The 72,089-nt window shown below is 42.9% G+C and overlaps 1 protein-coding gene across 3 annotated transcripts; it reads left to right on the top strand.

Annotated features, from left to right (window-relative positions):
- The first annotated feature begins 30,709 nt into the window (after positions 1–30,709).
- SMC3 (structural maintenance of chromosomes 3) lies at positions 30,710–71,432 on the top strand. 3 transcript variants are annotated; one of them, XR_014789492.1, is made up of 30 exons: positions 30,710–30,789; positions 36,915–36,990; positions 40,250–40,288; positions 42,524–42,591; positions 43,236–43,307; positions 43,449–43,528; positions 44,431–44,509; positions 45,329–45,446; positions 48,258–48,433; positions 48,609–48,689; positions 49,012–49,176; positions 49,755–49,876; positions 50,790–51,003; positions 51,671–51,774; positions 52,708–52,807; positions 53,360–53,520; positions 53,757–53,898; positions 55,715–55,865; positions 57,442–57,594; positions 59,700–59,851; positions 60,311–60,469; positions 61,667–61,774; positions 63,616–63,724; positions 64,298–64,545; positions 64,623–64,835; positions 65,720–65,911; positions 66,022–66,199; positions 67,830–67,933; positions 68,051–68,157; positions 69,050–69,493. XR_014789492.1 is itself a non-coding variant. In XM_084846284.1 (30 exons), exons 7-30 carry the CDS (start codon positions 43,521–43,523, stop codon positions 69,119–69,121), a joined length of 3,312 nt encoding a protein of 1,103 aa, XP_084702410.1. In that variant the 5' UTR covers positions 30,710–30,789; positions 31,456–31,503; positions 36,915–36,990; positions 40,250–40,288; positions 42,524–42,591; positions 43,236–43,307; positions 43,449–43,520; the 3' UTR covers positions 69,122–71,432. The 3 variants fall into 3 exon arrangements, 2 of the variants coding, with proteins under 2 accessions (XP_084702410.1, XP_084702409.1); XM_084846284.1 differs by lacking the exon at positions 67,830–67,933 and adding an exon at positions 31,456–31,503 and having other exon boundaries at positions 69,050–71,432; XM_084846283.1 differs by lacking the exon at positions 67,830–67,933 and having other exon boundaries at positions 69,050–71,432.
- Positions 71,433–72,089: the final 657 nt, after the last annotated feature.

Raw genomic sequence — 72,089 nt, 5'->3', positions numbered from 1 at the left:
GGCTTTTTAAGCATGAGTGGCTGTTCATCCAACCACCTACAAGGTATTTCACACATTTAAGAATTCTGAGGCCAAGAACTTATTCTGAGTACCAGATCTGAACAGAACTCAAAGTCCTTCCACGCAAAAGTTCACTTCTGGCTAACCCATGCTTTATTCATTTCACCAGTATAGTTCAGGGGGGGGGGGGTCATTTTGTTGCTGCTATTGTTAAACAACTGAGAGTCAGAAATCCTTGCCAATCTATTGCAAATCACCCAGGCTGGATCTATATAGGGGATTTACTCTGGTGCTACTGTGCCTCACACATGGTCATGGCACATGACCTTCCCCCCTCTCCTCAGCAACCATGGGTTTTTGTGCCATAAAACCTGCATTTTTGCTAAGTAGTTTTGTGACAGATTTTCCCATCGCACTGGCTTCAGTGCGGTTTGGGTGTCTGTGTGACCTCAACTAGCAATACTGACTTCAGCAGCAGCTGCAGGACAGCAGCACTGAGAGGCGGAAGGGAAACTTGCGTCATCAAAGGGTGGACACTAGGAGAGGAGTTGGCTAAACATGTCTACTCAGAAGTAATTCACATTGTCTCCAATTGCACTTACTCAGCACTGGAGAGAGGGAAGGGGAATTGGGAACTGCTTTGGGGATGACTTTTTTTACTCTCTGCTCACCCACTGAACTGCATCTATGCAGAAATAGTTGATGATTCCATTCTGCTTGCAGGACTCTGCCCATACAACCCCAAATTAATGTGGTTTCAGGTGCCACTTGCCCCACAAAAGTGGAAGGTTTTTTTTTATGTATACACCGCGTCACTGGCTACATGTGCCACGGAAGAAGCACATTCAAATTCATGAAAATGCAGGTTTTAAATGGAATCGCCTCAGAAAGCCTCTCCATGTAGATGGGGCCCCAGAGATCTACTAGTAGATCCAGATATACCTACTGCCCATCCCTGATGTAAACAATGCCCTTTTCACCCTCCCAGTAAATGTACATCTTCCATAGCATCTGAATCTGCGCAGCGGTTTGTGCACATTCTCTTTTCAACTCACCCTGCCTACAACATATATATGGTATAAACCTGCACTCTGTTTAAAGCAATACACTTGCAAGTTGTTGGATGACTTTTCCTATCCTGTATAAAACGTCATGTACTTCAAATCAAAAAGCACCTGGCAACACTTCCTATAATGGCTTAATAGACTATGCCAGGCACGTCGGCAGCCACTCTGCAGTTAAGTAAACAACGCCAGACCCCAGGTGGGCGGTAAAAAGTGTCTGTGCTACTGAGCACTAAAGAGTTGACATGGTTCAGCTTACTTAATCCAGCTGTGAAGACCAGCTGGTTTTCTGGCCTTCAGCAGGGTGCATGCAGAGGGCTATGGTTCAACGAATTGATCAGGGGGCCACTCCTAGGGAAGCGGAAAGACAGAAGATGTGTTGTTCTGCCTGCTATGGCTGTCATAAAGTGGGCCTCTGACCGTTCTGATTACTCCAGACAGCTGGGAAGAACACTTGTTATGCTTTTCCTTCCTTGGGCATTCGCCTGAGATGACTTGGAAAAATGGCTCAAAAAAGTAGGGAGGAGGGACGAGAGGGAGGGAGGGAGAGACTGACTGTCAGGAAGTGTCAAACAAACAGGAAACTATGAGTTAGATGCTCATTGGATTCTGTGAAAAGGTCACCAGGACAAATGGGTGTGTGTATGTGTGTATGTGGTCCTGAGTCTCAGGGTGCCTGTGCCAAATCTTCCACTTCAAACAACTTTGCCCCATTCTTCTTTGTCTTCTTTCCTACTTCTTTCTCCTCTTCCTGTGACACCCCCCACCCCCTGCCTCCCACCTTCCTGGTTTCCCCAAGAGAAAAGAAGAATCCACTTTATAGCAATTCCTGCCTCAGGCTGGGAAAATCAAGGGAGGCAGAGAGGAAGTGGTGGAGGAGGAGAGGGTTGAGATGAAGGCAACAACAAATGCATGAACCAAGCAGATGAAGCAAGAGAGTACAAGGCACTTACTCAGGCATATTTTTTTCCTTAAGAGTCTCTTTTTATATGAAGTCATCACCACTATGTATGTCGCTATTCATGTCTTCTGTCCTCCCCTTCCCTTCCCCATCATATGTTTGCACTGGCCACATTCTATTTTAAAGTGCTATGGAAAGGGTTCCTAATGTGGATGCAATGGTCTCAAACATCCTGGAAGTCAAGGACTCCAGCAGTAGGGATGTACGGACTGTGTAAAATCCGTCCATCTGCATTTCGTGGATTGTCAGGCACCCTTCGTTTCGTCATCTGCCCACAGACAGATGAGAATATCGTTTTTTCATCATGTGGAAAAATACGGAAATAATTACATAAATAATTCCGTAAGTATTTACATAAGTATTTACATATTTTACCTCAGTACGTAACATTTAGTGTATTGTCCCCCATTCCATTCAACGTTTCCTCAGCAGACACTTATGTATTTTTCTACAGATTTATATGCATAAATTTCGGAAAAGTAAAAAAATCATCCAGAAGTCCACGGACTCTGCACTGCCTGAGGGGGTCGCTCCACAGCGGATTCCGCCGGTCAGATTCTTAGAAATCCGAGCTCATTTTAGTCCATCTCAAATTTCTCCAGCATCCCTAGCCAGCAGCATATGGACTGATAGAAAAGAGGTGCATGGGCTATATACAAGGCTTGTGTGGATTTTCTGCAGGGCTACGCAAAAGGGTGCTTGCGGTTTGCAAAAAGAACCAGATTTTTGGAGACGTCTCTGGATGTGGATTTGGATACACACCGTATAGCTACAAATCCCATGCAATTATAGGATTCCATGAAGATAAGGATGCTACGAAGGTCATTAGCATAAGTGGTCACAGATATTCGTGGACAACTGGTCAATCCATGGCTATTAGTCATGACAGATGGGAATGAAATTTCCATCTTCAGCGGCAACATATCTCTAATTACCAGTGCTGGAGACAAAGGACAGGCAAGGATTTGTGAATTTCCCAAGAATATATCGCTGGTCACTGTTGGAACTGCATGGTGGAGAAAATAATTTCTTATAAGAGGAAACCTCTAACTTCCCAAAAGACCAATTTGCACAACATATTTGGTTGAGTTGACTAGGGATGTACGAAACCACGTACCTGTTTCGTAAGTGGCATCTGCGGTCAGGGGGGAGGCACTCCGTCCCTTCCCCCGAAATCCTCCCTGGCTGGCTCCGCTCCACGGCGACTCCACGGAGCCGCCGGCCGGGTGCATCCGCAGCCGGGCATCCGGCTGCGGCAGGTCTGCGGCCACAAATGGCGGCCGGCATAGCGGCCGCCATTTGTGTCCCTTCGCTGAGCCGTGATAGGCTATGCAAATATTTACGTAGCCTATCATGGCAAAAGTGGGGATGCAAATGGCAGCCGCTACGCCATTTGTGTCCCTGCGGAGTCCGTGATAGGCTACGTAAATGTATATGTAGCCTATCACGGCAAAAGAAAAGGCAGGGACGCAAATGGCGTAGCAGCTGCCATTTGCGTTTCTGCCTTTTGCCATGATAGGCTACGTAAGTATTTACGTTGCCTATCACGGCCTCTGCAGGGACGCAAATGGCGTCCCTGCGTTAACTGTGATAGGCTACATAAATACTTATGTAGCCTATCATGGCCATTCGAAGGAAGGCGAATGGCAGCTGCAGATGTGGCCGCCATTTGCGGAGCACCGGACGGCCAACACCAGGTAGGCTCCGTTCCGGGCCCATTTCGCGGGGTGGCAGGGGGGGTTGCTTTATTCCACCATGGATTCCGGGGGGCCGAATTCACTGGAATTCAGACTCCCTGGAATCTGTGGTGGAATTTTCCAACATCCCTAGAATTGACCCATTTAGACTCCAGTACATAGTTGTTCTGGTCAGATCTACTCTTCATTCTCAAGATGCCTGCTTACTTATGTGAAATGGCTTTGAAAAACAGCTTGAGTGTTCAATAGGTATTTAATCTTCACTATGTCAAGAGCTGGATTATCTTCCTACCACAAGGAAAAGCAGCAAAATAATTCAAATAAGTCTGACATTTGTTTGTTTGTTTGTCTTGCACAAATCCCTGTATTTTTGTTCTTGCTGTTGTTGTTAACTGTCCGATTTTATCTAAAAGTCTTTGCTTACAACAGCCTTCCCCAGCCTGGATCCCTCCAGATTTTTGGACTACAACTCTCATCATCCCTGACTATTGGCCATGCTGGCTGGGGCTGATGTGAGTTGTAGTCCAAAAATCTGGAGGGCGCCAGGTTGGAGGAGGCTGGCTTACAATAGTGCATCCAGACCTATTAGCTGTGCTTGATAATATCACTCTTGGGACCCAAACATTGCATGTTTGGAAATGCCTCAGAAGAACAAGGAATGGCTGAGGACTGCATCCTCAATGGGGACTATTTCTGAACTCAATAGGATTTATTTCTGAGTAGACATGAATAGGATTGTGCTGTTAACTAGGAATCCAAATTTTAGGTAGATGAGGCAGGGAGACATACATGCAGTGTTTTTACTCAGGCTCTGTTTATTATCTGCACTCTTGACAAGACTAGTGTCTTGGCCAGGAGGATAGTGGAAGAATGCTCATTCACCCATTCTGGTACAGAAGCTAAAGAATAGTGTAAATAAGATTTTGCACGAATCGAGCTTCATATAAGCCCTATTCAGTTGTTCTATCCTTCATGAGATTACAATTGCTTGAGGGAGAGAGATGCACTTGGTAACCCTGGTCCCTCTGTCATCTCCATCATGTCACCCAGCCCCACCACATTCCACACATGGGAAGGCCTGCAGCAGAGAGCCTGCTGTATGCATGGAGGCTACCAGTGAGATCTAGAGCTCTGTGCAATCAGGACTCTAAATCACACAGGAGACTAAAGGGCTTCATCTCACCAGGCTTTTATCCTGCGCTTTTACTGGGGCTTCTGCTTCCAGATTCTTTCTGGGATTAAGTTGGCTCCTTTACATGTGGTTGGGGGGGGGGGGTCTTTTTCTGCAAGTTCTGTATATTTTCATTATACTGCTACTAGATGGCGCTGTGGTATAGCTGCAGTATAGCTGCGGTATAGCAGAATTGTGGAAATTCATCAGCCATTGGAACGCTTCAAAGTGCTTTTAAAATTAAATGCTGCTTTTTCCCCATTAAGAAAAAAACTGCAGTAATGGTCAGAAAGCACAGGAGAGGCTCTGGAGGTTGACAACGTCATGCAAAGGACCTGCAAACTACCGTGACTGACCAATCATGAGTGCACAGTAAAAGCCTCATGTAGAGAAGCCCTACATCTGTAGAACAGGTTCCTCACTTCACACTTTCACTGACCAACACATGGAAGGCCACGCAGTAGTGTAGTGGCAAATTCAGAAGTGCAAGGTCCCTTCGTGACAGTCACAGCCACGCCCCCTCACAGCCACGTCCCTTCTAAGATTATAAAGCCTTGTAAGATATACAGCCTTCAACTGGGATCCAAAAACAGTGCAGCTGAGAGAAAGGCAGTGGTATTTCAGTTGGACATCGGAGAAAAAATGCAGGGGTGTTAAAATCTTTTTCACCCGCTCACTCACTCAAACACAAACATTTTAGATTTTCAAAATATGATACTCTAATCTCTATGGAAGCTTCAGCCTCTCAGCTCAGCCCTCATGGACAGATCCCTTCTCATTTAAACAACCCCCTTGAAAACTCCCTCAGGGCCCAACTTTCCTAAGCTCCTTCATTATATCTCTCCCATCCCGCAACAGAAATGTCCACACACCCAGCTGGATTGAACCACAAACACACACACACACACACCCCTACCTTCTTTCTCCTCTCCCCACAACTGATTTTTTTCTGTTTCCCTTCCCTCCACCAGGGTTTGTTTGCCCAGATACATGCCAACCTTGAGCCAAAAAGTGTAGCTGACAGAGAAGGTTTCATTTGGCAATTCTGCTTACTGTAGAAATTAATGTTCAAGAATTAACAGTGCAATCCAGTGGGTCTTTATTTCAAATTAAATTTACAGAGATCTTGGGAAGGTAGCTAAGGCTGCAGTCCTATGCGCACTTACCTGGGAGAAAGCCCAATTGGTAACTGAACATAGTGTGTCTGACTTCTGAGTAAACATGCATAGGATTGTGTGACAAAGCCTAAAAACTGGCACAAACCAGCCTCCTGCCCTGCCCCATAAGTAAATAATGGTGGCAGCACACACACACACACACACACACACACCGCTGCTGCTGTGGCCAGCAGCAGCAGGCTTGAACGAGTGGCCAGTGTTGCAGGAGACGAGGGCAGCCTGGGCGCGCAGGGATGGGCAGAGAAGCCAATTGCTGACGAGGTGAAGGGGGGGCGAGAGGAGGCTGCAGAGCTCCCTCAGGCTCCCTCTCTTGCTTGCTCCCTTTGTCTGACAGAGGCAGCCAAGAGGCAGCCCCCCGCACTCCCTCTGCTCCCTCCTCCTTCCCTGGCAGACTGTGACCCGGCTGGGGGCTGGCTTCAAACAAAGTGCCAGAGCGATGCCCCGGCACAACCCGCCACCACTACACCACTGAGGCCACAGGACTGGCTGACAGGGATGCTATAGAGAGGACCGGCCCAGTGAGCTTGGCCCCATTCTCCCTCCTCATCTGAAGATGGTGAATGCCCCAATAGGGCTAGAGTTACTTACAACTGCATGTAGAGAGGAAAGCCTTGTGTACAGGTATATCTAATGATCATGTGAATATTTTACCCTTAAAGGCGGCCTAAAAATAATTTAAAATAATAAATAAAGACATCTTATATGGCATGATTTAGATGAGTAGGGATGTTGTGGATCAGTTTAGAGAGAGCTTTCAATCTCAAATGATGATATTACTATGATTAGGGTGGTGCCTCCTTAGTTCCATGGTAGTTGAGAGGAGCTTTAATGGCTTCCTCCCAGGAGAGGCCCATGTTCAGGCAGAGAATGCTTCTGGGCTTTGAGGAGTATGAGTCATAACAGCAGTGTGATGATGTGCTCACACATTTCCCCCCTCCTTAGGGGAAGGACAGGCTGCAAGAGGTTCTTTGTGTTATTTACTCCTGAGTAGGACTAATACCACCTTCCATGATTTAATGCCTTGGTGACTGAACACAGAGACAATTCAACCTTGCAGCATGGGAATCCTTTAAACAGTTCCTTAAAAGCTTCAGGCTGGGTGAAATGACTAAGGTGACATGGGTAAGCCCAAAGCCAGTGGCTAGGCAAAAAGACTTAATTGACTCCAGTTAGGTCAAATTTTACAGGTTTATTTAATTTCCACGTAATAGAGTGAAAGAAATCCAAAGTGGCATCAAAGAAGAGGCAACAATCAGAAATGTTTTAACTAGTCCCAGCACTTGATATATTCTAAAACCAGTCTCAGTAACTCACATATTAAAGTCATAGAATCATAGAATAGTAGGGTTCGAAGGGGCCTACAAGACCAATGAGTCCAGCCCTCTGCTCAATGCAGGAGTCAAAGCATCCCTGACAGATGGCTGTCCAGCCTTGTCTTGAATGCCTCCAGTGTGGGAGAGCCCACCACCTCCCTAGGTAATTGGTTCCATTGTCGTATTGCTCTAACGGTCAGGAAGTTTTTCCTGATGTTCATCTGGAATCTGGCTTCCTGTAACTTGAGCCCATTATTCCGTGTCCTGCACTCTGGGATGGTCAAGAAGAGATCCTGGCCTTCCTCTCTGTGACCACCTTTCAAGTACTTGAAGAGCGCTATCATCTCTCCCCTCAGTCTTCTCTTCTCAAGGCTAAACATGCCCAGTTCTTTCAGTCTCTCCTCATAGGACTTTGTTTCCAAGCCCCCTTATCATCTTCGTTGCCCTCCTCTGAGCCCTCTCCAGTTTCTCTGCATCCATTCTTTGCTCCATTTATTTTAAGCCAGATGCTCTCGATGGGGCTACGAAGCTCATCCTCCTGTATTTCTGTGCAGAGATATGTATTTTTCACATATAGTGCAACCCCACCTCCCTTTCTGTTCCTCCTGTTCTTTTTGAACAAGTTATATCCTTCAATTGCTATATTCCAGTCATGAGAGTCATTCCACCAAGTCTCAGTTACACCTATCAAGTCATAATTTCCCTCCTGTATTAAGAGTTCAAGTTCGTTTCCCATACTCTGGGCATTAATATATAGACATCAAAGACCATTTGCTTCATGGTCTGGCTTTCTTCCTTCATGTGTCTGAAGACTATTATTGGGCACTATTAGAGCTGTTCTCTCCATTGCAGTGCATGAGCCTTCATCCATTGTTACCTCCAACTTTACGTTTCCCTTCCCCGTAGCATTCAGTTTAAAGCCCTCCTAATGAAGTTCCTCATGGTGTGGCCAAACACATTCATCCCAACCCTTGTGAGGTGCAAACCGTCCCTTGCCAGCAGTCCATCTTCCAGGAAGTATAGCCCGTGGTCCCAGAATCCAAATCTCTCTCATTGGCACCACCTTCATAGCCAGTCATTCACCCAGAGTATTTTTCTTTCCCTTTCTATCCTTCTGACTACTGGAAGGATGGATGAGAAAACTATCTGGGCCCCAAAGTTCTTGAGTTTCCTTCCCAAAGCTTCAAAGTCTGATGTGATTTCTTCATAGCTTTGCTTGGCGGTATCATTTGTTCCCACATGGATGAGAAAAAAGGGATACCTGTCAGTGGGCTTTATGAGTGCAGGCAATCCTTCAGTCACGTCTCTTAGCCGTCCCCCCAGGAGACACCATACCTGGTGAGTCCACGGGTCATTGCAACATACTTAGGTTTTGATCCCACGCAGCAAGGAGTCTCCCACTACTACTACTCTTCTCTTCATGTTGATGTGTAGGCCTGGGTTTCATCGCCTCTGCTTGACTGACCTTCAGCCTCTTGCTCGCTCTCATGCAGGTTCCCTTGTAACTCTTTCTCTGCAGGCTGTCCCCCAGTCTCATCCTCAAGTACCGAACTCCCCTGCCGAACTCCCCTGGCCAACTCCTGTTTGCTCCCCGTTTGCTCCCCCTGTTTGCTTGCTCTCTGGGAGCTTGCTTGCTACTGTAGTCCCTAGACCAGCTGGAACAGCTTCCTCTGGTCTTTGCAGCTGGGAGGCGGGAAACAGGCTGAAGCTACCTGCCCACACAGCTGCTGGAAGTACTCAGGCCACCACCACCCCCAATTCAGTTGGAGCTCTCAGGAGCACCTGGTGAGCTCACACACAGCCACTCAGAAGGACAAAGGACAGCCCTCTGGGCTTCCTCCAGCTTCCTCCAGCCCACTTACCTCGCTCTCTTTGCCTTTTTCTCCTTTGTCTCCTTTGTCTCTTCTGCCACTGCAAATCCCCTGGCCAACTCCTGTTTGCTCCCCCTGTTTGCTCGCTCTGATCACCTAGACCTGGTTCAGCTTGTAATCATAACAATATATCAATCTGCAAATAATTTTGAGAATATTTTCTATATTTTACGATACTTTATATTTTAGGTAAGTAAGTAGGACTGACATAGGCATGCTCTGTCAAGAGGGAAGGCTGTTCAGGAAGGAACAGAAATTCAGGAAGGAAAAACTACAGGCAGAACAGTTCTAGATAACTGGAAACCCCAAATTGGATCATACAATCTGGTAATTCCACATTACCGCACAGAACAGGCTTAGTACTCAAACATACAAAAATGTGTTTTGATGTTACCATCCCAAAGGACACATATATCATGAGTCGGGTCTCTTCCAAAACTAGCTTAACATACCCAGAGATAATGCAACAAAGGTAATCAATCTGTTTATTCGATTTCTGATTTTTAAAAGGTCTTTATTTTGAATTTTGCTTATCCAAATCTTTTGAAAAGAGAGCTGAGTTGTAAATCTCAAATGTATTCCTATGTATTCAGGAGTCAGGCTGTGGATTTGCTGAGCTTTAGCATTCCTGGCTGGGTGGGGTAGGAGGAGACAGAGTGGAGGATTAAAAGAGAGAAAGAAGCAAAGAAAAGGGGAGAGACATGAGAGACTGAGGAGGTAACAGAGATGGAAGAAAAGGAAGGAAACCCTTGCCAAGATGGAGGAAGCAATGTGGGCACATTAGGAGGAAATACTGGGGAAGGTGAAAAGTTGGGAAAATGCCATAGTGCTGCCTGCCTGAACTACCAAACAGGCATATTCCATGTTAGGCATTATTAGGAAATGAATTAAAAATACAAATGCCAAGATCATACTCCCCTTACACAGTTCTATGGTGCAACCACCATACTATGTACAGTTCTGGTCACCACACCTTAAAAAGGACATTAGAGAGCCGGAAAAAGTGGGGGGAAAGGCAACTAAAATGATCAAGGGGCTGGAGCAATTCCCCTATGAGAAAAGGTTACAACAGCTGGGATTGTTTAGCTTAGAAAAAAGGCAAGTAAGGAGAGACATGTCAAGGTGCTAGGGATGTACGAAAGTCACTTACCTGTAACGAAATTTGATTCATGGTGGGGGGGAGGCGCTCCGTCCCTCCCCCCGAAATTCTGGCCAGGGGGGAGGCGCTCCATCCCTCCCCCCCGAAATTCTGGCCGGGGTGGGAGGCGCTCCATCCCTCCACCCCCGAATCCTGGCCGGCCGGGACGCAAATGGCGGCGGCCGTAGCCGCCGCCGTTTGAGTCCCTGCAGTCAGCCATGATAGGCTACGTAAATGTTTACGAAGCCTATCACGGCTGAGTAAAAAAAACAACCCCCCCCCGCATGTATGCAAATGGCGGCGCCCATGGGTGCCGCCATTTGCGTTCCTTATTTTGGCACATCTAGTCTACGTAAACATTTACGTGGACTACGGCGAAAATAAGGGGAACGCAAATAGCATAGACGCTACGCTATTTGCGTTCCTTTTATTTTTGCCGTAATCTACGTAAATGTTTACGTAGACTAGATGTGCCAAAATAAGGAACGCAAATGGCGGCGCCCATGGGCACCGCCATTTGTGTACACGCGGTTGTTGTTGTTGTTGTTTTACTCAGCCGTGATAAGCTACGTAAACATTTATATAGCCTATCACGGTATTTTTTTAAAATCTAGCTGTGATAGGCTACGTAAATCTTTACGTAGCCTATCATGTTTTTTTGTTGTTGTTGTTTTACTGGAAATGGTGGCGGTGGCAGCCAGTCGGAAGACTGGCCGCTGCCGCCGAACCGCCGCTGGAGCCGCCGCCGCCAGGAGGATTCGCCCAAGGTAAGTCCCATCCTGGGGGGGGGCGGGGGGGCAGACCGTTTTGCCACCAATTTCGGGGGGCCAAATGTGCTGGCATTCGGCCTCCCTGAGATTCGTGGCGAAATTCTCTGACATCCCTACAAGGCGCACAAAATTATGCATGGTGTGGGGAAAGTAGATAGGGAGACATTTTTCTCCCTCTCTCATAATACTAGAGCCCGGGTTATCCCATGAAGCTGATTGGTGGAAGATTCAGGACAGATAAAAGGAAGTACTTCTTCACACAGCGCATAGTTAAACTATGGAATTCGCCACCACAGGATGTAGTGATGGCCACTGCATCGGATGGCTGTAACAGGGGATTGGACAAATTCATGGAGGATAAGGCTATCAGTGTCTACTAGTCCTGATGGCTATGTGCTACTGCTAATACCAGAGGCAGTATGCCTATGTACACCAGTTGCTGGGGAACATGGACTAGAGGATACTGTTGCACTCATGTCCTGCTTGTGGGTTTCCTGTGGGCAGCTGGTTGGTCATGTGTGAACAGAATGCTAAACTAGATGGACCCCTGGTCTGATCCAGCATGGCTCTTCTTATGTTCTTGTGTTCTTAAGGACATGGCGAGTAGGAAAGAGGATGAGCCAGCCCCGCCTAAACGGGAATGGTTGGTTGAATGTTCTTGACCCAAATCAATGTATCATCCACAGCAGGCCTCTTTATACCCACCTTTGAGCATCACACCCCAGGCCAAGGGTCGGCTAGAAGGGAGAGAAGTTTATCCCCCCTTTCTAACTAAGAAGCCTATCCCTTCAAGGGCTTTATTTTCTGAATTTGGAGAAGGGGCTTATATTTACCTGCAACCTAGTGAATATTACACAACCTTCCTTACCTTGATTAGTTACCAGACTGAAGCTTATTCTCTATCTGTGATGAATGAAGATTGTATAATTTGAATATCATTATGGCTGAATAAAAGCCAACTTCTGTTGTTCCAAATGACTGTTTGTTATTGCATTTAATACTGCAGAAATGGAGAATGGGCACTTCGATGTACCTTTGCACCTCCATCCCCATGTTACAGTCCCTTTGTGCCAGAGCAATTTTCATACAACCAGTCTCTATTTCTACCAGCTAGTGCTCTGCAGCTTCTTCTGTCCATGAAATATAGGCAATATTTGCATTAGATGCAAGAGAACCACTAAGATGGAATACAGTGGGTGGTGGACTGGAAACCCATAAAGGTATAGCATGGATCACTAGATGGAGACTCAGATTACGGGGGTCATACTAAGGAGCAGTGCTCAAATTATGCATGGAAAGGTCTCTTAATGAAATCTACAGGCCACCCCCTGGCTCCCCCCAATTTTAGCCAAACTATGCTCCCCCTGTAGACTTCTGAAACAGAAGCTAAGGAGGCCAGTGCCACCACACATACTTTTGACTTACATGTTGCCAAAAAAGAGGAAATACATCACCAAAAAAGAGGGAAAGTGATGGCACCAATTTGCATAACATTTGCATATGCTAATTAATGTGCAGAGATGCAAATTTAGAAATAATCACTGTAATTTAAGTTGAAATGCAATACATGTCACTGTAGTGGGGAAGACTGACCAGGTGAGCGGTATGCCTGTTCAGTCTGCTGTCCAGGGGCTGAGTGTTGATGGGCACCTGCAAGGCCTCTGCTCTCTCTCCTTAAGGTTCTTTGACTTTAAACCAGATGTGGATTGGACTGCCCATCAAACAGAGGACACCTTTAAATAGAGGACTGTTCTTTGACAGCTCTTCAAATACAGCATTGTCCTCTGTAAAGTAGGACAACAAGCCACCCTACTTGGCTCCCCACCGACAATCCTGTATTTCAAGTAAAGTCAGGAGACATAACAAGGCAAAAGGGCTAAGAAGTTTGGTAACTGTCTAAGCCAGAAGGTAAAACACACATGAAAATAAATGAGAATGAGAATGCAAGGTAGTAGACTAGAGATTTTGAACAGGAGCTGAGACAACAGGGAGCGATACCACAGGAGCAATTGGAGCCAGAGGGTTGTTCTGGATGCCCGCGGCAAGACAGGAATGGGGCAAAAAGTACGTAGCTGAGGGTTTAACAGCAACATGCAGAAGCCAAGAACTGAGTCAAGGATGTATCCAACAAGTGGGTGAACAATCAGGAAGCCAAAGCAATTTGTTGGAGGTTAGACAAACTTTTTTAATGAGGACATCCACTCAGGTCTCAAATAATTGGGGCCAGTTGTATGCAGCCTGATGGACTACTGAATTTCATCAATACAGGCAGACATTCCCGTGGAGTTAAATCTATGATGAAATGCAGTTAATGCATTACTGTTTCCTATTACTGTTGACACCTGCAGTCCAGGCCCAATCCTATGGCCCTCTGGACTGGCACAGAATTGGGCAAAGGAAGTACTGCATCAGCCCAATGACATCATGGTAGTATTGCTAGCCATCCCAGATTTTTGCACGGATGCAACAGAACATGCCAATGGTATTGTGCTTCGACATGTCCAAAGGCTTTATGTTGGCAAATTATATACATAGAGGAGCATAAATTAGTGGAAGGATAATACTTATGTATGTTCCTAATAGCATTTTGGCTACATTGGAGACAGAAACTTCCTATGTGTACAGCTGCTTCTGAAAGGCAGACACTCTGTTGTATAAATCAATGATGATGAGTTGGCATGTGGGAGAAATATAAAATAAATAAAGCCCAGCCACTGGTGTGTTTAAAGTATTGGGTCTGGGGTTTGTGCTCACACATATATAAACTCTCACTTCCTTCTTCCTCCTCCTCTTCCATCTCCTTCAGATTTCCTCACCACAAAGCCTTGTCAAACACTTATCAGTGGCATCACACTGGTGATGATTCACTCCTGAGATGTGAGAGGAGTTATTGCAGTCCACTGCTGCTACTGTACATCTCTGGGAAGACAGGAACAGGGTGGGGAGTGAGGTTTGGGAGCTATTAATTTTAAAAAATCCTTTGGATTTCAACTGCCCACTGGCTGGTGAATTTGCAGCTCACATCAGCAAAGGAGAAAAGACGCCTACAGTACCTGGAAATGTGCCTCAGCTTCCTAGGGAGTGTTGGCTTCTCACCAATCCCACCCCCACCTACAGCCCTACATGATGTCTGATGATAATTCTTTTCCCAGACACAGTTTCAACATAAACAGCTGTCATGTTGCCTGTGATGTCTACTATGCATGAGGTGGTGGTGTGGTTTTAGAGTTCTACCAGACTTCCTAAAGGATTCCATTTCTTTTCATTCCTCCCCACCACCCCAAGATCTAGTTCATCTAGTATGTCATTATCTATCATGTATAATCTATGACAGAGTCTACCTTCATCTACTCCTGGGCCCTTTGATGAGGCAGAGAGGAAAAGCTAGGTTCAGCCAGCTAGTTAAATCCACCACACTGATGTTTAGATGGCTGTTAGCTCTCTCCTCTATAACTGGCATATTTTTAAAAAACTGGTTGTCTAACATACCCAGTAGAGTACAAGCATACCCTCTGTAGCTCTATCGTTTTCCTCTTGAAGATAAGGGATATTCCATTACTTGAACGTAATTACCAGGTGCTGTTTTCAGAGGGGACCCTGTTGCATTCTCTCCCATGTTTCATGTGTATGTGCTAAAGGAGCGGAAAAAAGAAGCAAACGTGATGTAGTTAATTCTGTTGAGCCTAAGCCGTCCATCTCTAACACCCCACTTCCTGCATTCCTTTTTGACTTGAAGTGGTTTTTCAATTGTGGTTATGACGATGCAATCTTACCAGTGTAGTTTAACATATGAAGCTTGATCCATCTAGCCCAGTACTGCCTACTGTGGCTGGTGCTGGTTCTCCAAGACTTTAGGTAGAGGTTTCCCCTTCTTAGTCCTGCTGTCTGAGATCCTTTTGAACAGAAGATGCTAGGGAATGAATCTGGGACCTTTAGCATGCAAGGCATGTGCTGTATAAACAAGGTCACCCACTCGGTGATGCTGAACTTGGACTAAGGAATTCTAGGTTCAAAACTCCATCTGGCCATGAAGTTCACTGGGCGACCTTAGGCAAAATAAGCTCTCTCTCTCTCTCTCTCTCTCTCTCTCTCTCTCTCTCTCTCTCTCTCTCTCCCAATCCCCTTCCAATACACCTGACAAGCTTGCTGTGGAATGAAATGAGAATAAACCCATGTATGCCACCCTGTGCTCCTGCTATCAAATGTAATAAATGAAATACACATAAACCTTCATTCACCAGGGACCTGTCTATTTATACTTGTTTATTTACATGTATAGTCCACCTCTCAGTGTGCTCTCTAGGCAGCTTACAAAACAGAAGATCAGAACAGCAATGCTGGCCACTCTTCCGGTTCTCTTCCTGTAGGGATATTGGAGAAATCCACAAGAGAATCAAATGAGTTCAGATTTTATGAATCTGACCCACAAATTCTGCAGTGGACCAGCCTTTCCTGAGTCAAATGCATTCTGTGGACTGTTTTTTGTTGTTGTTTTTTACTTTCCAGAATTTTACACAAATTTAGGGCGCAATCCTATGGGGATAGGTGGCTGCCTCCTAACTTGGAGGTGACCACCTATCCAATGCAGGGCAGGAGAAGCACGGAGGGGATCATTCCCTCCGTGCTTCTTCTGCCCTGAATTTGCAGCTAGACAGCCAGTTTTGGCTGTCCAGCTGCAGGAAGGCAGAGCAGGGGAGGAGGCTGCTAGTCGACACACAGGATGTGTCGTACTGGCATTTCTGCCTTCCCCACCCTGGAATGCCCCTCAGAATGCCCTGTTTTGGCCGCTCCATGCTCCTCTGTGGAGTGTGGGGCTGTTCTGTGCTGCCTGCAAGGCAGCGTGGAAGGGGGGGGAAGGGGGTTTCTCCAGGAACCGACCTTGGAGCACGGGCTTTGAGGTCGGTTCCCAGAAAAACAGATATCCTATGGCTGTCTAGCCGCTGACTAGTGGCCATAGGATTCCTCCTTTAGTCATAGAAAATATGTTTAAAAACAGCTGAAAATGCACATTTCCCCCATAGGCTAAAGAATGAAAATGCACATTTGGGGGCAGGGGGATTTTTGCATTTGGGAGAGATTTGTGCATTTTCACAAGTGCGAATTTGTGCAAATTTGAGAAATGGGAAAAAATCCAATTCCATCAATGAGCAGATGGCAGAACAAGAGCGACCTGACAATCCAGAAAACACAAACAGAATGAATTTTACAAAATCTGTACATTCCTATATATCTGGTACAGTTCTGCTGTTAGAGCTTGGGAAAATAGGAAGCTGCCTTATAGACTATTTATCCATCTAGCCCCAGTATTGTCTACTCTAACTGGCAGTGTTAGGCATTTTGAAAAAGTTGGGGGAAGAGAATATTTCTGGGAGAGGGTAAGGTGTTAAGGCTTATCTATACTTTGTTTAAAGTAGCTATGGAGCAAGCTCCACAGCTAGTTATATTATACTCTGCCATCTGCAGGCAGAAAAAAAAACTTTGTGGGCATTTAATATTTGCTCTCTTTGCTTCATTTCTGACATGTGGTTAGGCATTATCAGGTAAAAAAATCGTTCGTGAACATAGTTCATCAGCTGAAGCAATCACCAGCTGTGTTTTATCTATAAGAAACATTCTAGTAAAAGATAACACAGTGTAGTAGACTTTTCTTGATATAAATCAAGATATGATGATAGATATGAAATTTGATAAGGATAAATGCCAAGTTCTGCACCTAGGAAAAAGAAACCAAATGCAGTTACAAGATGGGGGATACTTGGCTCAACAACACTACAAGCTAGAAGGATCTTGGAATTGTTGTAGATCACAATGTGATGTGGCTGCAAAAAAGGCAAATGCTATTTTGGGCTGCATTAACAGAATAGGAACCAATTACCTAGGGAGGTAGTGGGTTCTCCCACACTGGAGACAGTCAAGATGAGGCTGGACAGCCACCTGTCAGGGATGCTCTGACTTGGATTCCTGCATTGAGCAGAGGGTTGAACTCGATGGTCTTGTAGGCCGCTTCCAACCCGACTATTCTATGACTCTATGATTCTATTATTCTATCCCAGAAATATATTCTTACATCAACCCAAAAATATACTGTTCTCAATTTAGTTATTACATATATCCATCCATCTAAGAGATGAGGATCTATCAAATTATGGTCTATCAAGAGCTATTAGCCATGATAGCCATAATAGCTATATTAGACTTCCATGATCTGTACCAAGAAGCGGGGACGTTATCTCAGGATGGTTATTATCTCATGTCCTGGTTATGAGATTCTATTGGCTGCTTTTGGGTAGAAAATGCTGGACTTGATTAACTTTTCCTCTAATCCAGCAAGTCAGTTTTCATGGATTTCATTTCCAATGTTTGTGAACCCAATTGCTTCCACTGATCTACATCTTTAGCAAATGTAGTCAGTCAGTGCAATTCTATACACGTTTATTCAGAAGTAAGCTGCATTGAATTTGATGGGACATGTTTCCAGGATAGTGTGTATCAGATTGCAGTCTGAGGCATTATCTGCATATTTATTTTGACCGGCATGTCAACAACATTGTGTCTTCCATCTAGCTATCTCACAAGCATCTTCTGCTATACATCTACATTAGGGTAGTTAATCTGTGCCACAGCAACTGGTTAAGTTTGGCACCTACATTGTACAATTCTGATGTCTAGGCAAATTTCAAAGAAAGTTCCACTGTTTCATTGAAAATAATTTTCCTTTGAAAATAATTTTGAATAATAATTTCAATTGAAAATAATTTGAATAATAATTTCCATTGAAAATAATAGGGCTTAAGCACTTGTAAATCATATTAATATCAAATAATTTAAGGCTGTCCAACTTTATCTGTATTACATCAACTTTCATCTGTGTGTCAGTATATAGAATAATAGCCATAATAAATAATGCCTGTCAGCAGTCTTTCTTTCTTATAAATGATGAAGCAGGCTGTGATACATCAGAGCTTGCAAAAAGAGAGAGGTGAAACTAATTGAGGAGAATTTCTCCTTCCCAAACTGAGAGGAAAACTCAAGCAAATTATTCTCATTTAAATTTACTTGGAAAAATGCTAATTTACACCCTTCCAACTCAATTTCTTTCAGCATTCCCACTCATGTATAAAACTGTTTGGAGTTTTTTGTGTGGTGTAGAAGTACTCAGCTCAGCAAGCTGATACTTAATCTTATTGTCTTAAAATTAATGACTAGAACTGAAAATGGTTTAAAGGTGTACCTAAAACTTGAATTTCAAAATGTGCACAACATTTTGTTTCAGCTCTACATTAAATCCTGATCCTTCTCATCTTTTTCCTTTTCTCTCACACAATGGTGTATTGTCCAAGAGTATGATCTGAGGGCAGATGTTCCAACAGTTTTTCTGAAGCCAAGCAGGTCTAGATCTGGTCGGTCAGTGCCTGGGTAGGAAACCACCTGGGAACCCTGTGTATGTTGCCTGGATGCCCATCATAGAAGAAAGATGGGGTATTAACAGCTAAATAAATACATGGCAATGGCAATATTTGTACATGGATCAAAAGTGCTGAAGCTATAATATGCTACTAGTGGCTAATATACGGTCACCTTAGGTGCAATCTTATGCATGTTAATACAGAAAAAAAGTCCTACATCTTTCAGCATTCCCCAGCCAGCCAACAGTTAGATGAAGGCTCTTGAAGCGAAGATTCATTGAGTTCTAATTTCTGATTTTAAATCTACCAGAGACATGGACAATTCATGTACCCATTTGTTAAAGGAACTGGTACAATCTCTCTCTATAGATGATGTTCAGGGCAATGTTAGAGGGTCTTGTTGGGCTCAGCAGTAGTGCACCTTCTTTGCATGCAGAAGATCTGAGGTTCAATCCCAGGCATTTCTAGTTAAAAGGCTCAAGTAGCACGTGGTCCCTGACTGAGAGACCTTAGGGAGCCTCTACTAATCAGAGTAGGTAATTCTGGACTAAATGTACAAATTGTCTGACCTGACTGAGTCCTAGGTTCCAGCTTGTAAAGAAGGGTGCAGAGTGCCACCTACTGAATGACTAGTACCACTTTCTACATCCATCTATAGGCTGAAGAGTCTGTTCTTTCACAGGGCCTATCCTTCTTCCCCACCAAATCCACACATACAATACAATTCTGTGGCGGTCTAGAGCAGGAGTGAGCAACTTTGGACAGTCTGGGGGCTAATTTTGGCCCACGGAACTCATTGGGGGCTGCACGCAGACACACATACACACACTGTGATCTCCGCTGCTGAATTTTGGTGGCAATTTGGTGGTAAAAACAAAGTGGCATTTTCATGTTAAAATAAGACGCAGAAGGAACACACACCTTCTTTTAGTGCAAAATTGTGCTCCTGGAAGCCCCAGGGGAATGTGATTTTGTATTAAAACAAGGCATGTGCTGCCCGCATGGGTTGTTTTAAAGCAGAAATGTGGCTTTTGTCATGGCGGCACAGCAGTAGTGATTTGGTGGTGGGGAGTGGGGTTGCAAATAAAGGTTGGGGTTGCATTTTTCATTCTAAAAATTTTGTTTGCTATTGCACGGGCTATGTGTTGTCCACCCCTGGTGTACAGCCAAGCCCTATGATACAGCTGTAACTGTTCAGATTCATTGGACAAAGACTCACAATGTAAATGTTACAAAAATTGTGTTCTTTCCCTGGTAGACTTTCCAATTTACCAAGAACGAGACGAGGCAGAGATCTGGTCCAACATGATTTTATTCTGCAGAATAAGGCAACCTTTGGGGCTAACGCTCCAACAAAGGTCACAATCAAGTAATGTGATCCAAAAGTTTATATAGGCAAGGTCTTTGGGGGCTGTCTTATGCTTGCGCTGTACTAATCTCTTTGTCTAGCTGAGAAGGAGACAGAAAGCAGGCAGCGCCTTTCACATATCTAGGCACCCGCAAAGAGGTAGTCTTGTACTCTAACGTAAATACATTCTTGGAATTCCTGAGTATCTGATAAGGCACTGTGTCCTTGTTTGGCATGACAATTTCACACAGAGGTAGAATAGACATAGCCTAGCTTATAAAATTATGGGATAACAGACATATTACAACTGAAATTTCTATAACATAAAGAGCCAGGCATTCTTCAGACTACAATAGCTACCCAACAAAGAGAAAAAAATAGTTTTAACAAGGCCAGACTGGTACCCAGGAACAATCTACTACAGGACAGACCCAGAAGATAAAACAGTGACTTATTATCACCTACAGTTCCCAGATAAAGCCACTCAGCATATCATCAATGATCTACAACTCATCCTGGTCAATGATATTTCTTTCTCACAGGCCTTGGGTGGTAGGCCTGTACTGGCTTATAGATAGCCTCCCAGGCTAAAACAACTACTTACCAGCAACAACAGGCCACATAACAAGGATAGAAACTCAGGGACCAGGCCCTGCAACAAACCCAGATGCCAATTCTGTCCCCATATCTACTCTGGAAACACTACTATAGGACCTCATAATGTTATCCACATTACGGGTTCCTTCACTTGCTCATCGTCCAGTGTGATATATTCCACTTTATGTCAGCAGTGCCCTTCTGCATTCTACATGAGGCAAACAGACCAATCTTGAAGTTAAACTATAGAATTCACTACCACAATATATAGTGGTACCAATAGTGACGGCTACCAATGTGGATGGTTTTAAAAGGGGATTGGACAAATTCATGGAGGATAAGGCTATCAATGGCTATTAGTCCTGATGGCTCTAAGCTACCTCCAGTATCAGAGGCAGTGAGCCTATGTACAGCAGTTGCTGGGGAACATGGGTGGGAGGGTGCTGTTGCATCCATGTCCTGCTTGTGGGTTTCCTGTGGGCAGCTGTGTTCACTATGTGAACAGAATGCTGGACTAGATGGACCCTTGGTCTGATCCAGCATGGCACTTTTATGTTCTTAAATGGACTCAAATCTGACACCAGAAATGGCAATATTGAAAAACCAGTGGGGGAACACTTCAGCCTCCCAGGACACTGTCACTTACATTAAGGTGGCCTTTGTGGAGCAAAGAAACTTCAATGGGAAATTAGAGCGAGAGACTGCTGAGTTCGATTTCATCAACAATTCTATTGCCAGACACTTGAATTGGGATAAAGGCTTTTTATCACGCTACATGTGTTAATTAACTTACCTGGTGCTAGGATGTTTGTGTTATCAGCAGCAGTTGTACTGTGAATAACCACTGTTAACAAAGTGATTGTCACTGTCAGTATTCTCTGCATTTAATTTTCTTCTGACCTCACTGTTTACAATTTCCCCCACCTACCCACCATCTGTATTATAAATAAACCTAAAACTTTCTGTAACACTCCATGCATCTGATGAAGTGGGCTGTAGTCCATGAATCCTATGCCAGAATAAATTTGTTAGCCTTTAAGGCCACAAGACTCTTTGTTGTCTACCCTCTGGAAATTGCTACACTTTATTGTAGATCTTGACAAGTAAAGGGAGAGATACTGATAATAATTTGCAGGCTGCCAGACAGAAAGCAATAATTATGTGCATTGACACATACTAAAAGGAAACAATATAAGGCTTTTCTGCATGAGGCTTTTAATGTACCGCTTTAACGAGGTTTCTGCTTCCAGATTTTTTGTGGGATTAAGATTGGCTCCATTAGGGAGCAATCCTATGGCCGCTAGACAGCAGCTAGACGGCCATAGGGTATGTTGTTTTCCAGGAACCGCCCCCCCAATTTTGCCTCCGAGGCAGCACGGAACAGCCCCATCCTCTGCGTTTGCAAAAGGAGCGTAGAGTGGCCGAAAAGTGGCTGGCGGGGTTCCGGGGTGGGCAGAACTGCCTGTATGACACATCCTATGTGTCGTACAGCAGCCTCCTTCCCCGCTCAGCCCTCCCATGGCTAGATAGCCACAATCGGCTGTCTAGCCAAAAATGCAGGGCAGGATGAGCGCAGAGGGAATGATCCCCTCCGTGCTTTTCCTGCCCTGCTTTGGATAGGTGGTCGCCTCCAAGTTCGGAGGCAGCCACCTATCTCAATAGGATTGCGCCCTTACACGTTTTTTTTTGGGGGGGGGTGTTTTTCTCTGCCTTTCTATATGTTCCATTACACAACCACTAGGTGGCATTGTGGTATAGTGAATTGCGCAAATACACCAGGGCTTCATGCTGCCATTCACGAAAATACCAGACTTTCCTCATTAGAAAAACACAACAAAACACTATAATGGTTGCAAAGAATGGGAGAGGCTCTGGGGGATGATAACATCATGTAAAGCCAGGGCCTGCAGGAGAAGCTGCCACCACCGGGGAAGAGGCATGCCTGCAGCTGCTGGGCCTGCTGTGGCTGCTGCTGCCACCAACACCAGGCCTTCCCTGAGGACTTCTGCCTGGCAGACCGCCAGTCCCTGCAGGACCAGGCCCCCAGGTACTGAGCCAGCTGTGCTGCTTCCACCTGCCCCTTCCTGGAGGGGCTACATAAGCTGGCTGGCTGAGGTGGCCTGGGAGAGCCAGGGCCTGCAGGAGAAGCTGCCACCACTGGGGAAGAGGCGTGCCTGCTGCTGCTGGGCCTGCTGCTGCTGCACCGCCGCCACCACCACCACCATCACTACTGTGAACTCCTGCCTGGCATTATTTTTAAGGGGATTTTTTAATTGTTGTTGTTGTTTGTTTGTTTTTTAAATTTCTGGGGGACTCTGTTGTGTTTTTAGGGGTGGGTAGCCTGCCTGATAGGTGGCAGTGAGGGGGCATGTGTCCACCGATGGAGGCAGTGGGGGGAGTGTTGGGGGCCAGAATGTACCGAGGCTGCGCGGCGGGCGCTGGCAGCGCGCTAGGGGCAGGCCATGCCAGGTAAGGGGAACAAGGGAGAGATGCGTAGTATCTGTCCCCTGCTCCGGGTCTGTCCAGAGCCAAAGGATGGCTGGGGAAGGCGAGACTCCATCTTCTGGCCTTCATTTGCTGCTCTGCAATGCCAGGTCTATTACCCAGAAAGCCTCCCTCTTCCATGACATGATCCTGGATGAGGGTGCAGACCTGGCATGTATTACGGAGACCTGGCTGGCCGAGGCTGCTACTCCAACTCTTGCAGCCATGTGTCCAGCCGGATTTTTGTACGCACAGCAGCCGAGGGCTGGGGATCGGGGAGGGGGAGCGGTTGTTATCTACAGAGAGTGCTTGGTCTTCACCAGACCCCCTCTCTGGGAGACCAAGGTTGCTGAGTGCATGTACTGGAGGTTGGGCCCGAAGGGCAGTCTGGGGATTCTGCTCGTGTACCGTCCACCCCGCTGCACGACTGACTCCCTGGCCGAGGTGGTTGAGGTGGTCTCTGATGTGCGTGTACAGTCCCCTAACTTATTGGTGCTGGGGGACTTCAATGTACATTCGGAGGCCATCCTCACAGGAGCACCTCAGGACTTCATGGAGACCATGGCTTTCTGGGAGCTGCACCATATTCTAACTGGGCCCACCCATGTAGCCGGTCATGTACTAGACCTTGTGTTTGTTTCTGGAGAAGCGCGGAGTGATCTGGAAGTCAGGGGTATATCCACCACCCCCTTGTCATGGTCAGATAACTATCTGGTGACGTTAGACTTCTCGGTTCCACAACCCCTCCACAGGGGTGGAGGACCCATTAAAATGGTCCGCCGCAGGCATCTTATGGATCCGAATGGATTCCTGAAAATGCTTGGGGATTCCCTGGAGCATGCCAACGGCCACTCGGTCAAGACCCTGGTGGGTGGCTGGAATGCCGCAATCACTGGGGCATTAGATCGGGTGGCTCCGAAACGCCCTCTCCCCCTGATCAGGGCTCGGACTACACCATGGTTCAATCCGCAGTTACGAGCTTTGAAACAGGAGGTGAGACTGCTAGAGCGCCGGTGGCGGAAGTCTCGCTTCAAAGACGATCAGACATGGGCTAGAGCTGTATCTTCAGCCTATCACATGGCGGTGAAGGCAGTAAAAAAGGAATATTATGCTGCCTCTATTGCGTCTGCAGAGTGCTGTCTCAGGAGGCTGTTCCAAGTGGTCCGGAGCCTGGTTGGTCCTGTGGCTCCGGAACCACTGGAGCATTCTAAGGCCTCCTGTGAGGCCTTGGCAAGGCACTTTGCAGATAAAATTGATCAGATATGGAGTGTTACTCCGTACGCTGTGGATACAGTTAGTGAGCAAGAGGCGGCCTGTGGCAAACCAGTTTTGTGGGAACGGTTCCAGCTTCTTCCTTCTGATGAAGTGGACAAGGTGCTTTCATCTGTAAGGCCGACCACCTGCTTACTTGATCCTTGCCCATCTTGGCTCATTATGGATTGCAGAGAGAGACTGGGTGAGGGGATCAGGGCGGTGGTAAACGCCTCCCTTGAGGAGGGAGTGATGCCATCAGCCCTCAAGGAAGCAGTGATAAGACCGCTCTTAAAGAAGCCCTCCTTGGTTCCCCAAGTTCTGAACAACTTTCACCCAGTCTCAAATCTGCCATTTTTGGGCAAGGTGATTGAGCGGGTGGTGGCAATGCAGTTGAAGGCACACTTGGAAGAAACTGATTATCTAGACCCATTTCAGTCGGGCTTCAGGCTTGGGCATGGGACAGAAATGGCCTTGGTCGCCTTGGTGGATGATATGAGGAGGGCTCTGGATAGGGGTGAATGCTCCTTCCTTGTTCTCCTCGACCTCTCAGCAGCTTTTGATACCGTTGACCACGGTATCCTCCTGGACCGCCTGGAGGGGTTGGGCATTGGAGACACCATATTGCGGTGGTTCCAGTCCTTCATCTCTGGAAGGTACCAGAGGGTAGCACTGGGAGAGGAGGTTTCGGATCCATGGCCACTCACTTGTGGGGTGCCACAGGGTTCCATCCTCTCCCCGATGCTATTTAACATCTATGTGAAGCCGCTGGGGGCTATCATCAGGAGGTTTGGGGTGAGGTGTCATCAATATGCGGATGACACGTAGCTCTACCTCTCGTTCAAATCTTCATGAAGGTTGGCCGTAGAATCCCTGTCCAAATGTCTGGAGATGGTGAGTGGCTGGATGGGGAGGAATAAGCTGAAGCTGAACCCTGACAAGACTGAGGTACTTTTGGTGGGAGACAAGAGGAGGCTGGGGGATGCTGACCTGGTGTTGAATGGGGTACGGCTACCCTTGAAAGACCAGGTCTGCAGCCTGGGTGTCATTTTGGACTCCCAGCTGTCCATGGAGGCTCAGGTGTCAGCTGTGAGCCAGACAGCGCTCTATCAACTCCATCTGATATGGCGGCTGCACCCCTTTCTTCCTGACCATCTGCTCCTATCGGTAGTACATGCCCTGGTCTCCTCTCGTTTAGACCACCGTAATGCGCTCTATGTGGGGTTACCCTTGAAGACGGTTCGGAAGCTGCAGCTGGTACAGAATGCGGCAGCTCACCTGATTAAAGGCAGCTGCTGGCGAGATCACATCACTCCAGTGCTGAAGGAGGTGCACTGGTTACCAGTGGTTTTCCGGGCCAAATTCAAAGTGTTGGTTTTGACCTTTAAAACCCATATGGTTCTGGCCCAGCCTATCTTAAGGAGTGCCTCCAGCAACACCAGACAGGCCGCTTAACAAGATCAGCCTCGGATGGCCTTCTCTCTGTCCCATCAGCCAGGACAGCTAGACTGGTGGGGACGAGGGAGAGGGCCTTTTCTGTGGTGGCCCCCACTCTGTAGAACTCCCTCCCTAGGGAACTCCGCCATGCCCCCTCTTTAATGAGCTTCCACCGTGCATTAAAAACGTGGTTGTTCAGGCAGGCATTTGGGGTGGGTTAGGGTATTTTAGAAAACGTTTTTATTGTAGAATTGTATTGTTTTAAACTGTTTTATTATATGCTGTACATCACCCAGAGTGGCTGGGTGACCAGCCAGATGGGCAATTAATAAATTTAATAAATAAAAAAATAAAAAAATAAAGCACTCACAAACTGCCATGAATGAGGAATCACAAGCACACAATAAATGCTTCTTGTAGAGAGGCTTATAAAATGCAATAAATCAGGTTTTCGTAAGCTATTGGAAAAGCTTCCTCACCATGAGTAGGGATGCTATGGGTTTTCCCCCCCTCTTCTATAATAGGGATCCCGTGTCCTCAGAAGCAAGAACAACACATGATATTTCTCCTCTCTAGAAATGAGATGATGGGGGAACTTCAAACAGTTGACTTCCTGCTTGTCATGCAGTTGTTAAAGGCGTAGGAGCCTACGCAATTATAGAATGTCTGCCAACAGCAAATCTCCCAAAAGGTCATGTATATGTGGCTTAACAGTGCTTAATTTAATTAAAGGATATTTATAGACTTACTGATGTTAACTGGCTATTGTATATGTGCTTTAAGAATAATTACTGACTGGGAAAGTTTTGGGACTGGTGAGGATTAAAATCTAAATAAATATCTTTATTGGCAGTGTTCTCGGCATAAATTATTCCTTCGGCTGTTACAGGTGTTTTGTTTTTTGTTTTTTACTATTATTATTCAAAGAGCATTAAGGGTGCTTTTTGAAGTAGGAATACTAATGGTAAAGAGAAATAATTGGCCAGTATCTGCTGTTCACAGTAGAGAGACAGGAACTAGGCAATTATATTGTGAACCAATTTGTATTAATAGAAAAAGCGTTAGTTGTAAAAATTCTATTATACATACAAATTGATTTTGATAGTAATTAAATTTTTAAGATGAGATGCTGTCAAGGTGAAAGTCCCATTTCCTCTTGTAAATTTTGTTCCCACTGTTCTCACATGTTGTGCCTAAAATTGCTATAATTTACCAACGTTAGAATTAACAATTTTCCCTTTATCTCTTCAGATTATTTTGTGATTTTTATAGCACTCCATCAGTGTGTTATTTTTGGTGTAGTATCTACAAGCAGCTGGCTTACATTTTCCATCTGCCAAATAGGAAAGGCAAATGGAATCCTGTGAAAATTCACAGATGTGGTCTTAGTAACACTTCCTCTGTACCCACATTACCCACTCACATGCCACATACACCGCCACACTCACTCAACACCACCCCTATTTGAAGACTCCATTTCACACATTCAGTCTAACAGTTGCTTACAACTGTACTAGCACTGCCTTCTTGTTTCTCATGAGCCCTTTCAACTAATACCATAATTCAGCCTCTTATTTTCCTAGGCCCTTTGGATTGGCAATTTAGCTCACCAGTTACCATATCCATGAATATTCCATGCCAGCACAGCACCTCAGCCAGGCTCATTTAAACATGCAAAAGGGCTACTTTTCAATATCCTCTGTTCACCAGATGAAAACATGCCATCTTCAACATAAGAACATAAGAGCCATGCTGGATCAGACTAAGGGTCCATCTAGTCCAGCATTCTGTTCACACAGTGGCCAACCAGCTGTTGACCGGGAATCCACCAGCAGGGCACGAGCGCAACAGCACCTTCCCACCCATGTTCCCCAGCAACTGGTGTACATATGCTCACTGTCTCTGGTACTGGAGGTAACATATAGCCAACTTTGCAAGGTTTCTGCATGTTAATCCCAGCTATCTTGTTGTTGTTGTTCAGTCGTGTCTGACTCTTCGTGACCCCATGGACCATAGCACGCCAGGCCTTCCTGTCCTCCACTCCCTCCGGAGTGTGCTCAAGCTCCCAGCTATCTTACAGGTGTTTATTTGACAGCATATTCCATTAAAATCAAGTTCAATTCCAAGTAAATGAGTATACAACAGGACTTAAGTATCACCTGCTTTTCTTCTAGTATATATAGTGCTGAAAGATTTGAAGGATATATAAATCTAGCTGCAAGGTTTGTATATCACAGTGGAATATAATTATAAATGTGAAGAGGAAATTCAGATTTGGAGTTAAAGTTTCATAAGATCTTTAGTAAGAAGTGCCAGCCACCACATCCATGAAAGCAGCTTTATTCAGGTTGCTTGGTTTTCACATTTCTATTACCTTTAGACATTTTTATTTCTTTAAGGAACAATCCTACGCATGTTTAGACAGAAACAGTTCCTACAGCTCCCAGCATTCCCCAGCTAGCCATGCTGGGAGTTGTAGGACATTTTTCTGTCTAAACATGCATATGATTGCATCCTAATATAATGTAAAGAATATATATATATATTTACAAATTGAAAGCTATGATTCAGGACTCATTCACATGCGTATTCGTCACCTCATTACTCCACATTCCATTAACTGCAGCTCAGAGTGTGAATAGCTGCCACTGAGAAGCATTGTGTCTGAGATAATCTGAGTTAATACATCATAGCTACTTCACACATCAAGTCAGAGGACAAGCACACATGCAAGCTACCCACCTTCAATTTAATATCAATCATGTTACTTATCTGCCTCAGTTTTCCTTGTTGTTATTTTACTACGGAACAATCCCTTGGGAGATGTGATTCAGCAAGTGCTTTAAAACATGTAAAGGGCTACCAAGATATAACATCTCATCCGGGTAAAACTACATTGAAAGTTTCAATTAGCCTGTGCTAAAAGCTGCAAGTACTTTCAGTATTTATACAGTCAGTGCCAAGAATAAACAATGCAGAACTGACTGGGACCCTGCCTAGAGCTCTTAATCTATTACAAAAAATAAAAGTAAAATTTCTTACCATAATAATATAATTGAACTATCTGGATTAAATGGGAGTGTACCCACATATTCTAAAATCTTAAGTTACATGTGAAGGGCTTTTCCTCATTTCCTAATGGAAAACACACACAAAATAATAAAAGTCACAACATAAGTACTATTATATGTAGGACGTGTGTGAGAGGACTTACTCTGGAGAACTGCCCAGTATGAGGAACTGCTTGTCGCAAGAGATTAGTGGAGCAATCCTATGGCTGCTAGTCAGTGGCTAGACAGCCATAGGATATGTTGGTTTCTGGGAACTGACCTCGGAGCCCGTGCTCCGACGTTGGTTCCTGGAGAACCGACCTCCCTCTCCCCCCCCCCCCGCTCCCTTGCAGGCAGCGCTGAACAGGCGTGCAGAGCAGCCAAAATGGGGCGTTCCTGGCTGGGGAAGGCAGAAATGCTGGTACAACACATCCTATGTTGTACCAGCAGCCACTTCCCCTGCTCTGCCTTCCCACGGTAGGCAGCCAAAATTGACTGTTTAGCCGCAAATGCAGGGCAGCTGAAGCACGGAGGGGATGATCCCCTCCATGCTTCTCCTGCCCTGCATTGGATAGGTGGTCGCCTCTGAGTTCAGAGGCAGCTGCCTATCGCCATAGGATTGTGCCCTAGATCATCTTCCTTTTTATCTGTGTTCCACCCACAACTGAAAAAAATTCTCTTTAAACAAGCATTTGACTGCTGTTCCTTAATTTTATTTAATTATTGTTAGCTCAGATTCTTTGTATTTTTGTCTTTGCTGCTGCTTTTAGCTCTTGTGTTTTAACAACTACTGTTTTTATGCTTTTCTTATTTTGTAAGCTGCTTTGAGCAACTTCTTCTTTTGTGGGGCAGGGAAAGTGGAGTATAAATGTATTCAAAAAATAACCATATTTATTGAATAAATAACCATTCCACAGCATGGCTAGCTGGGGAATGCTGGGAATTATAGGACTTTCTTCCGTCTAAACATGCATAGGATTGCTCCCTCAGCTGACCAAAAGACCACAAAAAATGTGAATCTTTTGGTTGGCCTAATAAAGGTACTACACTAATAGAGATTTTGCAATTTTTGTTAAGGTCAACACGGCTAATTTGCTTTTTTAGATACTAAATACATTAATTCAAAAAGTGGGGCTTGCAACGAATTTTGTAGCGTGGAGTACCCCAGCCAGCTAACAATGCCCTTTTCCAAGTTACCTTCCGTTTTCCCACCCCCAACAAGAAGCCAGCATTCTGTGGCCTTAGTCCTTAATGGGTTGAGGCCATTCCTGGCCCCAACTTTTTTCTAAGGATTTGTTGTACTTCTGTGAACCCTGGGGTTCCAGCAAGCCTGCTAATACCTCCTTGTGCGTGGATGGTGCCGTTTTGGCTACCGAAGGCCCTACACTGAGAGAACGAGGTCGCTCTTCGTTTGTGTCAGCCTTCCGCAACCTGGTATCCTCCAGATGTTTTGAACGTCAACTCCTAACATTCCTGACTATTGCCATGCTGGCTGGGGCTGATGGGAGTTGAAGTCCAAAACATCTGGAAGGCGCCTCAGGTTGAGGAAAGGTGGCATATATTATTTAGAACAACGATGAATGAAAACTCGCTTCTCTCAGGTATCGGGACAGCGACGAGCGCCCTCTCTGGGTCGCCCTGCTATCCAGCCCCCTACCACTTTTCACACTCTCCTATTACCGCTGGTCTCTGGCGCTCTTCACGCCCTCCCATTGGCTGCACTTGCCTCGGCGCCCAACGCGGCTCATGTCGGGCTGAACCAAATTCCTACCGGACGGGGAGAAAACGCAAACTTTAGCGCGCAGTCTTCCGCGAGTTTTGAATGCTGGACTACAACTGTAAGCAGGACGGTACCTTCACAATGTGGAAAGGGCTGTTCTCTTCGTAAGGGCCCTTTCCTGGTTTTCCTCGTCTCCCCCCCCTTTTTCGGTTGTTAAGTGGTACGTTCCGCGGCGGACGGGAGGGGAGGCTTTGCAGCCATTTTGTGTGTTTGCGAGCGGGGCGCGCGCTTCGCTGAGGGGAGGCCGCTGCCGCCACTATGTACATCAAGCAGGTACACGGGACTTGCTTACATGTTTCCTCTTACGAGGTGGCTTTTTCCCCAGGGAAATGGGAAGGGGGGCTTCATTAATGGCTGTCTGAGGCGGGGAGCGTCTGGGTTGGAGATGGGGGAGGACCCTGCTCGTGAGGCTTTGCGGTCGGGAGTGCCGGTACAGGCGGGACGGGGCAGTGGTGTCCAGGCTCTGACTGATTTCGGGGCGCCTTTTGGGGGGGCGTCGGCCCTTGTTTTGGAGGGTCCCTCTTTTCACGGGAAGGTCAGAAGGACCCCAGAGTGGGCCGGCGCGGCGAAACGCTGCAGGCACAGAAAGGCTGCCCGTGTCTTCGTTGTAGTAGATCCTGCTTCGCATGGGGGGGGGGGGTGAGGCTAAGGCCCACCCAAGCGGCTCCTCTTATTCAATTTGTGTGATGAGAGGAGGAGGAGGAGGTGATCAGCCCTAGCCGTGGTAGGCGGTCTTTCGCCTACGTAGTAAAAGGAATGGCGGGGAAAGAAGTAAACATTGAAAGTATGGGCCCATCGGGAATGATAATTCAAAATAATGGCAGTGAACTGGAATGGCTGTAAGGATGGGTTTTGCTCTCCATGATCCGGAAGAGTGACACAGGATGATGGACATGTTACAGATTACTGAAGTAGTTTTGAATGTGTTTTCCTTTTCAGGCCTCTCTGATATGACTGTTTTTCAGGCCTAGTTCTCACAAACAGCAGGTGAGGTGGCAAACTGTTTGACAGGGCTGTGTTGCTTTAGATTACAGGGGGCTTGCATGACTGGATACCCCCCCCCCACAGGGGGGAAAAAGTTCCCTGCTTATCAAAAACTAAAATGTGTGAGAGAAGAGTTTTAGCATAGCCTTCTCCTTGACATGCTGATTTTCTGTGTGCAACAATTGGGGGAAGGGTAGAGGGAGCATTCTCTGATGTGAGACCTCAGCTGTAGTCAGTGGGTGTATTCCAGAAACAGGGTTTTCCACCTCATCTGTTTTTTAAGAACTAAGGCTGCAGCCCTGAACACATGTACTAGGTAGGAAGCCCCATGGAACAGAGAAAGACTTACTTCTGAGTAAACATATATAGCATTGCACTGCAAGTCTCAGTGCCATGCTAATTATTAGTTACTCAAAAGTAACTTCCACCTCCTAGTTTTGTAAGTCATAATTACTACTTGGATTAGAACATTCTTATATCATACATTGTGTGTGGAAAATCCAGTTTTTTACCACTCTGTTTGAATTGTGTATAACAAAGTAGTTAAAAGTGTTAAAATAATTAATCTGGGTTGAAGAATTATGAGTGTTTGTATGCCCTTAATTCTTCTATTCTCCCACTGTGATGTTTGCTCTCAGTTGCTACTCCTATTGGCAAATTCCAAATTGATCTATTGGTAGTTTTTGCTTTAGTGAAGGATTTCAATTGTGTATACACAATGTGCCAGGTTTAACACATGTCTAGTACATAGGAGTTCGTCTGTTTCTGTCCCCAGCTCCAGTGTGTGCCATTCAAACAATTCCTATCTGAATGAGCTTCAGGGTTGCTTCATAAGCTTTTATTTGCCTCTCCTGAAGTAAAAATGATTTGTGCTGTCAGATACCATATTCTAACCTCCTTATATGTGCATGTTTTTCATAATGGCTTTTTGTGCACTTTATCCATTGTTTCTCTCATTGACTGCAGCATATGCAAAGTCTTTTTCAACTTAGGGTACATATGTATGCTCCAGATCGTTCAGCCAATATTATGCCACTTCCCCTCTCTGATAAGCCTGCCAGACTCCTTCAATGTTAGCTTGGATGTCAGTGTGTGTTTCCATAGGGTCCTAGCCATGTAGAACCTAGCACATGCCTGCCCTGTACAGTTTGAACAGTCTGATTTTTAATGTACGGGTTATGTGATTCGGGTTTACGTATGTCATCCTCTCTATATAAGGGGCTATACAAATATGACCCCAACAAGTAAATGGGAGGTGTGTGCACCACAGAGAGTGACTAGTCTGATCCCCCATTGCATATTTGACTGAATGTCTATACAGAGCTGTTAATCTGATATACTGTTTTGCATATAATTTCTGTTTTAGTCCCTAATGGATGTTTCATTTGTGAAGATACTTTTGAAGGAATAATTGATTTCATTGATATGGTATTAATATATACATACTCTTCGCTGACTAAGGGAGCAATCCTATGCAAATCGATGGTCGCCTCTGAGCCCGGGGGCGACTACCTATCCAGTGCAGGGCAGGAGGAGTTGTGAGGAGCGGATTTCCTCCCCACTCCCGCCACCCTGCTTTCATGGCTAAGCAGCCGATTTTGGCTGTCTAGCTGTGGGACCTCGGAGCATGGGAATGGGTGGCCCGACAACACACAGGATGTTTTGTACTGGCACTTCCAACCTCCTAGCCCGCCCACTGGGAAAACCGCATTTCCCCCACTCTGTGCTGCTCTTCTGAGTCTGGGTCTGATCCGCGCTGTCTACAAGGCGGCATGGGAGGGGGTGGACTTCGGTTCTTCAGGAACTGACCTATCCTATAGCCATCTAGCTGCTGACTAGCAGCCATAGGATTGTGCCCTTACTGAGCTTAAGGGACCACTTTACCTGCAATTTTGTACAATAGCTAAAGTGGTTCTTGTAAATCACTCAGAGAATGCTATTATCTGTATTTATAGCAATATATAATTGAAATAAAGGATTTAGTTTACTGTGTTCTAAGTTTTATATCTTTTCAGGCTTATAAGTGTGTTAGACTTTTGTATTGCGCACTACCTTGAGAATCTGCTGACTGAAAGGTGATAGAGAAATGTCCTAATAAAATAAATAAATTGCTCAAAATAGTATCCAAATAGATGGGTACAAATTTGTGGAAAAGAGATCTGCAAGTACTATAATGTGTTTTCCAAAGGGGAGAGATAGTAAATGGTGGAAAGGGAAGACTTTCTTAGCATTTACTCTACTCCAGATTGTACTTACACAAGACATAATTGTAGATCACCTCATTCCCCACAACAAGATTACACATAAGAAAGTCTTGCTGGTACCAGCCCAGCCCTTATTAGAGTCCCATTACTCCTTTGTGTGGCATAGCTGTGTGACAGCAGGGTCACTAATGTAGTAGTTCGGTGCTTGCAACTATATTGGCAACTTCAGCAAAGCTTTCGACAAAGTGCCCCATGATATTCTGATGAGCAAACTAGCTCAAAGTGGGCTAGATGAAACAACGATCAGGTGGATCCACAGTTGGCTACAGAATCGGACTCAAAGAGGGCTTATCAATGGGATCTTCTCAAACTGGGGAGAGGTGATGAGCAGGGTACCACAGGGCTCGGTCCTGGGCCCAGTGCTCTTCAACATTTTTATTAATGACTTGGAGGAGGAGGTGCAGGGAATGCTGATCAAATTTGCAGATGACACAAAATTGGGCAGGGTAGCTAATACCTTGGAAGACATAAACAAAATTCAAAGTGATCTTGATAGACTGGAGTGCTGGGCAGAAAACAACAGAATGACATTTAAAAGGGATAAATGCCCAGTTCTGCACCTAGGAAAAAGAAACCAAATGCACAGTTACAAGATGGGGGATACATGGCTCAACCACACTACAAGCGAGAAGGATCTTGGAATTGTCGATCACAAGCTGAATATGAACTAACAATGTGATGTGGCTACAAAAAAGACAAATGCTGTTTTGGGCTGCATTAATAGAAGCATAGCTTCCAAATCCAGGGAAGTACTATTTCCCCTCTACTCAGCACTGGTTAGGCCTCATCTGGAGTACTGTGTCCAGTTCTGGGCACTGCACTTTAAGAAGGATGCAGACAAACTGGAGAGGGTTCAGAGGAGGGCAACACAGATGATCAGGGGACTGGAAACAAAGCCCTATGAAGAGAGACTGAAAGAACTGGGCATGTTTCGCCTTGAGAAGAGAAGACTGAGGGGAGAGATGATCGTGCTCTTCAAGTACTTGAAAGGTGGTCACAGAGAAGAAGGCCAGGATCTCTTCTCGATCATCCCAGAGTGCAGGACACGGAATAATGGGCTCAAGTTACAGGAAGCCAGATTCCGGCTGAACATCAGGAAAAACTTCCTGAGTGTTAGAGCAATATGACAATGGAATCAATTACCTAGGGAGGTAGTGGGCTCTCCCACACTGGAGGTATTCAGGATGAGGATGCTCTGACTTGGATTCCTGCATTGAACAGAGGGTTGGACAGATACCATCTGTCGGGGATGCTCTGACTTGGATTCCTGCATTGAACAGAGGGTTGGACTCGATGGCCTTGTAGGCCCCTTCCGACCCCACTATTCTATGATCTATGATTCTATGATTAGGGCTCGATCAAAGTGCCAGTACAAACTTTAGCTAGAGTGCAGGAGAGCCCTACTGCCCAATTCTGTTGATGGGGTTAAGGGCCTCCCGCTTCTCCTGTTGAAACAGGTTGACTTAAGATAGCATATTTATGTACAAGTTGTGTTCCTTGACTGAGTCCAGTGGAGAAGGCTGTCTGGGGATATGGGGCACACACAGGCATCCCATTTATTGTAATTGTCTAGAGCGGTGTCTGCATGCGTATGCTGTGAGAGGAGGACCAGGTCTCTGATTACTCTGCAGTGGGGTGCTGTAGCCGCGTACAGTTAGATTGAGCCCAGTGGGTGTTTCTGGATCATGGCCTAGTGTACCTTAAAACCTTTTAGATTTCCCCTGCATTTATATTCCAGATTTAGAGAGCAATCCTAGGGTACATGGGCAAGCGTCCCATAGTCGGTAGGATTGCTCAGAGCTCTACTTCCAAGGCTGGAAACAGCAGTCCACCCTCGGAAGAGGGAGTCAGAGATCTGAATCACCTCCCCCTTGCAGCCAGTGCAGAAAGAATTGCACTGCTGCCCTCCAAGGTCAGAAAAGCAACCTCAGAAGAACAGGAAAGGAGACATTCCTGTGAGCAGGAAGGGGAGGAGACTGGAGAGGCTAGGATATGAGTTATCCAGAGCCTCTTCCAGCCTCCTTGTCTCCCACTCCGAAGCGCCCTCTTTAGATGGGCTAAAAAGTCTGTCTAGCAAAAACTGCAGGGTGGGAGACAGGGAGGCAAAAGTCGCCTTGGCCGCTCCTCCCGCCCTGCATTGGATGATCAGACGCCTCCAAGTTTGGGGGCTTGCAATCACCAACAAATTTTGTTTTCTTGAGGTTGGTAGCAGAAGTTTGGCAGAAAACTCTTTTTAATTAATAGTAGGCTACATAATGTATAATTATTAACTAATTGTAAAAATGTGTTTAGCAGTGGAATCATATGCATGTCTACATAGAAGGAAGGGGGTTAAGGGGCCCTTAACCTCTCCCACACTGGAGGCATTCAAGACGAGGCTGGACAGCCATCTGTCAGGGATGCTCTGACTTGGATTCCTGCATTGAGCAGGGGGTTGGACTCGATGGCCTTGTAGGCCCCTTCCAGCCCTACTATTCTATGATTCTATGAATTCCCATTGAGCTCAGTGAGTCTTACTTCCAGGCAAGTGTCTATAGAATTGTGATGTAGAGCTGCAATCCTCCACATGCTACCTAGAGAGTACGTCCTATTAAAATAGTGGCACTTAATCCAAATAAACATGTATAGGAATGTGCCATAAGAGACTGTTACTGATAAATTTTGTATTTATCATTTGACATGCTAGTAAGTTCTTAAAGCTTGCAGGCTAAATTGTAGGTTAAAATTGCTAGTGGGGTGTGAAATCCATTTTTTAAAAAATACTGTATTAGCAAAATTGTAAACGTTTCACAATATTAGCTCTCAGTATAGTAATTAGAGGTATTGTTTCATGTTAACGTGCTGCATCAGCAAAGTTTGGCTTTAGAATCTGCTAATTTAATATGCCTTGACCTAAATTTGAAAAAAGTAAGTACAAAATAAAAAGTAACAGCTATTGTTAAATTTGTGTCTTAATCACATTTAGATTTTAGGATGAAGAGCAGTGGTGCGGTGTAAAGAGTATGATTTTGTGTAGCAAACTGTGGTTTTAATCCCTGCTGAGCAGTGACACTCAGTTGCTTTTTTTTGTCAAGTCAATATCTTGTAGCCTGTAAAGTAATAATCTGATCTGTTTGGTGGCTTTTTAAAACTTGAAATGGTTTATTTCAGGTGATCATTCAGGGGTTTCGAAGCTACCGAGATCAGACTATAGTAGATCCCTTCAGTTCAAAGCATAATGTCATTGGTAAGTTCTTCTAATGTAATGGCTATAATATTAAGTGTATCATTTAAGTAATTTTTATGGCGATTATGAAAATATTATTTATTTAATGTTTTTAATCAATCCTCCGCTCAATGAGTGTGTGAGTTGATTTACAATAAAATAATACAAACAGTAAAATACAACATTAAAAAAATCTAAAACAATTGATAAAATACATACATTGTAATAAAACAGGGGGACCCCCTAAAATCAAAGAGTGCCATTAAACACTAGAAACTCAACAGAACAGTTTGGTTTTTACCAGCCATCTAAAGACTAGTAATGAGGGAACCAGCATAACCTTCCTTGGAAGGGAGCTCCAAAACCAGGGTGCTTCTACACAGAAAGCCCTGTCTCAAGTCCCCAACTTTGCCTCTCTAGGAGTTGGAACATGAAACAGGCCCTTGGATAATGGATGCAGACTCTGGGCAGATTCATGTGGGAAGAGGCAATCTTTCAGATATTCTGGCCCCAAGCTATTTAGAGCTGTATAGGTAAGAACCAATACCTTGATTTGGATTCAGGAACAAATAGAAAGCCAGTGAAGCTGTTTAAACTCTGGTGTTACATAGTCTATAAAATGCACACAGGATAACAGTCTGTATTTTCTGGTAGCTGTAGTTCCCGAGCGCTTTTCAAAGGCAACCTCATATAGAGCACGTTACAGAAATCTAGTTGAGGTGCTTAAGGCACAGACCACTACTCACATCTGCCTTTCCCCAGAAGGAATGCAGCTGGAGTACCAGCCGAAGCCACCTGACTATCCATGAGCACTCCCAAACTGTGTACCTGTTCCTTCAGAGGGGGTGCCACTAGAACAGGTACACAGTTTGGGAGTGCCCATGGTTTATACTCCCAATGTCAGGTTAGCCTGTCTACTGACCCAGCAGGACCTCAGCTTGATTGATCTTTGGTTTATTCACCCACATCCAGTCCTCACTGTGCCCAGGCTACAGTTCAGGACTTCCACAGCCTCTTTGGCATCAGTTGTGAGACAGCTGGATATCATCATATTGATGAGAACGAACTGAACACTTTAGGGTGCCTTCTCCCAGTGGCATCATATAGATGCTTAAAAGCATGGGGGAAGCAATAGAGCCCTGAGGAACCCCAGTGGCTGAGAGGACAATCGGTAGTCCTTCAAGACCACTTTCTGGAAATACTCAACCAAAACTGGAACCACTGCAGCACAGTGCCTCCAAGTCCCAAATCAGCCAAGCATTACAGAAGGATACTGTGACTGATGGTATTAAAAGCTACTGAGAAGTCCAGCAGAATTAACAGGCATACTCTCCCTGCCCAGCTACTGGCATAAGTCGTCTACCAAGACTGTATCTGTCCCCAGACCAGGTCTGACCCCAGATTGAAAACGAACCAATAATCTATTTCATCCAAGAAAAACTGGAGTTTTAATGCCATCACCCACTCAAAGATCTTACCCCTAAAAGGGAGATAAGAGACTGGCTGATAATTGTTGAAGCTGGTGGGAGCCAATGAAAGCTTTTCCAGTAAAGGTCTTATCACTGCCTCCTTTAGAGAAGCTGGAACATGGCTGTCTTTCAAGGAGGGAGTTATTATCTCCACCACCCAGTTGGCCAGCACCTCCTCTGGCAGCTGTTATAAGCCAGGATGTGCATGGATCTAAGTAGCAGGTGGTCAGCTTCATCCCTCCAACAACTTGTCTACACCCTCAAGCAAAACACAAGCTGAAACTTATCCATCAGTACTGGACAGATGGTTGCCTCAAGCATTTTACTAGAACCTGTTTTTAACATGGAGTTCTTCATAATGAAGGGGATTGCTATTCCTTGAATATATATAGTTTTCCCTTAAGGTCATACAGCTCTATGGACTTCTGTATTGCTCTTGGAGCTTCATAATAAACACAGGTGCCTCCACAAATATTGTTGCGATGAGTGAAAGCCTTCTGTACCTTAGCCTAGTGAGAGGGGACAAAATTCTTGCCCCTTTAGTCAGAGAGTTAGTCATAGCTCAGAATGTCTTTGCTTCCTGACAAGAATTTATGCCAACAAAATCACCAAGGAGTATCCAAGGCTCCTTTACCAGTGTAGTGGATAGAGGCTCAGACTGGGGGAATCCAGGTTCAAATACCAGCCCACCTATGGATCTCACTGGGAGTCACTGTTTCTCAACCTAGCCTACCTCACAGGATTGTTGCGCAGATAAAATGGGGTGAAGAGTGTCATAAAAATGAAACAAAAAATAAAAACTCTCAAACCTGAGAATTTCCACTGATATGGCCGGCTGAGTAGGAAGTTGTCTTGTGGGGATTGGGATGGGGAGGTATTCCCATTGTGGTCTGCTCTCCTAGTCTTTGCTTTTCCATCCATCCACAGGCAGCTCCACCTATATCTCTCTTCAGTGGGCTGCTAGAGCAGGGCTACAGTGTTCCTCATGACACCATCTGTTATGCTGACAACCCAAATCTGGCCACATAATGGCACCTCCCATCCTGAGCTTTCCACCTAGCCACATGATTGCACGCATGAAGAAGGACTCGTTCTTAAGAGTTTCCTTGATCGGGGAGGTTACAAGATTTGAATTACTGGTAGAACCACTGGCTATTGTCTTATGTACTCTAGAGGAACTAGTTGAGTCCTGAGACCTATATCATAGCAAGTTGGAGGGGAGGTGATGGTGTGAGAAGAATATGGCAAGTTCTGGTAAAATCATCAAACTCTGTGAGAATTAGAGGACGTCATCATACAGATTGTTTTATTGAAAAATTGGTAGTTTTCATAAACTAATAGGAGAATAGATATATTGGTGTTATTTTTTATTCTGTTTATACTCCTTTTCCAACATAAGAACGCAAGACAGCTAACAAAAGGAATATAACATATAAGTAAGTCAAAGGAGGCCTATGAAAGGCTCACTTTTGCCTTTCTGCCTTCCCATGCAGAGTGGCTGGCTGTTGCTGGAGTCCAGGTGGGAAGGGATCATGTGGTAGTTGGGCCAGGCAGGCCAGTGTGAAGAGCCTTGCTCTTTCACTTTATCCATCTGCTAAGCTAGAATTGATGGCTCTTGAATGGAATCCTTAGTGGAGATTAGTCAGGTGGTAGTTAGGCCAGTCTAAAAATGTATTTTCATTATGTGTCACTTTTTGCATAAGTTTGCCTCTTGAATCTTACAGATAAAACCTTCAATTTAAAAACATTTAGTTCATGAAAATATATGATTTAACTTGACTTTATGTGTAACTTTCACTCTTTATTTTTAGTGGGTAGAAATGGTTCTGGAAAAAGCAACTTTTTCTATGGTAAGTGCAAGCTTACAAATACTATTCTAATATGACAGTTTACTGCCTGAGATCTTTGTTTCTCCTATTGATCCAAATTTGCATTTATTTAGTATAATGTAAAATAAAGATATACATTGGGGTATTGGATTTCACAATGTCCATTGATATAGTTCAGTTTCAGCAGAGGTGTGTGTATGTATATATAGATCTGAAAGAAAAATGAGCAGACTCAGTACTTGAAGCTGTCTTAAGCTTTCTACCCCTCAAGCTAAATATCAAGTACATATTTTGTTAAAATCAGTATATTCCTGCTGCAAGAGTGCATTTTCCCCCTTAACTCATCTTCATTTTTGACTGTATAATATGTGGGTCTAGTAACGTTTGCAACAGTAATTCCTGTACTGTGTGCCATGAGAGAGCTGCTAATGTGCCCCACAAGAGAAACATTTAATTGACAACTAAATGTGTCCACCGAGGTCAAAGTACCCACCCACACAGGGGGCCGCACACTGCGTAATTTCTCAGCATGATTCACTATTCTGACCTTCTCTCTCTCCCTCTGACTGTTTTGGTAATTCTGCAGCACCTCTGCATCAGATGTGATTGGATTATTTTGTCATTTTCATTGCAGAGTTGCAACAGAATTCCTTGCCCTCAGTGGAGGCAAGGTCAGAACAGTAAGTCATACAGAAATATCGGGGTAGGCTCCTCTGAGGAAGGGTAGTTGCTCTTTCACTACTGATAGCCTATCTTTTTGGGAAGCGTGCCACAACTCAAGTTCAAAACATTAGATAGTTCTACTCTTGTAAGCACTGCAGTATATACACAGCCTGTGTCTTCATTCAGTTTGCCACTTCTGTACTGATCTGGGGATCAGGCAGTAGTGTGGTATGGGAGAGGCAAACAGGAGTTCACCTCTAACGCCACACCACAGCAGGCCTGCAGGCTCATTGCTACTGTACAGGAGTGCCACAAACTCCCACTGTACAGGAGTGCCACAAACTCCCACTGTACAGGAGTGCCACAAACTCCCACTGTTGGTGTCACAGATTAGCCACCCATGTCCTCCGCACACTAAAAGTAAACTTTTGAGTGTAAAGTGAAGTGTGCCTCCATTTGGTTGAGGAAAAAAAGTGTTCCTGTACTATCAGAAGATCAGTATCAAATACTGATCTTACCAAACTTTGTGCTTAAAGTACACTATACAGCTACTTAAATTGCTACATTTTCTCAAGTCTAGATGTGTACTTGAGTGTTTCGGTTTCTAGCCTTCAATACTAGTACCTCAGGAATTGTATTAGTACTGATGCATAAACACGTTTCTACATTTTAACTTGCCATTGTGCATGTGCTCCTGCTGCCCACTAGTGAGTGGGATGAACCCCCAGCTTTGGAGTTGCAGGAGGGAGTAGGAATTGTCTTCATAGTTGTGCAGTGATGCCCTCCCTGGCTCCAAAGTTGTGTTGAAGCCTGGGATTTTTGGCCACTGTGTTGGTAAGGTACTTGGAGCACTGCAGCAGCACAGGACCAGATCAACAAGCCCCTGCCACTGTATTCAGCTCTAGAGCGGGAAAGGATAATGGGGGCTTCTTTGGGTACTGTGTTGCTGAAGTGCCGAGAAGACTTCAGCAGCACAGAGCCAAACAGGCAGTCTTGTAGGGGCAAGGTCATGGCATCCACATTTTTTTCCTTGACTACTAAGACCAGTCAGAAATTGGGAACACTGAGTGCAAAGTTGCCAATAGTCCTGGTTTTGTTAAGGACTGTGTAGAGCATAAATATGTAGTCAAGCAAGCGGTATGCACAAGGTTTCCAAGAAGCATATTGCCACTCACAGGTTTTTTTGCCCCCTTACACCCAAATTTGGAATACTGGGAGAGGAGTATATAATTCTCTGTGGTATTAAATGTCCTGCTCATCTTGTTCATCAGCATGTCTGTCTTGCCTGTGAAGTGTGCATTGTGTGGGGAAAGTGTTGATTCTGGGGTGGAAGCATTTGAAGTTCTACTTCAGGCATCAAAATGTCTTGGGCCTCACTGTAAGTGAAGGCTGAAATAATTTAGAGTTTCATGAAGAAATTTTTGCTTTAATCAAAACTTTGGAACATGAGTACAACTCTTTAAAGAATAATACTTTGTTGCAAGCTATACTGCTATTTAGAAGAGATCCATACCAATCTATGTTGAGGGATTACACTGTTGAACTGAATCCTACAAACTAACAACAAATATTACTGTATTTTCTCCATTATAGCAATTCAATTTGTTCTCAGTGATGAATTCAGTCATCTTCGTCCTGAGCAAAGGCTGGCTTTGTTGCATGTAAGTAAAGATAATAGATGTGTGTGCAGATGTGCTGCTGTTGTAAAATAAGTAATTGAAATCATGCTGTGTTTAAGTTGCATTTGTTAAAATCATATATAGTTGATTTTGTGGTTTATACTTTTCTGTATACTTTTTCTGAATACTTTTCCACTCCCAAGAGTGCCTTGTATATATACACAAAGGTAAAAGAATTTCTCATACTGTAGGAAGAAAATAGAGGGCCGTATCCAATGCCAGCTGTGTGCCAGCACCAATCACATCACACCAGCGGAGAACGATGGCTAGCACAACGGAAAGCTGACACATGATACCACAACCCCAGAAACTAGGTCAGGCAAGTGCTTCTGGAATGGGACAAGTCAGTGGAGTTCCCTTCTGTGAGCTCTGCTGATTTGTCCCATTCTGGAAGCACTAGTTTGGGCTAATTTCTGGTTGCACTATCAAGTGCTGGTTTCCTGTTGTGCAGGCAGTAATTTCCACTAGCACAAGAGCAGTGTTGGATATGTCATAAAGTGTTTACACGTACATAAACTTTGAATCTTTGAAAAATAAAATAGTTCTCCAGAGAAGCATGGGGAGAGTGTTGTGCAAAATGTATACTTGAATAATTGGATTAATACAATAAAGTTACTATTTCCTAGGAAGGAACGGGTCCTCGTGTTATTTCTGCTTTTGTGGAAATTATTTTTGACAACTCAGATAACAGGCTACCGGTAAGTGTAATATTTTAACTTCTTGTTAGCGTACATCTTTCCACTTTTGTTTGGTTTAAATTTAAGAGGCGAATATTGCAAACCATTCAGGTAATGGATTGTGTCCAGGACATTAACTCACAGCCCATCTGTTTTCTTAAGATTGATAAAGAAGAAGTATCTCTTCGCAGAGTTATTGGAGCTAAAAAAGACCAATATTTCCTAGACAAGAAAATGGTGACGTAAGTGCAGTTTCTTTCGTTAAACCAAATCTGGCTTAAATATATACCTTAACAGACTGTGAGCATATCAGGAGGAATAATGCACATGTGGCAGCCTATAGGCCATATCCATTCCTCAGCCGCTTCCTGTGTGACCCAGAGTGCACTGCCCATTTTTCCCATCACCAGGTAGCAGGGAACACCTATGAGTAGTGGGGAAACGGCAGTCTTCATCAGGACTGCTCGGGTGGATGAGGTTAAAGCCTCCCCCCAGCAATCCCAAACAAGGTAGCAGGAGGAAAATTTTGAGTAAACATGCATAACGTTTGTGCTATTAGTCAGCATTCCCAACCTGCCTGAAACAAGATCATTTTCAAATAACTAAGGCAGGTAATTCCAATAGATCATTCACTTGAATCTTTTGCTTAAAAGAATGCAATTACCAAAGAATCGCCTTCACCTACTGTTCCTGTTGGGAGACAATAAAGGAAAGAATACTAGAGGTCACAATACATCAAATATTTTGCGCTGTGGTGGTGGTCTTCTATCTGAATAGGAATCCAGACTCGCCTAACCTTGATTGGTTTTACACTTATTGACAGCAGTTTGGAGGACAAGACAGCTTTAGGGTTCATACCAAGAATTTACAAATGTTTGGGACTCAGTAATAATGGGGAAAATGAGGTAATATCTCAGAGGAAGTACTGTGCTGGTCATGTTGACTGTGTTTCTTCCACATGGAGGAGGAGGAGCAAGCAGCAAGAACCTTTAAGTATGAGTCTCGCTATGAATGCTAAACAAAATTTTCATGTCTAGATCTAATGGAAGCAGACTGATTGCCATTTTTGTCCCATATTTAAATTACCTTATTTATTCTTAGTTGATGCCATTCGAAAGTTTTCTGTTTGAAAATTTACTTCTAGGAAAAATGATGTGATGAACCTCCTTGAAAGTGCTGGATTTTCTCGCAGCAATCCCTACTATATTGTTAAGCAAGGAAAGGTATGATTAATGGCTAATATCTGTTTTGCATAAAGCAAAATGTCAGTAACTTTAATGTGATATTTCCCAAAGAAACACTAAGCAGGCATTTTATTTTCCATTACATTTTAATTGGTGAATATTTCCTTAATCATTGTGTTTGTTCATAATCTGAACATGGCAGTTGAATGTGCTTCCTTGATAGCATGTCACTTCTTGTTCCCTTCCTCTTGTCAATTACAGCTTTATGGTATTAAATTATAGCCGTAGTATAGTGATAGTGACAATTGCAGTTGAATATTTGACCAGATGAAAACTGCATATGCAAAATTAATCTTTTCTGAAAACAACATTTTCAGATGAAAAAACTACTTTTGTCAAGTAGACCTGACAAAATCATTTTTAGGCATACAGATTGGTTTACTATAGGCAGTTAACAAAAAGTCTGAATCTAACACTTGTGCTAGCGCATGTTAATTATTGATAGGTACATCTGTCCAGATAGCTGGATTACATTGCAGCCGTGTCCTACTACATAATGGAAGTATATGAGGACAAGGTATAACTGAGGATTTTTTTGTTAACAGAGCAGTTATGAAAGAGGTGAACCTGTGACCCTCCAGATATTGTTGGATTCAAACTCTCACAAGCCCCGGCCAGCATGGCATGTGGTCAGGGATGATGGGAGCTATAGTCCAACATTATTTGGTCACAGGTGTCCCCCCATCCCAATCTATACAGTGCCGCATATGTTACATGTCGATATTTATTGTGTTAGCTATTTGCTTGCTATCTATAAACAAAAGAATTCTGAAAAGGTTGCATTTTCCTGTTTTTTAGATCAATCAGATGGCCACAGCTCCTGACTCTCAGAGGCTCAAACTGCTGAGGGAAGTAGCTGGCACTAGAGTATATGATGAACGTAAAGAAGAGAGTATTTCCTTAATGAAAGAAACAGGTAAAACAGTTTTTGTCCATTCACGTTGTAGAATCTTTCCATGTCATGCTAAACCAGTTCTATATGTTCTGTGTATTTTAATTTGCTGGCTTTTTTTAGAATGCACATATAGTAGATATGAAACATCAATCAAATATTCCAGCACAATCTGAAAATTATTGCTATGGGGTAGAATTCTGTTTTGTATGCATTGCTACATGGCAATGGCAGTTAGACCAACTAGGGTTACACACATTTAACTCTATAAAGTAATGATGTTAATCACTTGTTCAAGGTGTGTGAACTAAATCTAACTACCCCGCCGAACAGCTTATTGAAGCTATTGCTGATTGAGAAATTCCGCACAAAGCAAGCGACTGCTCTATTGCTAGAGATGCATGGCTTCAATCCTTGTTGTGAGGAAATTTTTTTCCTTGTATTTATTTAAAATACTTTAAGCCTGCCTTTCTGGACATAGTCCCCTCAAGACAGCTTACAGATGTATTAAACCATAAAATCACAATTCAGTAAGGTACAGTTTACACAGAATATAGATATTAAAATAACTAAAACCATATAATATTTTTTAAACAATCAAAACCAACATAGAAATCAATATGCACCAATTTTACATCAGTCTAAAACCATCTCTTCAGTTCTGAATTCAACTCTCAGTCTGAAACTGTTGTTCAAAAGTCGATAATTTAAAAGTTAGTCTCAAAGCTAGCAATTTTTAAAAGCTGCAGTATACCAAATAATATCTCAGTTAAAAGACAGCTGAACAGATGAGTTTTTAAAGACGTTTTGAAAGCCAGGGCTAGGACAACCCCTTATCTCTTGAGGAAGGGAGTTTCACATATTAGGGACCACCACTGAAAAGGCCCTGTCTCTGGTGCTTTCCAGTCTAACTGATCTTAATGGCAGGCCAGCATGCAAGCCCTCCAATGCTGATCTTTGGTCACAGGCAGCTTCAAATCATTGTATACAGTCCTTCAAATAGCCTGGCCCCTAAAACATTTAGGGCCAGCTTATGGAACCTTTTTCAAGCAAGGGCCATATTCCCTTAGGGGTAATATTTTAGGGAGGGGATACATGCTTGCGGTGGACAGGGCCAGAGGGCCTCCCCCTAAAGATAATTAACACACACAGATCTAGAATCACCTCACACCCTTCCTATTTTTCTTTCTGTTACTCACACACACAGTCACACATTTTCACAGATCCAGCCATCCACACACACCATGTGAGCTGCAGTTGCTCTGTCCCTGCTCAGGTAGCTTGCATTGCTGCCATGCTTGGCTTCTCTTTCTCTCCATCCAGTATGAAAATGTAGTGGGCTGCTGGGAGAGGAACTGAGTGATTTGTTCTTTCACCAGCAGCTTGCTTGGTTTACATGCTGAGTGGGAAGTGGATGGGGCCGAAGAGGATGGGGCAGGGCCATAGAGGAATTGGCTGTGGGTCAGCAGTTCCCCACCTCTGGTTTAGGGCTTTAAATGTCAAAACCAGTGTGAGAGCCAGTGTGGTGTAGTGGCTAGAGTATTGGACTGGGAGTCTGGAGATCCAGGTTCTAGTCCCCACTCTGCCATGGCAGCTCACTGGGTGACCTTGGGCCAGTCACAGACTCTCAGCCCAACCTACCTCATTGGGTTGTTGTGAGAGTAAAATGGAGAGGAGGAGGATTATGTATGCTGCCTTGGGTTCCTTGGAGGAAAAAAGGTGGGATATAAATGTAATAAATAAATATAACCAGCACTTTGAATTGGGCCTGGAAATGCACTGGCAACCAGTGCATCTGGTACAGTACTGGAGTAACTTCTTCCAACTGTTGAGCTCCAACAAGCTCTCAAACCGCCACTTTCTGTAACCATTGATGTTCCCAAGTTGTCTTCAAAGGCAGCCCCACTTAGTATACATTATAGTAGTCTAACCTGGTTGTAGCTAGTGGATGCATGACTGACTGAGGCAAGGTCCTCCTTCTCTAGATGGGACCGCAGCTGATATAACAGCAGAATCTGGTAAAAGGTACTCCTAGCCACGAGCCTCTACCTGAGCTTCCACAGATGTCCCAGAGAAACCTCAAGCTGTGCACTTGGTCCTTCAGGAGGAAAGAAACCCCATCCAGCACCAGTTGTAACCCTCTGTCCAGATCAGGCAGCTTCCCAACCCACAGAACTTCCATTTTATCTGGATTAAGCTTCATCTTGTTCACCCTCATCCACTCCAAATCTCACTCCAGACACTGGTTCAGGAGTTCCACAGCCTCCCTGGAAGTAGGTGGAAATGAACAGTAGAGTTGCATGTCATCCACGTACTGGAGACACTTCTGACCAGACCGCTGGATGACTTCTCCAAGAGGTTTCATGTAGATGTTAAAAAGCATAGGGAACAAGATGGTACCATGTGGCACGTTATATAGCAGTCTCCCAGCACCACTTTTGGGACCATCTCCCCACGAAGAACTGTAGCCAAACCACAGTGAACAAGATTAATTTTCTGTATTCTCATTTGTATTTTTCATTTTCATTCTGTGTTTTCTGTATAAGAGATGGGCTTATTTTGAGACTTAATTTTAAATAATTAAATCATATGCAATTTTAATCTGATTTTTTTTTAAAGTTATGACCATAGAGAACACAAATTACTGTGAATAGTGGTTTCCCTGGATAGATCACATTGTTTAAAAGAACACTTCTGCCATGTAGTGGATTTTTTTTTTTTTGGTTCTGTTTGGTGAGAGAGGCTGCCAATGTAAAAGAAGATTAATGTTGACTCATTTTACTTCTTTTCGGCAGTAATTCAATCATTTAACTCTTTCTTAAATAATTTTTAAAGAGGGGAAAAGGGAGAAAATAAATGAGCTGTTAAAGTATATTGAAGAGCGATTACATACTCTGGAAGAGGAGAAAGAAGAGCTAGCTCAATATCAGAAGTGGGATAAAATGAGGAGAGCACTGGAATACACCATTTATAACCAGGAACTTAATGAAACCCGGGCTAAACTTGATGAGGTAAGTCATCTTTTGAACTACATATTAAATATTTCTTCATTAACAGCTTTTGTTTTTTCATCATAGGTAGTTTTGTGCAGTTTAAAAATATATAGTTATTTGGTGCGTGGTAATTCACAAAACTGGTAACAAAGGCTTATTTTAATCTGCTTCTTAAATTATGATATCTTTTCAGCTTTCTGCCAAACGAGAAACAAGTGGAGAAAAATCAAGGCAATTAAGAGATGCACAGCAGGATGCTCGAGATAAAATGGAGGTAAGATCCACACAACTTCAGTATCATAAAAAATACCTGCTTCTATTGTACAATGGCCTCAGTCCGTAGATGCGACAAGAACATGTCTTGACTAGTAGCCTGAGATTGTATATAGGATGTGCACAACGGATATGAGATTTCACATTTCCATCCATATGGTGCAATGTAGATGGAGATGAACATCTGGAGGTACACCACCCAGTATCATCACCTGTGTGAATATCCTTGGCTAAATAATCTATTATCAATAATGAGATTTGTTTTATTGTATAACCTATTGTATTTCTCCAATCTTTTCTTGATGTGTTGTGTCTCTGTGTAGGAAATTGAGCGGCAAGTCCGTGAACTAAAAACCAAGATTTCAGCTATGAAAGAAGAGAAAGAGCAGCTCAGTGCTGAAAGACAGGAACAGATAAAACAGAGGACCAAACTAGAGCTTAAAGCTAAAGACTTGCAAGATGAACTGGCTGGAAACAGTGAACAAAGGGTAAGGGCATGGGGCTAGCAGTAGGTCATGTCTCAAGGTGTTTTTTATTGTGTGTTTCATTAGAATACAAAAACGTCAGTGCAGAGACTCTTGTAAAAGAACAGTGAGAGATAATGAAAGTTACCCTCTGTTACCAGTTTATCTAGGTTCCCATAGTGACAAAACTGCCCTTTCTTGTTCCATTTATATTATTTGATGCATTTTAAGAGAATTTCAAGTACAGCACACTGATATTAAATTTACTCCACGATCAGAGCTTGTCCACAGAATACTCTGCTTCTTCAAAGCTGTATCAAGGTACAATCACATATTGCTTTGATACAGCCTTGAACAAACAGAAGTTAAAGGCCCAATCACTTATTGCAGAATAGCTCTATTGTTCAAGGCACCATCACTGTATTGTACAAGGCACATTCATTTATTGCAGAATAGCTCTATTAAAGTCATGATCCATAGATGCTGCTTTGATGTTAGAGAAGTTGTAAATTATGGGTCAAGCCATTTCTGTATTCTATAGCTACTAATTTTAGTAGAGCTTGATAGTGTATGACTTACCGTAATCTTAATGTCATTTTCAGAAAAGACTACTGAAAGAGAGGCAGAAACTTCTTGAGAAAATTGAAGAAAAACAGAAAGAACTGGCAGAAACAGAACCGAAGTTCAACAGTGTAAAAGAAAAGGAAGAACGAGGAATTGCCAGGTCTGTGTGGTGGCTAGCAGCACTGTTGTGCAGTATAGAAAGGAAATACTCTGTGAGAAATGGCCCTGCACACCTAAGCATTTCTGTCCTGAAGGGGCTGGAAAGGCTGTAGAGCAGCCTTCCACAACTGTACCCTCCAGATGTGTTGGACTCCAACTCTCATCAGCCCCAGCCAGTATGACCTGTGATCCACCTGGTGGCAGGCATGGCTCTTATATGAGAAGTAAGAGAATTGTCAGGAATTGATTTTGGTAACCTACAACTTCCCTGTAAGAGAGAAGTGAAATGAACTGATGGGATGAATGGGGCTGTCCTGTGTAAGAGGCAGTGGCATCAGAGTGAATAGGAGAGGTTGGTGTTTTCCTTCTGCCACCCGGGATAGGCTTGAGTTGTTAATATTTTTAAAGTAAGCGCTACCCACTCTGAGTGTAACAATGCAATCCTATACATATCTATTCAGAAGGACATTGAGTTCAGTAGGGCTTACTCTTAGGTAAGTTGATTTGCAGCCTAAGTGAGAGAGCGGGATAGAAATTCAAAATTATACTTTTTTGAGTGAGTATAAAAAACAATTTAAAGTATAGAAATTGCACTGCTTGTATCTTTTTAGCTAAGAAATTTCAAAGCTTTATATCCTGATTGCTTCATGTGCCTTGTCAGTTGAAGGGTAAAAAATGATAGAGTAATCACTGGAAAATTTCTCAGGGTTTAAATAGAACCAATTTATTTTTTATTTTTTTAAACCAAGTTTCTCTTGAAATGTCTTCCTTCTCTTGAAATGTCTTCACAGTTGTGCAGTTTACAAAGATAATACACATTTGATTGGTCACATTGTTAAATCTGAAATACATTCTGCTTATGCCATAATACTTCCTTTTAAAATAATTCTAGTCATACCTTTCTGTTTAAACAGACTGGCACAGGCTACGCAGGAAAGAACAGATCTTTATGCAAAACAAGGTCGAGGAAGTCAGTTTACCTCTAAAGAAGAGAGAGATAAGTGGATTAAAAAAGAACTCAAATCCCTAGATCAAGCCATCAATGACAAGAAACGACAGATTGCTGCTATACATAAGGATTTAGAAGATACAGAAGCTAACAAAGAGAAGAATCTGGAGCAGTACAGTGTAAGGATTTGAGCTAGGCAGTACAAAAATATTGGAACCAGGCTAAATTGTATGTAATTAGGATTTTTGCTCTTGGGAGCTACATTTCTATTTATTGTATGTAGGGTGTTGCTTCTTAATTCATACATACATTGGGTAGTATTAAATGCAGTGTTTGCACAAGGAGAGTTTCCGACACCCTTGGTCCCCTAAAGCTGCTTGGGATGTGGGGTGGGGGGAAATTGGCTGGAGGAAGCTTGCATATATGGACTCTGTGGGGCAATTTTCTGTAGATTGGGCCTTTGCCCATAGGACCCTTTTTGGCATGTTGTGTCACATGGATGTGTGTGTCGCGCAGGGGGAGACCACATGGTGTGTGCAGCATGGTCCCAGTCATCCACCATACATAGAGAATGTTTGCGTAGGCTTGAGCTGAAAGGAAAAACTTCAAAGCAAACGTCAAATATGACTGTAATAGAATGTTTTAATTTATTGCACTAATCTGCACTGAAAATAACCAGACATCTAAATTACTTTTTTGTTATATCTGCTTTCTAAAAGCTGTAAAGATAATTTTTCATTTAATTCTAAACATTTTCACAAAATCATGCTGCTTAAATATAACAGAGAGCATTAAATTCAGTCAATATTGTGAGATGTTTTATTTTCAAATACTTATATGCATTAGAAACTGGATCAGGATCTTAATGAAGTGAAAGCTCGTGTTGAAGAACTGGACAGGAAATACTATGAAGTGAAAAACAAAAAAGATGAACTACAGAGTGAGAGAAAGTTAGTAATTTATTGAGTAACTCATTTTGTGAATAATGTGCAAGCTTAATCTCTTGTGCATAAACTTTGCTTCTTATTTTTTAAGTATATTCTGCAAAGATTTCATCTTAGAATCACAGAATTATTGATTACTCAGAACATTTATAAATATGGTTCCACTGTTGAAATATATTACAGATATACTATAGCAGGGGTGGGGAACCTCTTTCAGCTTGAGGGCTGAATTCAGTTTTGGAGAAGCTCTCAAAGGCTCCATTCCAATAGTAGGCAGGGCCAAAGGCAAAGGGGGCATGGCTAAAAATGCAACAAAACTACAAAAAATGTCAACATATTGTAGCTTAAATCTTTTACTGCCAGTAACTAAGCCTTTAGAGAGGCAATTCAACCTTTTCACATGGAGAAAACACTACACAAAAGTTGGGAAACCACTGAACAATCAGTGGTTGGGGGGGGGGAGGGGGCATCACCATCCAGGAAACTCCAGAGAGCCGGAATTGGCCCCCGGGCCTGAGGTTCCCCACCCGTGTACTACAGAATGTGGCGTCCCTGAGCAAGAAGATCATAGCAATGTTTGAACTGAAGTTGGATGTTCTCCTGGCACAAGAAAGCAATTTCCTCCCTCATACTAGCACAGGCGCTACTAGAATCCAACCTGCGGAGTCAGGTCACAAGTCTTTCTTAGCACAAGCACAATGAACAGTTATGAGGTATGATTTGTCTTCCTGGGGATGTGAGTTTTCACCCTTCCCGGAGATTGTAGTAACAAAAATTCCTCTTGGAATGCTTTAGATTATGACAAGACTGTTAGAAATTAGAGTACTTTTATGCAGGTATCGAAATCTGCTAATTTATATAGCGAGTTTATTAAAGTCATATTTGTGCTGCCTCTGCATTAAAGTACCTTTAATAACATGGAAGTCAACTATTTTTCAGTTATTTATGGAGAGAAGAGAATGCTGAACAGCAGGCTCTTGCAGCAAAACGGGAGGACTTGGAAAAGAAACAACAGCTTCTTAGAGCAGCAACAGGAAAGGTTGGATTCCTAGCATATAGTCATAATTTTTAGAGGTGTTTAAAAAGTCTAATATTGCAAATGCTTTAGTTTGTACTATTAAGTTAACCTGTTTCTTCCTAAGAATCTTGTGGGGAATGGAGTGGTGGTAGTGGTGAAAGGGCTTGTTCAGGTTGAAAATAAAGCTGTATAAAGATGAAGGCTTCATTGAAACAAAATATTTGTGGCTTATCAAAATGTGAAAATACAAATAAAACTGGTTATTAAAAAATTAGCTTCTGTAGTCACAAACACTTGCTTAAGTGCATGCACCTGCCCTGTGTTCAGGCTTCAATAGCCTTGTAAATTAACTAGTTTGAATAAGTAAAGGATGTATTGTTACATATCTCATAATGTTGTTGTGAACATTGTAACATTGCGAAGTAGCAAATCTGAAACTTTTTGGTCTTATCAGTGTAAAACTGATAACCAAAGAGGGTGGGGGATGCTTGAAACACTTGAAAAGTAGTGAAAAGGATTAGCCTACTTTCACAAACTGTAGGAAGTACAAATAACTCTACTTTATCATTACAGGCTATTCTAAATGGCATTGACAGCATAAACAAAGTTTTGGAGCATTTTCGTCGCAAAGGCATTAACCAACATGTTCTGAACGGCTATCATGGAATAGTGATGAATAACTTTGAGTGTGAGCCTGCTTTCTACACCTGTGTGGAAGTTACTGCAGGAAACAGGTATAGTTCTCATGAGTGAGCTTTCTCCGTGTAGAAATGTTTGTTTGCTATATTTGTTGCCACTAAAATAAATGATCTGAGGGCAGTTAAATTGGTGGATTACTTATTTTCTAAGGTGTGTTTGTGTATAAAATTTGAGTTGCATATTTTTTTTCATCTTTGAGGTGTGGGAGTGGGGCACATCGTGCTGTCTTAATTATGATAAAACTTGATTAATTCTCTCTCTTTTATATTAGGCTGTTTTATCATATTGTAGATTCTGATGAGGTTAGTACCAAGATATTAATGGAGTTCAATAAAATGAATCTACCTGGAGAAGTAACTTTTCTGCCTCTGAACAAACTGGATGTTAGAGATACTGCATACCCTGAAACCAATGTGAGTCTTATTTTCCTTTTTTTAAAAAGCTTTCTGGTCTCTTGCACATGCATAATTGTCTCGGTGCTATGCTAGCCACAAATAAAAGAGTTGGAGAACTGCATTAATTAATTCATTATATTTCTATACCGCCCCATAGCCAAAGCTCTCTGGGTGGTTTACAAAAGTTAAAACATTAAAATACAATATACAAAGTTTAAAAACCATTTACATAAAAACATGTACAATATATACAAACAACATATAACTAAAAACATTGAACTAAAAACAATTTCTAAAGAATCCAACACTAAAACACAGGTTAAAACAACACTGCTTAAAACAGTATACAAAAGTCAGCAAAAGGAACAAGAGTTCTAAAAAGGGAAGGCCTGTCAGAATAATAGCATCTTTAATGCCTGCTTAAAAACCTTCAACGAGGTCAGCAGGTGCATTTCAACCGGCAGGTCATTCCACAATTGATGGGTGGCAAAGGAAAAGGTACTCTTACATGTGGCTGCCAGTCTCACATTAGGCAGCTGCAGCAGATAGCCCTCAGAGGACCTTTGGTGGTGGACTGGGATGTAGGGATGAAGGCGCTCCCTACGGTACCTTGGACCTAGACCATGTAAGGCTTTAACGGTAAGAACCAGCACTTTATATTTTGTTCGGAAACAAATTGGCAGCCAGTGTAAAGATTTTAAAACTGGTGTAATGTGGTCTCCATGGGATGTCCCAGAGACCAGCCTGGCTGCCATATTTTGTACCAGCTGAAGTTTCTGAACTAAATATAAAAGCAGCCCCAAGTACAGCGCATTGCAGAAATGAAGCCTAGAGGTTACCAGTGCTTGTACTACTGCTACCAGGCCCACATTTTCCAATAATGGGTGTGGCTGGCGTATCAACCAAAGCTGATAATAGGCACTTCTCACTGTTGCCTCAACTTGGGGTTCCAGGAACAGGGTTGGGTCAAGAAGCACCCTCAAGCTACGAACTTGCTCCTTCAGGGGCAGTGCAGCCCCATCCAGAACTGGTTGACATACCTGAATACCTGAAGTAGGACCCTTCATGATGAGCACCTTTGTCTTGCCTGGATTCAAATTCATCTTCAACTGCATGCAACCTATAGGCCAGGGGTGGGCAACTTCCAGGGTTTGAAAGACCACACTGGCTCCCCCCAGAACCCTGTGGAGGCCGCATTGTCCCTCAACACCAGTCGAAGTGGTTGCTGCCTCTGAAATCCCAGCAATTTTGCTGGGAAATTGGGCTCTTCATAGTCTGCCAAACAGTTGTTTCGCAGGCTGTCAGGAGCCCCATTTTGCAGGGAGACAGGTACGTGATGGGAGCCATCCCTGTACGCCATGTTTCTCTGCAGGACCAGCAGTTCTGCTGGCTAATGGGCTAATATGGCGAGCACACACCTGGTTTCCCAGCGAAATCGCACTGTCAGGAACTCAATTCTGCTGGGAAACAAGGCATACACACTCCACATGCCTTGTTTCCCAGCAGAATCACTAGGATTGCAGCAGGAACCAGCCGGCCATGCACAAATGGCCATGTAGCCTTCATGCCGCGTGTTGCTGAAGGCCATAGGTTATCTATATCTGTGTGTTGTGGTTCTAGGTACCTGTTAGCCATGCTATTTCCTTCAATTTAAGGGAATCCTAGTGTGATTTTCTTGCATTCAAGATTATTAGCATTCTACATTTTGATTATTTATATTTTTCATACAAGGTTGAGTTATACGCTCTTTTTAACTTACATATTTTGTATCTGAGGTAACTGCAATACTGATTTAATTCTTTTTAACTATTTGATGTGGCTATTTTTACTTTAGGATGCTATTCCTATGATCAGTAAACTGAGATACAATCCAAGATTTGATAAAGCCTTCAAACATGTTTTTGGAAAGACTCTTATTTGTCGTAGTATGGAAGTGTCTACCCAGCTGGCCAGAGCTTTTACTATGGATTGTATTACTTTGGAAGGTATGGTTTGGGTACAGTTTTATTTATGTTGGAAAGGAATTTGCTTTGATAGCTACTCAAGAAAACATCTATAATCCGGTGGCTGCATTTGCACATCATGCCAAACCAGTTTTCCCCAATGTGTTTCCCCCCAGATGTTTTTGACTACAATTTCCCTAGCCAATAATCCATAACCATTGGCCATGCTAGATGGGGGTTGATGGATTGTAGTCCAAAACATCTGGAGGGCACCACATTGGGGAAGACTGGTGTAGCATGATATAAGTGGACTAGAACAAACCGGAGTGACCCTCGGGTTCACACACTCTCCTTTCCCTTTTGCTCTGTAGCCAGGAGGAAGACTTTGATAGTATTTCCTTTTAGTTTCCCTTAAGCTTGGCTGCTTGTTGCATGTGAATTATGGACTAACTCTGGTAAGTTTCAAAACAAGACAACTTTATGCCATGGGTTATGAAGTTGGCTTGTTTACACTATAGTTAACTTACACTATAGTTATAGTTAAACTACAATCCTCAGTTCTCATTCATTCATTCATTCATTTATTACATTTCTATACCGCCCCATAGCCGAAGCTCTGGGCGGTTTACAGAAGTTAAAACATTAAAATACAATATAAGAAGTTTACAAGGCATTCACATAAAAGCACACAGACAATATACAAAAAACAACATATAACTAAAAAGAACTTTGAACAGTCAGTCATAACTAAAGACACATCCAGGACCGATTAAACTCATCATGTACTGCCAGATGCCTGGGAAAAGAGATGGGCCTTAACCTGGTGCTGAAAAGATAACGATGTTGGCACCAGGAGGACCTCTTTGGGAAGCTCATGCAATTACAAGCCAAGTTTAAGGGATATTGAAAGTCAACAAAGTTCTCCTCGCTGCCTGGAGGGAGGAGAGGGAAGCGAGCCTCTGGCTTGTTCCATCTTGTGTGGATCATGCGTAGTGTGAAGGTGAACATGTCTAATGTGTTGTGCTGAGCTGAACTTGTTCTGTACCTGTTCTCTACATGTTCAGTCTATATATTTAAAAAGCTAGTCCATAAAAATACTATTGCTTGATGTTTGGGAAATATTAGTTGGTCCTGAAAACCTGTTGTTGAAGTGTTAATATTATTTTAAAGGCACATAAACTCATTTATTTACTTATTTATTTATTTATTTATTTATTTGTGCATTTATATCCTGTCTTCTCCTCCAAGGAGCCCAAGGCAGTGTACGTAATCCTCCATTTTATCCTCACAACAGCCCTGTGAGGTAGGTTAGGCTGAGAGTCAAGGGCTTATGCGAAGTCACTCAGTGAGCTTCATGGCTGAGTGTGGACTTGAATGCAGGTCTTCCCAGTCTCAGTCCAACATGCTAGCTACTACACCACGCTGGCTCTCACATTGGAGGTTGTAAATGGCACACATTAGATGCTTCATTCTTCATAGAAATTGTGTAATTCTTGACTTAACTATTCTGCTGATATTGTACTCTATTACCTTGGGCAAATTAATCTGAGTTGAACGTTCTTGGGTGTGCAACAGTTGGCTAGCTTTTATTCTCAACAAAAAATCATTTTTGTTCTAGGTGATCAAGTCAGCCACCGAGGGGCTTTGACTGGGGGTTATTATGACACAAGAAAGTCTCGACTTGAACTCCAGAAAGATGTTAGAAAAGCAGAAGAAGAATTAGTAGAGCTTGAAGCAAAGCTCAATGAAAATTTGCGCAGAAATATTGAAAATATCCTTCATAGAATATGGATACATGCCTGTGGGGGATGGGTGGATTATTGTGCATGCGTGTACCTCTCTATGTTACTGTCACTGTTCGGGAGACTCAGAAGGGTTGCAGTTCAGAGCCTGTCATGATCTACTCAGTATAGAAGAATAAGAAGAGGAGCCCAGACTGGAGGTATTTGCTGAGGGTAGCTCTTCACCACAGGTGCATGTTGAAGCTGAAACTAGTATGTCACTGGCATTGCTCAAAAACTGTGTACGAGGTTGTTTTTGGTTGGCTTGTGGTTTCATTTTGAATAGTGAGTACAACTTCATTTTATTGCTCCTTTTCAAAGTGGAGAGTGCTGGATTTTATACACAGCACCATTGTTTTCATTAGAGCATAGTTTTATAACCTGGGGAAACAACGCGATGTAGTACTTTAAAAGGCCCAGGGCCAATTTTGTGATATGTGTATGATTAGGCATTGAGCAAACCTAATCCCCTAAAGCACTTAATTCACTGCAGTGCCGGTGTTGGTCATATGCTGAGAATTCTGTCGGGGCTCAATATAGTCCTGTTTTTGCTCCTTTTCTGCGTACGCATTGAGCATTCCTGTATGCTTTTAGCTGGACAGGGCCGTAACTGATCATCTGTTTGGTCCTATTATATTGATCCTGGTTTTACTGATTTTATTTCAGAACATTGCTGGGCTTATTTGCTACATATTTATTTGGTGTTCTGTTTTTATGATTTATTTTATTGTAAGCTGCCTTGAGGGTCTGCATGTATTGAAAGTTGGATTAAAAATAATTAATAAATAAAATGTGTACTGGTAGTTAGGGCAAATGGGAGGCCTGTATTCATCTCACATATTCCTATTTAGCTGTCCTCCTTGTGTTTTGGAGCATGACTAACTTGTAGTGAAGCAAGAGATAGGGCTCAGTAGGTATATGGGAGGTACACATAAACACAGGTCTTTTATTCCCCCTAGTTGTGCTGCCTGTGTGCATGTAGGTGGGGACGGTGGAGAAAACAGGGCTAAATAGAGCCCTATGGAAGTCCTACATAGATGAGCACAGTGCCTGCCATGTAAGCGGATTGAGTCCTACAGTTTTTGGTATTGGTTCTCAATAAGTCATTGACGGCTACAAAAGCTATATATATTTATGCACATTTTTGTACGAAAGAAGATACCATTTATACACAATCCACATTAAATAAAATTATATCTCAATTTATATTAAATGGATATTTTGGGATAATGTCCATCAATGGTTAACCATTGGGTGGCCAAGTTCAGTTAGTGATTAGATTTCTTGTATATAATTTTCAACCACATTGTGGGTTCTGTTTTGTTTTCTTAGAGCAAGTTATGGCATGTAGTATTTCTGTCTATCTTAAGTAGGGCTGTGCCTGGGGCCCCCAATCCAACTCGGAGGCCACTTCGGGTCTTCTGAGGCAGGCCCGATTCGGTTCAGGCTGATTCGGGGGGGGGGGGGGTGACTTGCCTCAACCTACGAAGCGGGATTTGAACATCCAAATTCTACTTTTCCCGTCCCCCACCACGCCACCCAGCCCCCACCTCCTTATCTGGGCCCTCAGGCTTGTTCCATGGGGGGGCACTGCTGAGGGAGCTGCTGCCGGCACTGCTGGGGGAGCCGCCCCTGGTGCCACTGCTGCCGCTAGCTCCTGAGCCCTCTGGATGCGTGCCAGCAGCTGTCTTGTTCCGGGGGATGGAGGAAGCTATTTTTTAAGTGTTGACTCCCTGTATTTCTGGCAATACAGGGAGTCGCCATTTTAAAAATGTTTCCCCCCTTTGGAACAACAAGGTGGCTGCTGGCACAAGTTCATAGGACCCAGGTAAGGAGCTGGATGGTGGCGGTGTGGCGGCTGGGCTTCCAGATCGTGCTGAGGCACACCGAAGCACTTCAGAGTGATCTGATGCGCTTTGGGCCCCCTCTGCCTCAACTTGGAGGCGGCCCGAAGCACCCCTTATCTTAAGATCCTATCATGTACATACAGGTTTTAAAAATACGAAGGCACTCAAAAACTTATAAACCCTAAAGTATATTGTTATGTAATTCATAATTTTAATGATGGACAGAATTTTTCCTTAGCACATTGCATGGATTAATAATGAAATTGATCAGCTCATGAATCAAATGCAGCAGATTGAAACCCAACAACGGAAGTTCAAAGCTTCCAGGGACAGCATTTTGTCAGAGATGAAAATGCTGAAAGAGAAGAGGCAGCAGTCAGAGAAAACGTTCATGCCTAAGGTATGGGATATCTGAGCAACACTTGCAATTTAGTAAGCATCTGCTCTGGTTTCGTTGTATTGACTATTCAGGCTAAGTAAATAGTTCAGCATATATTTGAGTTGCAGAACTGAGTGTCACAGGATAGGGTTATATCTAGTAGGTTAACTTTTTTTTCAAGCCACCAAAGAAAAAAATTAGAAAAAGCTATGACTGTTTCCCAAGTTAGCTTTTATATTTCCTGAGAGTGCCTAAGGCTATAATTTTGTACGCGCTTACCTGGAAGTACGTTCCATTTAACATGGTGGAACTATGATCCTATGTTATTAGGCCGTCTAGGAGTATAAGTAGTTTGGATGCATTGCTTATCGCTGCTTACTGTTTTTATGTTTTTAGCATTTAACTACAACTACAGAAATAGATGAACTAGAGGGTCTCTTTAATAAATGAATTCTTATATTTAATTCAATCTCATTTCAGCAACGCAGCTTACAAAGTTTGGAGGCAAGTTTACATGCTATGGAATCAACACGTGAGTCATTAAAAGCAGAACTGGGAACAGACCTGTTGTCTCAGCTTAGTTTAGAGGATCAGAAGCGAGTAGATGCACTTAACGATGAGATTCGACAACTGCAACAAGTAAGGATGCTTTAAAATGAAAAATAAAATGTAGTGTTTAATAATATTTGAGGATTAGTTACAAAAACATGTTAGTTCAGAATTATTGAATACTGGCTTCTTCTTTCCTTCCCCACTTAAGTGGAAACCTTATAAAACAAAATTAAAACCTAATTCTGGTTGGTTGTTTGCTGGCTTTTTTAATTTGAAAGGAAAGACAAGGTTTCTTATAGTGCTTAGAAAGAAGTGTAACAAAATTTTACCATTTAGCAAATCAGTAGTATGGACAGGACAAACCAACTGCATTACTGTCATATTAGCTATTGTATTTAAAGGATTGTTCATGTATAAGGACTTAGTGGCCAAGTCTTTTTCTCTGGGTTGAATTTGGCACCAGTTAAGAATAGAAAAAGCAATTATTTAACTGATTGTTGTAAATGACCCATTAACTACCTATTGCTCTGTATATATCTCCCACACTATGTGTTTGTCATTTTATTAGAATCCTTGTTATCTAGATACCTCAGGAGGTGAGCCTGTCTAGTACAGAAGCCTCTGGCTAGAATGTGTATATGAAGCATGTCTATCTAAGGTAGTGGAGGTCACAAATAATTTTCAGTCAATAAGGGAGCAATCCTATGGCCACTAGACATGTCTAGAGAGCCATAGGGTTGTTTGGTTTCTGGGAACTGAGGTCAGAGCCAGAAACCATGTTCCCCTGCCCTGCCCCATCGTAGCTGGCAAGGTTCTCTCTGCGCCAGCTGTGTCTCTGCACTTAGAAACTGAATGTGGAGACGGGGAAAGGGGGCAGTCCCAGGGGAGGGGAGGAGACCGCGGAAGCTGCCTTATGCAGCTTCCTATCAGATCTCCAGGCCCCTCCCCTCCCTGAAGCCGCACCTAGACGGGCGAAGTTGCCTGTCTAGGCAAAAATGCAGGCTAGCCAGAGCACAGAGAAGAGGATCGCCTCTGTTCTCCTGCTGCCCTGCATAGGATAGCCAGCAGCCTCCGATTTCAGAGGCTGGCAACTATCTGGATAGGATTGCACCCTAACTTTGTATTGTTTTAGTCATGTACACACAACCCCCCGCTCAAAACTTGAGACAGTTTTCATATTGCAGATGAGACATCTGCAGTGTTCATATTCTACAAATCTTTAAACAGCCCACAAAATATAAAAACATGAATACAGAGTACTACTCGATATGTTTTGCTTTATAGGAAAATAGACAGCTTTTGAATGAGAGGATCAAACTTGAAGGCATCATAACACGGGTTGAAACGTATCTCAATGAAAATTTGAGGAAGCGCTTAGACCAAGTTGAACAAGTAAGATGTTTTACTTTAGATCTGTTCTTTTAAAAAAATGTTGATTTCAGTTTATTGACAAATTCTACTTTTGTAGGAATAAGTAACATGTTAAGGAATGTGGATTATGTGGTCCATTATTAGTTGTATAATATTACAGTGACTGTTGACGTTCGTATATGAATGTTTATGTTCCTTGTTTGGTGTGAGGAGGCATCTACAATGGGTTAAGTTCCTTTACTGCCCAGGACAAGGCAGGGATCTTGTGACTAGGATCTTTGGTCTTAAAGTAACGATCTTGGCTCTTCCCTTCCAGTTTCTTCCCTGACTTTGCCCAAGAGAGACATTGTCTCCTTTTGTGTTACCTCTAGACTTTTCTCTGTCTCTTTACTTCTTTGAATCATTCTCTGCATTTTGTCAATCTGTACAGCCTTTGAATCACTCTTGACAAAGTTTATGTCAGTGTTCACTAGTATCCTGGTTTTTGGACACACGGTGAATGCTGACAGTCTCATTGAAATGACTGCCAGTATGTGCAGGTGTATCTTTGAGTTTCTGGACATTCACATAATTTTTCTTGGACAATCAACTTTCAGTACATCTTAGATAGTCGCTATAACAAATTATATCAGCCTTCCCCAACCTGGTGCCCTCTAGATGTGCTAGACTGCAATCCCCATAATTCCCAGCCAGCATAGCCATACTTTCAAATATGAAAACTTCTCTGGATTTACTTACTTACTGTTTATGCACTTTTTAGTGTAAAGCTTAAGTTTACCTTACAGTGCAATCCTGCACATGTCTACTCAGAAGTAACCTCACTGAGTTCAGTGGGACTTACTCCCAGGTAAGAGTGTATAGGATTGCAGCCTTAAAGTAACTTTAATATTTTATTGTGGGTTATAATCCATGCTTCATACAAACATACATTGAAAGAATGTAAATTAAAAGTAAAATTCCACCAGTGTTCAGCCTGCTATTGTGGGTACAAAAAGGTGATTAAATTATGTTAAGGGTGAATTAGTCTGTCTTTTTTTAAGTGAATCTGAGCAGCAGTGTTCTTAAGAACTTAAATTCAGGGTTTCACCATATGAAAACTGATTCACTGAAATGCCAGACCCTGCTAGAATACTTGCATTAACATTACACAGTACTCTTGGAAATAAACACTGTAGTTCATTTATTCTGGCCTTGTGGATCCACATTCTGCTGGCTCCCAGTTGTAGTTGCATTAGTGGTTCTTACGATTCTTCCTCTTTATCCCTTCTGTTCTTCTTTCTATCCATTGGCTATTTCACACATGCATGAATGTCACTTGAGTTCCTCATGATTTGACTCGCAACTGAACGTGTGACTCAGTAGTGTTTGATATGGGGTTATTAGATCTGCGATGGCTGATTCACACATGGAAATAGCAAAGTTGCAGTCATCAGGTATGATGAGCATACATGAGTGAACCAGCCAATTGTCTCACATTTGCCAGCCTTGATTATTCTTATTATCCTCAAAATCTTACTGTCCTCAAAATCTTCAGTAATTTTCCTCTTCTTCACAATCCTTATGTAGTAGTATTACTAGGTTTATCAGTTCTGGTAATACCAGTCGTTTTGCAAAGAGAAATAATAGTAGCTTAAAGGTAATTTATATTAGAATTTGTAGTATTATGAAAATAATGTAACTACCCATTTTTACGAAGCTGCACTTTGTTTGCTTCAAGGCCAACCTGAAAATATTTATGTTATGAAAAGCTATAAACTATAAAAATGAACCATTTAAATTAGTATATTGAAAATAGTGAAATGTAACCTATATTTTATGCAGTATAGTTTATACTAAATGTGATTTAATTTTTTGCCATTTAGGAGCTGAATGAGCTAAGAGAGACTGAAGGTGGCACTGTTCTTACAGCCACAACATCAGAGCTTGAGGCAATCAACAAACGTGTGAAGGATACACTGGCACGATCAGATGGTTGGTCACATTGTTGTTTTTAATCAATAGAAGGCCTACTTCTAGCTAGTATCTCCTTAAAATATCCTAAAGATACTATAATATACATTTAAACTGCGAAGGAAAAAGTGCAAAGATCAATTAACTCATCAAATAATATTCTAAGGGCAATTTGAAAGGGGTTACAAACAATCTTCAAAGAGCATGCAGTACAAATAGAACTGCTACCTGGACATATCTACCTTCTGGAAATACATAGAATTTAAAATATTGTTGGACTGCCTTATTGAAGTTGATTCCCTTGCTTCTGTGCAAACCTCAGCTGCTAGGATCATCCACTTTGCTGTACACGATATAGTAACATCTCTTCAGTTCTTTGTATCGGCTTCCCTTCCTGCTTCACAATAAAGATGGCTTTTTTGTCCTGTTCCTTGTAATCTTTGGAAGTTTATTAACATTCCTCAGTATGTTTTTCGCAGTTATATTTTTATATGAGTTATTAATATAAATTAATATTTTGCATTTTCCTTGTTTATCATTTTATAAGGTTCATACTTTTTTACACTTCCCTTTATACTTACTTTGCTATAATAGATCTGGACAATTCAATTGATAAAACAGAAGCAGGGATCAAAGAACTCCAGAAGAGCATGGAACGTTGGAAAAACATGGAGAAAGAGCACATGGATGCTATTAACCATGACACGAAAGAACTTGAGAAGATGACTAACCGGCAAGGCATGCTTCTTAAGAAGAAGGAAGAGTGTATGAAGAAAATCAGGGAATTGGGCTCACTTCCCCAGGAAGCTTTTGAAAAATACCAGACATTGAGCCTGAAGCAGGTAAGCTTTCACCTACAAAGATAATAGATGTTGTTTCATACTGTACACTGACAGATTGTCTTAACTCTTTTATGCAGCTGTTTCGCAAACTGGAACAATGTAACACAGAACTGAAAAAATACAGTCATGTCAATAAAAAAGCTCTAGATCAATTCGTGAACTTCTCAGAGCAGAAAGAGAAGTTAATAAAACGTCAAGAAGAGTTGGACAGAGGCTACAAATCTATCATGGAGTTGATGAATGTCCTTGAACTCCGAAAATATGAAGCTATTCAGTTGACTTTTAAACAGGTATTATTTGGCATGCATTGTGACAAGGCTGAGAAATGCTTATTCTTTGGGATGGAGTTAAATGAATTGGCTTTTTTATTTCTTGATGTCTATAATGTTAGCATTTGTAGCCATCGTGTTAAGTTATGTAGCTTTAGAAATGTATTTTTTATAATATGACTTGACACATTTAGAAATAAGTGGAGGGTCATGATAAAGTTTTAGAGTCCTTATACCTGTAATTATAGCAGTTGTTTTATTTTGAAGTTTGGTATTTATTTCTGTAAAATCTATAAATGTTCATTTAAAATGTATTTTGTTTTTACAAGAAAGCTGAGCTTATTGAAATCTAGAGAGTTCATTGACTGCATAAAAATGCCTTAACAGAGGCATGTATCTCAGAATATGATCAGACCAGATTGTAGGGAATTATTTACACTAAAAAATGATAGCTAATATTTGATACTGTGTTCTACCATGGTTGCTATGAGTTGATACAGAAGAACAAAGGTGATCACAAAACACACAGACACACCATAGTTAACATGCGAAAACAGGCTCTCTGCATGTACCAATGTATGTGCTTTCAAACAGGGGTGGGAAATAGCCCATGCAACCCCCACCCACCTTTTGTCATTCTGCTTCAAGGTTTTTGTTCTCTTCCATATACAGATGTCGGTCCAGTAAAAGTTAATTCCTTACTAGCATTTGTTTGTGTTATCTAGTTGTGTTACTGGCATGTTGGTAACACCGAACCAACAATTGTGCATATTTAATCAAGTAATTTCATGTGTTCTAGGATGAACCCCTGTGACAATATTTTACCAAAATAGTCATTACATTGCATTACAGAAATAAAGTTATTTTTACAAAGCTTAATCTGAGTTGAATTCTGCTTTCTTAAGGTGTCGAAGAACTTTAGTGAGGTGTTCCAGAAGCTGGTGCCTGGGGGGAAAGCTACACTTGTGATGAAGAAGGGTGATATAGAAGGCAGTCAGTCTCAAGATGAAGGTGAAGGCAGTGCTGAGAGTGAGAAAGGATCAGGATCTCAAAGCAGCGTCCCATCTGTAGATCAGTTCACTGGAGTTGGAATTAGGGTAAAGGAAAATTATCGTACATTGCCCTTACATTGCTATTGTCTTGCTGTTAACACCTAGAGTTAATGCTTAAGAAGAAGCAATAACTAGCTTTCCTGCTGTTTCTTCAGGTGTCATTTACTGGTAAACAAGGTGAAATGAGAGAGATGCAGCAGCTTTCTGGTGGACAGAAGTCACTGGTGGCCCTAGCCTTGATTTTTGCTATCCAGAAATGTGACCCAGCTCCCTTTTACCTCTTTGATGAAATTGATCAAGCCCTGGATGCCCAACATAGAAAGGCTGTTTCAGGTAGAGGTTCACAATTTTTGTTCAACACAAATATTATTCATTACTGCCCAATTTCAGATACAAAGGAAGCTTCTCATTTAAAAATGTCTTGGGATTGCTGCTTCATTGTAGTTGCTTAACGTGGCATATGTGCAGCTTGTGGCTCTCCTTCTCCAGGAATGCAGAGGTGAACAGCTTCAGTGTTTTTCAGAATCAGGGTTGGCCCCTTTCACTGTATCTCAGGGAAGGGGCTCAGGGCGACTTCCTCCCCAGCTGTATGGCTTCCCCAAATATGTGTGAATATGACATTGGAAGGAGAGCGCAAGGGGAAGAAATCTTCGTTGGGGGCATAGGTGGATGACTGTGATGTCTAGAAGGTGCTCTGGCTTTGGTGTGAGTTCTGTAAGAGAAAGCAATGTTCAAAACTGGCAGCTTTTAAGAACTCTTCTCTGTATGCCCTTCCTGCTCAGATGTAGCCCAAGGATGTTAAATTTCCTAACATAAATGAAGAAGAGATACCTTAGACGTGTTTGTCCTACATCTCAATTCGTTCTTTATTTTGTTGTGCTATTAAGCACGTACAAAAAGAACTAAAACTTGAAATAAGTTGGTCCTAAGAAAATAATTTGAGTCAAGTATCTTGATTTATGCATGAAGTCAGTTAAAATGCAGAAATACTAACATATTGTGCTCACAGAACCTTGCCATGTTCTGTAACAATGGATGTTTCTAAACAATCACCAAGTACATCCCATCCCACCCCTCATAGAGTGTATTACAAAAGCTGGATAGCTGTCTAGATCTGCATTTAACAACAAGGATGCTGGCTTTCCTTTTTGTTTTTTTGGTTGTGGACAGTTGGTGAAAAGTGCTCCTGGCCACCATAGCAATGTGGAACTGGTGAGCCAAATTTTGCATCCAAAAGCTGCAACCCTGAATGCCTGAAAGAGGCTAAACCTCATGCACAATGGGCATTCCCATTCCTTCTGAGTCACATCGCAAGATGTGCCAACATTGCTTCAGTCTCTTCTGGATTCTGATTCAGTAACTACTGTACAGAGTCCCTAACCTTTGCCAGCCCCGGAATGTGTGTTTTTGTACGGTCAAATTGGCTAACGTGCCAAATGGAACATTTGTGAGATGTTCCCTAAAATAATTGGTATGATGCAGCTCCTTAGAACCCACTGCCAGTGTTGCAGCTTGAGTTATGTGGATCCAGCTGTTGGCTCAAGAAATAATAGATCTCCAGACTGGAAAGAGTTGCTTCTCCCAGCCTTAAAGCTTGCATTGTGGCAGCCTCAGTAGTGGCACTGTATCAGATGAGGACTGCGGTGGACAAGAAGAGGTACGTCCCGTTGACCTGGTTTGCATGTAATGACAACCCAGAGTACAGGGAGGTGCTGAATTGTGGGTTGTCGTTAAGTGCAAATTCTGTACTACCATTTAACTGTGAATTGTTGACCATGAACAATTGAGAAAGAGAACCCATAGTTTGTGTTGGGTTGTGAACTCTGGGTTATTCATGGTTAAACCATACTACAGGGTAAGTTACCCACGATTCACCGACAGCCCATACTCTGGGTTGTCGTTACATGTGTACCAGGCCATTGACTGCTTGCCTGGTAGTTTCCCAATTGCATCTGTCTTCCAGGTCCCTGTGTGTGTACTTTATGCAACTTTAATGAGGCAAATGCTGACCAAATCCACCTCCTGTCACAACTTGCAAAAATTATTATGTGCGCAATTAACCAATAGGTAAAATTCACTTAGTTTAATACAGTTGTTTTATATTCTGTATTTATTATTTTACCCACTAAAGAAATATCCTGCAAATTACATCAGTATTCATTGGCAAATGTATGTGATTTTCAGATATGATCATGGAATTAGCAGAACATGCTCAATTCATTACCACAACTTTCAGGCCTGAACTGCTTGAATCTGCTGATAAGTTCTATGGTGTAAAATTCAGAAATAAGGTATGCATTATTAAATATGTGGACTACTATTCCAGGCTATGGCTGAAATCTTCCAGAGCATGATTAGACATGACATTGAAACTAAATAAATAGTCAGTGAGACTTGGCTATAAGTAAATTTATTTAGGACATAGGCATGCAATTTCAACAGATTTATGCTGATGGTTGTGCTGGCCTCTTGTCAAATTTCTCATGACTTAAAGGGCTAGTGCTTGCTTAAATTTCAGCCTAGCTTGATTGCCTGTGATGATAAGGGAACTTGTGAAATGTCTTGATGTATAGATATATGTGAACACATGACTTTGGCGGAGTTGGGGGGGGGTGTCAAAAATTATTGTCGTACAAAACATATTTTTTGGCTGCTTTCTATTGATAGCCGTCTAGATCCAGGACTATATGTAATTCATCCTTAAAAAGAATCCTGTACCAAAAGAGGTTGAATTTTGCTACTTGTATAAATTATGCAAATCTGCTTAGTTTGTGTAATTTAGATGATTTGGCATAATTTATATGATTTTTCTTTTGCAAATGATGGGATCATGTATGCAGAACATTGACCAACGGAAATCTTATTCAGAAACCACCCCAGCTTCTGAGACTTCTGTAAGCATTGTCAAGCCACTTGCAAGTACATCTTTGCAAGCATACAGGCTAGAAATCAAAGCTGAGACTGCCAGGAAGCTGGATTTGGCATCCAGTATCACATTCTGACCTTTTCCCACAGTTCTGCATAATACAGAGTTGTATCCGAAAGGCTCTGTGGACTGACATTCATCCCCAGACACCATTATAAATTTGATGTAGATGGAGAATGCTTCATAAACACTGCAGAGATGTTGCTTCAGCTGGAATCTTCATTAAATACCATACTGTATTTCTCTTGCTGGTTTAGGTCAGTCATATTGATGTGATCACAGCAGAAATGGCCAAAGACTTTGTGGAAGATGATACTACTCATGGCTAAGTGGATGAGAACTGCCAGCTTGTTGGAAAAATGTGTAAAATATTTGTGCCTATATCAGGCAGCTGTATAAATCTGAAATACGTAGTCATTGTTTAAATATGACTTTAACCTAGTTAATAGACCATCTGAAGTTTCAGTAGACCGTAGAGTCCAGTTTATGTATTTCTGCATTGTCTTCTATAATATCTGTTAATTCTACCTTTATACTATCCGTAGCTTGAAAAATGTATTCTCTTGGATTTTTTTTTTATGAAGTGTCTTTGTTTTAAAGGGTTTTTTATGCCAGCTCTTCCTTCCCAGTTATGATTTTATCGTTTATGCTCCCTCACATGATTTTTTTAAAAATAGCTTCAATAAAACAATTGGTTTTAATTCTGAAATTTAGGTATATTTTCTTGTTCTTGGGGACTGGTATGATGTCAACCATCACTTCATTGTATAATGCACTTTATGTGTATAGGAAATGGGGCGGGGGGAGACAAAACCTGAGTGCATATCAGTACTTAAACGTGAATTTCAGCTTCTAGTTTTATTTCATTTGCTTTTCAGATGTCATGGTTACATATGTTTGTTGTAAATCTGAATTTAAGCTTCTGATTTTGATTCTTGTGCTAAAGTAGCTCATAATCAAATTGCTTTTCTGTTTAGTCATCTTTACTCCTTTATCATAACACAAGGGGACATTCACCTCCAAACCCTGTCCTGTCTTGCCACCTTCCCTTCTCCAAGTTAATTTTGTGCACAGTATCTGTTCTGGCTAAATAAAACTTTTCTTATCTACCCACCATTTTGATTCCTAGAAAGGCTGGGATGGGGGTGGGAAAATTTGGTTTTAAATAATCCCCAGTGTAACTGAGATATAGTAGTACACCATTCTTGTTTTGTGGATGTTTTACACTGTATCTGGAAGTAATTTGTATTAGGTAAATGTTGTAAGATGGGTTCATTAACAAAATACATAGCAAAGCAGCAGGATGCAAGCATTAACTTCAGGTTTTTGTGGAGTGAACTTCATGCTGAGTCTAACATGTTGTATTCTATTTTGTGCTAATCTGGGATTATTTTTGCATCAAATGGGAAAGTATCATTTGAAGTCTAAAGGTTATTTTATAAAATTCTGGAACAAATACATAACACCCCACTGATTTCAGTCCATTGGTGTTTCCTACTGTTAAGAGTATTTATTACATTAGCAGCAGTCACAGTCTGGCGCGCTCTCATTCTAGTACTTCACCAATAGGTAGTACGTTTCTCATGAGGTTGACAATGTTTTATCTTAATTATGAGTACAGGATATCTTTTAGATAGTAATATGCAGAGGAGCACAAAGCAATGACAAAAAAATTAGTTGACCAGCTACTTATATCAACATTACAGCGTAACTTGTTCCCATTTTTACTGGCAACCTATTATTCCACTTTTAGCTGCTGAAAAGACTGGCAGTCCACCCCCCACTGCTCCCAGTTATGCCATGTTGCAGAGGAGCCGGGAGAGCAGAGCCTCTAAAGACATTCCACCCAAGGTTGCCATAAAGTAGTAATGTGCAATAAAGTTTATATTACAAAATCTTCTGTTGCAGAACAGCTGATGGACATGAGCTTGATGCTTTTGGGCTGACCTGCTACACTACAGGGCTCCACATGAGAAAGATTAGGTGTGAAGCAAGGCTAACATTAAAGCCCTGTTCAGGCATTCTAAAAGGGATTAAAATAAATGTGTGAGAAGAGGGAGCACTCTACTTTTGGAGACCTCCACATGATAGAGAACCCCACTTTTCCAGTGTCCTCAATTTGGTGAAGAGCCTCCACAGATCCAGTAGAGGGTGATGGAAACAAGCAAGGAGGGCATGGGGCTAGAGCACTCCCTCTCATTTAATTTTAACCCCTTCAGCATGCCTGAACAGGGCTTAAGAGTTGGCGTGGCTGGGCAACTACTGAAGACCCACAATCCAGCAGGGCCGAGCATACTGATGAGCTCCTTGGAGGGGCTCCTTCACCGTTACAACCTTGCCTGTTCACCTGCTCCATCTGACCCAGAGGGGTTGAACAAGCAAACAACGATGGTGTTGGGGAGGAGCAGTGGCTGCCACTGCCTACTTCTGCATTGGCTTTGGCTGGGAAACAGGTAGGTGGTAGCAAGGAGGAGCAGGAGCTGGCAGCAGTGGTGGTGAGGTAGACTCCCTGAGGGAGGGAAGCCCAGTGAGAGTGTCAGGGATGTCAGAGAATTCCGCCACGGATCTCGGGGAGTCCGAATGCCAGTGCATTTGGCCCCCCGAAATTGGTGGCGGAACGGTTTGCCCCCCCCCCCCCCCGGATGAGAGTTACCTGGGGTGGATCTTCCGACCGGCTGCCGCCATTTCCAGTTAAAAAAACAAAAAAAAGTGATAGGCTATGTAAAGATTTACGTAGCCTATCACGGCTAAGTTTTAAAAAAAAACCCATGATAAGCTACGTAAATGTTTACGTAGCCTATCACAGCTGACTTAAAACAACAACAACAACGCGCATACGCAAATGGCGGCCGTGGCCGCCACCATTTGCATACACGTGTTGTTTTTAAGTCAGCCGTGATAGGCTACGTAAACATTTACGTAGCCTATCACGGCTGACTGCAGGGACGCAAATGGAGGCGGCTACGGCTGCAGCCATTTGCGTCCCTGCTAGCCAGCAGCCAGCCGGCGGCTCCGCAGAATCCCTGCAGAGCACAGCCGGCTGGCCAGGATTCCAGGGGGGGAGGAATGGAGCGCCTCCCCCCCACCATCAACATAATCCGCGAAAGGTAAGTGCCTTTCGTACATCCCTACGTGTCATGCCCTGCGGCCCCCTAAAGCCTAGAGCCAGTACTGTCGTGAAGCCTGGTATATAACTCCTCCAAAGTGAGAATGCTCCTCTTGTATTAGATAAACATGACAGAAAAATAAAGGATATAAGTTGTTGTAGTATTTTCCAATTACATCAAATTATGACTT

The sequence above is a fragment of the Heloderma suspectum genome, chromosome 3 (genome assembly GCF_057233095.1).
Source record: "Heloderma suspectum isolate Gila_16-S chromosome 3, 16-S_ref, whole genome shotgun sequence".
Classification (NCBI taxonomy): Eukaryota; Metazoa; Chordata; class Lepidosauria; order Squamata; family Helodermatidae; genus Heloderma; species Heloderma suspectum.
Note: the sequence above shows the minus strand (reverse complement) of the source record. Positions and strands in the feature narration are given on the sequence as shown.

What these genes read in the sequence shown, in the direction of transcription:
- SMC3 (XM_084846283.1), top strand. An exon ending in TTCAGTTGACTTTTAAACAG is followed by an intron (nt 64,836 to 65,719) that starts GTATTATTTGGC and finishes TGCTTTCTTAAG; the next exon opens with GTGTCGAAGAACTTTAGTGA. An exon ending in TCACTGGAGTTGGAATTAGG is followed by an intron (nt 65,912 to 66,021) that starts GTAAAGGAAAAT and finishes CTGTTTCTTCAG; the next exon opens with GTGTCATTTACTGGTAAACA.